We start from the raw sequence: 70,536 nt of genomic DNA on the forward strand, positions 1-70,536 counted from the left end.
TGCTCCCTGAGTGGGTCTCAGTTCCCTTGTGCCTATCACGGGGTGAGCATCTTGCAGCACTGAGTACGTTTCTGGTGTTTAATGAAATGCATTTTTCATAAACATGGTCCTCGGGACAAGCCAACTAATTCATCTGCTGCTCAGATAAAAAAAAAAAAAAATCGCCTGATCTAGCCTTGGAAGACACGCTTGGTGTGTTAGGCCCATTAAAAAAATATATATATTGCTCTCCAACCAGGCGCCTTCCCAAGAGTTTGTCAAGGGAAATTTGACGCTGCAGGATTCCACCTTACGGGCGATTTTAGAACCCAGTGCTATGAAGACGCCGCTCCTCTGTGGAGTCTGTGAGGCATCTCAGAATGCTGAAGGCAGTGTGGTCCATGATAGGGTCATTAGGTGAATGGGAAGGCTTCCCTGGGTATAGAAAGCATGCGAGAAAAAAAAATGAAAACTGTTCAATTGAAATAGCGCATAAAGATCTCTAGATACTATTCTGGATAAAACAAAAAAAAACAAACCAGTTGCCAATGAGTTAATTCCAACTCATGGCGACTCCATGTGTTACAGGTAGCACTGAGCTTCATGAGGTGTTCTTGGCTGTGATCTTTACAGAAGCAGATCGCCAGGCCTTTCTTCCACAGCACTGCTGGGTGGGTTTGTACCACCAACTTTTCGGTTCGCAGTCGAGCGCAAACCATTTGCGCCACCCAGGGACCTACTATGTTAGATAAGGATGTTGACTTTCCCTCTCAAATGGATCAGGCAGGTAAATAAGTAGCAGGTAGTTTTGTGAAGATGGTGTCACTGAAGAGACACTGACTGAGAGGAGCTGGAAGGTGACCAACGGCAGCTCCTAGAAGTGAAGGCAGCTGCTCCAGTGTCCCACTTGGAGGCTGTTATTAAGAACCATAATTCTGACAGCCTCACAGGGGACAGTCACACATCCAGGAAAGGCTGGCAGAGAGCTGAGGACATGCCAGAGACAGCTGGAAGGGAGAAAGTAGAGGAGGGTAACATCGGGTCAGTGTTTGCAGGTCTTCTCTGGCTGTTCTGGGGCAAGTCAGGGGTCTGGAGGGGCTCAGAGAGCAAAGCTTTTGCTTCTTTAGGGGTTTTAGGCCTTATTCCACAGCCCTTAGGTGCCTTGGTCCTTTAAACCTGGGCTCAAACTTGGAAGGTGAACCCATTCCATGCTAAGACCCCTCCGCAGAGCAGACACTCGTGAATGTCCTTTCATGGAATCCATGGTTTAAAACTGGGGCCACAGCTTGACAGAGGCCTTGGGATGACCAGAGCAAACCTCTGAGGCCTAACAGCATTCCTGACACACACGTGGGAAGCGGGGTACTAGTTAAGAGCACTGCTTCTGGGTTTGAATTCCGACTTAGCCACTCACGGCTGTGGGCACTCTAAGCCTCTGTCTCCTCAGGTCTAAAACTGGGCCAGTGATAGTGCCCCCTCTGGGGACCGTTGTGGGCATTGACTGAGATGAGGCTTTTGTTCAAAATGCTGCCGGGCACCATCCCTCAGAACACGGAACTTTTAGAGGAAGTTGTTTAGAGTCATAATAGGTACTCGCAGGTGAGGGAGGACCCAAGGGTGAATGAGACCCAGTGCACGCACCGGTGGTGCAGCCTCCTCGCAGAGGCAGGCAGATGCTACAGGCGATGAAAGAGGATGAATTTTATCACAAGGGGGCACCAAAGGGCCTTCGTGGAAGAGGGGCCCGTCAAGAATGGGCAGCGGTTCATTAGGCAGTGATGGCGGAGGCTGCCAGCTTCCGCCTGACACACACCTGGGATCAGGTCATTGCCCTGCCCTATAACCTGAGAAGCTCCCATCACCTACCGAACGAAGTCAGCTCCTTAGCCCAGTCGTAGAGGCTCTTTAGAACATGGCCCTGCTGTGTTTCTGGCTTTATTTGATCCGTCTTTACTAGGATCTGGGTGGCCTAGTGGTTAAGGTTTTGGATGCTAACCAAAAGGTCAGCAGTTGGAATCCATCAGCCACTCCTTGGAAACCCTATAGGGCAGTTCTGCTCTGCCCTATAGTGTCACTATGAGTTTACTCTGTCCTATAGGTTTGCTATGAGTCAGAATCGACTTGACGGCAGCAGGGTTACTTGGCTCTAGGTCCTTGGATCCAGACTTGGATCTAGGTGGCACAAGTGGTTTGTAATCAGCTGCTACCCTAAAAGTTGATGATATGAACTCAGCAAGCACAGCCACAGAAGAAAGCCCTGGCAATCTTCTGTAGAGATTACAGCCAAGGAGACACTGTGGATTACAGTTTTACTCTGTGACACATGGGGTCACGATGAGTCAGAATCGACTCAGCGGCACTGGGCTTGGTTACTTGGATCTGTTCTTTCCTCCACACCTTTGTTTGTGCTGTTGTTTTCTCTTAGAATACCCTTTCCCTGTCTCTGTCGTGGAGCCCTGGTGGCGCAGTGGCTAAGAGCTCAGCTGCTAACCCAAAGGTTGGCAGTTCGAATCTACCAGGCGCTCCTTGGAAAACCTATGGGGCAGTTCTACTCTATAGGGTTGCTATGAGTCGGAATCGACTCAACGGCAATGGGGTTGGTATCTCTGTTGTGTTGTTAACTGCCATTTAGTTGACCCCATGCACAAATGAACTTAACACTGCCCAGTCCTGTGCCATTGCCATGATTGGTAGTAAATAGGACCATTGTGATCCATAGGGTTTTCATTGGCTGATTTTCTAAGTTGATCCTCAGGCGTTTCTTCCTAGTCTGTCTTAGTCTGGAAGCTCTGCTGAAACCTGTTCAGTATCATAGCAACACACAAGGCCCCACTGACAGATGGGTACATTGGCCAGGAATCGAACCCCGGTATGGAGGGCAACCACTGAACCACCACTGCGCACTCTGTCTTTCAAGGCTCCACACAAATGCCACCTCTTCTGCGCAACCTTCCAGATCCCCTAAACACAAGTTACTTGTGCATCCTCTCAGCGCCTGGAGCCCTCTCTCTCTATGCCTCTCACTGAGAGGCTTTCCCTTTTGTAGTGTAGGATTCATTCACATATCCCCTCTCCTGCCCCACACAGTGAGCTCCTGGGGGCACAGTCACAGCTGCCCATCCTTGGAGTTCCCTCAGTACCTACTATAGGTGGTGGGTGTTTGACAGAGGAAAGCAAGGAGGGAGGGAAAGAAGCCAAGAAGTGCTTGAAAGTCTTCTGGATGGAAGGCAATTATTCCTGCCACAAGAGGGCCCCCGAAGAATGCTCTGCTTCCCTCAGAAGCGCCACCACCCACCACCCCCAGTCTTAATTACCTAAAAAAATTACCTAGTGCTGCTATAACCAAGGAAACCCTGGTGGCCTAGTGGTTAAGAGCTATGGCTACTAACCAAAACGTCAGCAGTTCAAATCTACCAGGTGCTCCTTGGAAACCCTACGAGACAGTTTTACTCTGTCCTATAGGGTCACTGTGAATCGGAATTGGCTCAATGGCAATAGGTTTGGTTTGGTGGCTGTAACCAAAAGGAACCCTGGTGGCACAGCGGTTAAGTGCAAAGCTGCTAACTAAAAGGTCAGCAGTTCGAACCCACCACTGGCTCCATGGGAGAAAGCTGTCGCAGTCTGCTTCTGTAAAGATCACAGTCTTGGAAACCCTGTGGGGCAGTTCTACTCTGCCCTATAGGGTCGCTGAGTCAGAATCAACCCGATGACAATGGGTTGGGTTAGCAGTAACAAAAAATACCACAAGTGATGGCTTTAAAGCACAGAAATGTATATTCTCACAGTTGAAGAGGCTAGAAGTCCAAATTCAAAGTGTGATCCTAGGAGGAGGTCCTTGCTTGTCTTTTTCAGCTTCCAGTAGCCAGCAACCCTTGGTGTCCCTGGGCTTGTAGGTCATCTGCCGTGTGTCCGTCTTCATGTGGCGCCTTCCCCCTGTGTGTGTCTCTGCATCTGTTCTGCTCTTTTTATAACTCAGAAATGATTAGGTTTAGAATCCACCCTACACTGGTAAGACCTCGTTAACATAACAAAAAAACCCTCCTGTTCTGAAACAGGGTCATTTTTACAGGTAAAAAGGTTAGGATTTCAGCATGTATTTGGAGGGAGACCCAATTGACTTCTTAACACCCTCACCCCTAAGAAGGGAAAGCAATGTCACATGGTAAAGAGGCCTATTCCAGTGACCACGTGGCCAGCACAGGGCCATCCTGAGCAGAACATTTTAACCTAACAAGGAGGGAAGGGCTGTTCTGTGAATCCCCTGAGGCTGGATGCAAAACCTCCTGGGTGTGGGCAGTGTTGTCCGAGACCTGTGTCCACAGCTCCCATCATCTCTCAAACAAAAGCATGACCAAAAGGGGCTAAGAGATTGTTCTCTGTGAGGTCCTTCCAGCCCTGGAGTCAGGGATTCGAACTAGGGTCCAAAGAATGAGGTTTGACTGCAAAGAACCCATCTCCTTCCTCACCCTTGACTGGATCCCGGGGCTGAGCTCCACCAACTTGAGCCTCTGCCCCAGCAGTTTAAAGGATTGGGTCATTAGCCCCTTGTTGTTTATTTGTTTGTTTCAGCCATTGTAATAGGCACCCTGTTACATCCCAGGCACCAGCCCTGCACTGTACCCAGATGAATTCAGCTGTAACCCCAGACTCCTGACAGCCCTTTTGGGAAAGCTGGCAACTCCACAAGGACCCTTAGCTTCCAGTAACTTTTCCCGGAGATCGTTTCTGAAACCTGGACTTGATTTCTATCCAGGAGGCCACTGAGGTGTTACGCTGGGCCCTCAGCCCCTCCTCAAACTCCTGCAGGAAGGAGCTCACTGTTCTGCCAGGCCGGTGGTCAGTGCCAAGCAGAGGGAGCTTGGCTCCTGGCCCAAGATCCCTGCCCCTGAAAGTGCTGGTGCCTGATGGAAAGTTTGGGCTGAAGGACACTCCTTTCCAAAACGCTGGGTCCCATATTTACACAAAGTCTGAAATTAATGCAGAGAAAACTTCCAAGTTCCCTGGCTGGAATGGAGGGCTGAGAACAGGAAGGGGCAGGTACCAAATACAAGAGTTTTTTTCCACAGAGTGAACAGGGCAAAGCTGAATTTCCCTGTGTGTGAGTGAATGGGGCACCGCAGATCCACGTGTCTCTTCACTTTGAGCTGATTTTCCTGGGAACTTGCAGTTGAGAGTGGGGAGGGGTGGGAGAAATAATGAGAGGATTGGGTGAAGGCTGATGGCATTGAACTGAATCCATGCCTCAAGGAGCCTGCCCTTCTCCAGGGATAAGCTGAGCGGGGAGGTGGTTGGCTGCAGACACCCTACTCTCAGGAAGCGTCTCTTATAATGGGACTTCCTTACCAGGCTTGGATTCAGGTTCAAGCCTAAAAAATTAAAAAAAAACAGTCTATTACAACTCATGGTGACCCCATGTGTTGCAGAGTAGAACTGTGCCCCATAGGGTTTTCAATGGCTGTGACTTTTTGGAAGCAGATTGCCAGGCCTTTCTTCCAAGGCACCTTTGGGTGGGTTTGACCTTCTGAACTCCTGGTTAATAATAAAGTCCTTAACCATTTATGTCACCCAGACACTCCTGACTCAGTCCCGGTCCCTTGGAAATGCAGTTCCACCAGGCTGACAGCCGGGCTCTGAGTTCTGTTTTGTCCCTGGACGCTGTGTCTGGGATTACCCATTACTTTCTGGTTGGTGGTCCCCAAGCCCATGCTGTCCCCGGAGAAGAGTTTCGGTGGATCTTTGGTGGACCAAGCGAGGCTCCTCCATGTGTGTGCTCCCTGCTATCCCTGGCAGGCCCTGCTTGGGTTACCCATTGGCCTAGGGCTACTGATGGTCCCAGGGCTGAGGAGGCAGGAACGCTTTGAGATCAGGTGACATTCAAGAGTTAAGGACACCATCCAGTCATTGGGAGCCATGCATTCATTCCTTCAACAAATATTTGTTGAGCATCTGCTGTTGCTAGGCACTATTCTAGACCCTGGGCCCATAAAAAAAAAAAAAAAAAATTTATAATAGCAGTGAGCAAAATAGACAAAAGTCCGTGCCCTCGTGGAGCTTATGTTCAAGAAGTGGGCAATAAACGAACGAACAGAAGAGGACCATCATTTCAAATAATGATAATGCTATAAATAAACTGTGACAGGGTGACAAGGTAAGGAGTGAGTGGGGTGGGGGTGAGGGAAAAAGGGAGTCAAGGAACAATGGAAAGTAGCCAGCAAGGGAAAGATCCAGAAGTATGTTCCGGAAAGAAGGAAGTACAAAAGCTCTAAGGAAGAAGCAAGCGTGTGTGTTCAAGAAGCACCTGGAATGTGGCTAGAGTCAAGAGCAGGGAAAACAGAGGTATGAGACACGGGCTGGCCGGGCAGGCCAGATCGCGTCGGGCCTTGTAGGCCTGGGAAGCAGCTGGATTTTATTCCGAGAGCATTCATCCTGTTCTACCGTGAAGTACATAGGCCAAGCTTATTTCTGCTATTGACGTCCTTTCTGACCTAAGCTGAGCACCTCTGGTTCATTCAAATTCAGACATGAAACAAGCTGTCTTCCGCCCAACTCCCCTGCCATCCCACCCAACAGATCAGACTATCCAGAGAACATTGAGATTTTTGTTTGGTGATTCGGAACAAACAAGAGGAAATTTAGAGCAACCTGCTATACCAAAAAAAAAAAAAAAAAAAGTCAAACCCATTGCTGTAATTAGACTCCGACTCATAGTGACCCTATAGAATTGAGTAGAACTCCCCCATAGGGTTTCCAAGGAGCACTTGGTGGATTCGAACTGCCAACCTTTTGATTAGCAGCTGTAGCACCTAACCACTACACCCCCAGGATTTCCTGGCATAAACTGAACCCATTGCCTTCCAGTCGATTCTGACTCATAGCAACCCTGCAGGGCAGAGTAGAACTGCCCCATAGGGTTTCCAAGGAGTGCTGGTGGATTTGAACTGCTGACCTTTTGGTTAGCAGCTGTAGCATTTAATCACTACGCCACCAGGGCTTCCTGGTGTAGGAAGTCATTATTCCCTTTCCTCTCCTCCTGACTCCTCCAAGTATCAGCAATCTCCAGAGACCTCACCTATGGACAGTTTGGCCAGAGATGCCAAGAAGCTTGCCCAAGGTCACCCAGATAGCCAGTTGTAGGACAAAGTTATGAACTCAGATTGTGTTCTTAAGGCACTCACTTTCTACCATACTGTGTTGTCTCTCAGAAAACTTAAAGAGACGCCATTTAAGAAAATTGCAGAGCTTGGGTTCAGAGTGGACCCCAGAGAGCAGATGAAGAACAGCATAGCTCTTATAACAATAGATCCAAGTCAAACACGAATTACTAGCAGGGGCATGTGTCCGTGGATGAAGACATGGATGGAGTCAAGGCAGAGAAGCTGGAGAGGGGAAAAATTGACTTCATCTCCTTAAAGTGTTTTCTGTGCTACATGTCCTCAGCCAGGGTCTGCTCTGGAGGGTGGTGCCCACCACCCACCTCCACAGGCAGGACCCTCACCTACAAGCTCATGTAGGCCTTCAGCAATCCGAGGCCAGCTTTATTTTTATTGTCTGACAGCGCCCTCCTGGCCTCTGGTCAGAACAGTGCGGTTGGTCACAGATTGGCACTGAGAGAAACAGCTCTTGGGCTGATTTCTGAAGCCGAAGTTCAGAAAGGGCTTCCTTCCCTTGGCTCCCCTCTCCCCCTCTGTGATCAGCAGCACAGGAAACAGCAAGGAGTTGGCCTGCTCTTCCAGCTGCCAAAGGTGAGGATCCTCACGTGCAGGGTGAGACATTAGAAGTGGCCGGAAGATCCAGCTCAAGAGGAGATTCTGCTGACTCTTTTGGCAGGTTGGCTGGTAGGAGTTCAGATACTCCAGCAATGATGCGCATGCCTTTGCAGACACTGGTTGAGACGTGGCGCGTTTAACCCAGATGGCTTGATTAGGGCTCTTTGAAAAAACCCACCCTGAAAATTCCTGGCGGGAATTAACAAAGACTGTCTGGAAACCCTGGTGGTGGAGTGGTTAAGAGTTCAGCTGCTAACCAAAAGGTCAGCAGTTCGAATCCTCCAGGCACTCCTTGGAAGCCCTATGGGGCAGTTCTCCTCTGTCCTATAGAGCCGCTATGGGTCAGAATCGACTCAATGGCAATAGGTATGGACCGCAGCCCTGCTGTATAGAACTGCATTTGTCTAGGGCCATCTTTTTTGGCACCCTTGGGCAGTTTGCTTGAAGGGCTCTGGGGAGGGACAGCCATGTTGGGCTGCACAGAGAAAATCAGGACTTGGAGCCTCCACAGGGCCCCTCCCTACCAATAAAAGGCCCAAGAGTGGGTTAGGACTTGGGAGCCCACCTCCTCCAGACTAGACCCTGCATTAATCATCGTCAAAATTCCCCCACCTCTACTCATGTCCCAGGCATTCTGTAGACCCCGCAGAGCTGGAATGGATAGTAGATTTCCCTCTTTTATGAACTAATTAACCGGAACCAGCTGCCATCCAGTTGACTGCGACTCACGGCGACTGTATGTGTGTCAGAGTAGAACTGCATTCCGTAAGATTTTCAATGGCTAATTTTCTGAAATAGATTGCCAGGCCTTTCTTCTGAGGCACTCTGAGTGGACTTGAACGTCCAACCTTTTGATTAACAGCCAAATGGGTTACCGTTCACACCATCCAGGGATTTGGTGAACTAATTAGGGATGCATTTTACCCTCTACCAACCCCAAAACTCTCTGGATCTGAAATTCCATGAAAGCAGCCCCCATTTCCCCTTGATTAAAAGCTGTTGACTGAATAATGGAATGGATGAGTGAAACTTGCAAATGTAGGGGGATTGCAATGTTGGGGGAGGAACCCATGGGTCCTGGGTCTCAGAGGAAATTTAGCCACTTAATATCTGTGCGACTTTGAGCAAGTTACTTAACCTCTCTGAGCCATAGTCTCTATCTGTAAAATGAGGGTAATAGCACCTACCTTTGCAAGGTCATTTTAAGGATGAGAAATGACTGTGTCCATTTCCGAGCACAGTTCCTGGCACGTTGTGGGCCCTCCCTAAAGGTAGTTCCTAGAATGTCCGTGAAACCATGTGTAAGTTCATTCTGGCTGTGAGATGCTCACTCTTGCCACATGGCAGAGAGGGTGTGGCTGTCCTCACTCAGAGACCAGAGGAAAGCTCTGGGGGCTTTTGACAAGCCGTGTCACTGGAGAAGCCGATGTCACTGGAGATGGCAGTGGCCCCATTAGGATTTACTTTCGGCCATCATTTTAGTTGAACCCACATTCTGCACCTGTCTCGGGGTGCACGTAGGAACAAGCCCTAGGCTAACTGAGTAGTTCTCACTGTTTCCTCTCATTGTAGATGAATGACCGTTTCATTTGGAACATCATTTGATTAGACAGATACGTAAATCATATTTGGGTGTAACTCTGGAGGTGCAGTGGGTAAAGCGATCAATGGCTAACCAAAATGTCGGCGGTTTGAAACCACCAGTGACTCCGAGGGAGAAAGATGTGGCAGCCTGCTTCCGTAAAGATTCACAGCCTGGAAAACCCTACGGGGCCGCTGTGAGTCGTAATTGACTCTACTGCACTGGGCGTGGTTTGGGATTTTCTTGTCAAGTCAGCAGATGTTAGTTGAGGGGCTCCCGTGTGCAGAGACGCTGTATGAGGTGCCCACAGTAGGTGCTCAGTTTATGTGAAAAAAAAAAACAAAAACCCACACCAATTGCCGCTGAGTCAGTTCTGACTCGTGACGACCCCGTATGTGTCAGGGAACAACTGTGCTCCATAGCGTTTTCAGTGGCTGATTTTTTTTGAGAGTCAGTCACCAGGCCCTTCTTCCAAGGCACCTCTGGGTGGACTCGAACCTCCAACCTTTGAGTTAGCAGCCAAGCACCATAACTGTTTGTTTGCACCACTCAGGGACCCCTCAGCTCATCTACACTTGATTTAAATGCCGTGATGGATGCACACCAGGTGGGTGTTCTCTCTTCAAGGAGGGCCCAGCCGGACAGAATTTGGAAAAAGAGACAGAAGTCACTGCGGGCCATACAGTATCTCTCATTTAATCCCCACGATAAAAACCAAACCCATTGCCGTTGAGTTGATTCCAACTCTTAGTGACCATATAGGACAGAATAAAACTGCCCCATAGAGTTTCCAAGGAGCGCCTAGTAGATTCGAACTGCCAACATCTTGGTGAGCAGCCATAGCACTTAGCCACTACACCACCAGGGCTTCCAAATAGTATCTATTTTTTCTGCATTTTAGAGGGAAGGAAAGGGAACCTCCAAGAGGGTCATTAATTGAGCCAAGGTTGTGGGCTTGTATGTGACGATCGGAGCTGGCATTCATACCAGATCTGCCTAACTCTGAAACCGCTCTTCTCACCACCAGCCCTGCTGCCACCCCCACTCCCACCCACCCCCACAAAAGCAGTTGGCCTAGTTGTTTAAAACAATGGGAAGGAAGTTACAAGCTAGGACATGTCCGTTAATAAATTGGTAGTAGCAACAAGAAATGACAAAGGAAATGGGGGTAAAGGAAGTATTTCTGGCCAGGGCACCTGGGGGAGGTTTTTAGGCGGTGGCATCATGCCGGTCCTCAAAAAAAGACATGGTTAGGTCAAATGTAGAGTTAACCAGAGAGTATTCTGGAATCCAGAACCATCTGAGCAAAAGAAAAGGGGAAAGGGTAGGATCAGAGCCGAGGCCAAAGCCCCAAAGCCCTGCTGGGAGGTAAGCCTGCGGACCTTCACAGAGGGCCTTATTTACCCGGACCCTCTCAGCTCCACCCTCTCAGCTGGTGTCATGTCTTTATTTGTTATTTTTTTCTCCCAGTTCTAAAACCGGAGCCTCCCCTCACAGCCTCCCCGCTACACCTCTCAGACTTGAGCATGATCCTTGCGACTTCACAGCTCCTTTCTCTGCCTCATCCCCCACAGGCACGGGGGGCATCTTTCCAAGGGGGCTCACACCTTCCCGGAGACTGTGCTCAGTAGGTGAGCTGAGAGCCACTGTCCACAGATCTAGGCCTTAGGGCAGAACAAGCAAGAAATGAGCTGGTCCCTAACCATCAGGCAGGCTGGGAGGGGTGAGATGTGACACATTCTGATCCCAAAGGTCAAAAGGGTAGAGCTGTCTTCTACACTGCATGGAGCTGGCATTGAGCATCTCAAAGAACTCCAACTTTTCTAATCTGCCCCCATTTCAGAGATGGAAAAACTAAGGCTCAAGGTCATATACCCAGTTTAGGCAGGGTCAAGGTTAGGACCTGGAGCCCGCTCATTCATGTTTGCTGTCTCCAAATATAGGTTGTTTTTTTTTTTTTTTTGCTAGTCTATAAGCTCTTCAAAGGAAATGCTTCCTTCCCCTTTACGGACCCATCCATCTTAACACAGCCATGCTCAACCCCAATTCTAGACAAAACCGTGTACTTGAAGGGTTTATCTGCAGTGCCCGCCACCCCACTGGCAGCAGCTTTTTTCAGTGAACCCACTTAAATGCCAAGAAAGTAGGAAAAAATAATTGCAGAAATATGGTAAAAATCAGAGACAGATACAGATAGATAGATACTTAGGTAGATAGGTAGATGTTGCTAGGTGCTATCGAGTGGATTCTGACTCATAGTGACTCCATGTGACAGAATAGAACGGCCCTCATAGGATTTTCTAGGCTGTAATCTTCATGGGAGCAGATCAACAGGTCTTTTCTCCTGCAGAGCCTCTGGGTGGGTTCAAACTGCCAAACTTTCAGTTAGTAGCCAAGTGCTTAACTGTTGGGCCACCAGGTTCCATATGTATATGGAGAGAGAGTGTGCGCACGCACTGGAGGAAGAGAACAAGGAAGAGAAGGAGGGAGGAGAAAGGGGAAGCAATACAAACAGAGTATTTATACAGACACTACCTTTGTTACATTTTCCACACACTCTCACAGGCTTGTAGATCACCTTCACAATCTTCTCCGGGACTGAGGCTTGCATTACCATTCCAACTGACAGACGGAAAAACGGGAAGTCTTAGGTGCATTCCCCAGTGTGTTAGGACAGAGTTAGGTCTGGGATCAGCGTCCTGGCTCCCCTTTCAACACCATCCCACCCTGTGTGCTTAGAATACAGTGTGTGGAAAGCTAGCAGCTGCAGCTGAGGCCACTGTAGGTCTGGTTGGAATCCCTGGCACTTTTCCCATGCTGGGCTTGAAATCCTAGTGTCAAGTGCGTGTGCCACCCTCTTTTATATGCAGACGTCAGGATGGGCCTCATCCATGCGTGACCAGAGCAGAGGGGCAGTGGTAAGATAACCCTGAAAATAAAGGATGTGAAGGAGGTGGTGGGCTGGGGATGTGAGTGACCTTGGTCCTTTCAAATCCTTCCTCCAGGACTAAAGTCATGACCACAGAGCCGCTTAGTCATTGGCAAATATTACTGGTCTGCCCATCTGCCAGTTCTAACATCCACTCGTTCATCCAGCAAATAACCAAAAACCAAACCAGTTGCTTATGGAACTGACTCACGGTAGCCCCCTGTGTGCCGTACTAGAATTAAGCCCCATAGGGTTTTCAGTGGCTGCTTTTTTGGAAGTAGATCAGCAGGTCTTTCTTCCGAAGCACCTCTGGGTGAAACTCAAACCTCTGACCTTTCGTTTAGCAGCCTAGCATGTTAACAGTTTGCACTACCCAGGATCATTCAGCAAGTAGGTGTCAGATATTTTTTTGTTGTTCCCGGCACTGTGTGGTTTGCCACAGAGGGATATTTTGAATAAGATCTTCAGGAGGTCAGACTCTGCATGGTGAGGCAAAGCTAGTGTCCATAAAACGATAGAAGAAAAATGAGGTGTTAAAGGGACTGTAAAAGCAGCCATAGTTAGGAAAACAGAACCAAGGGCAGGTCCGCTGAGGCTTTGGGGAGGAAAGGGAAGCTGGGTAAGGTCAGGGAAGGGGAGCACACACATTCACTTATCCAGCAAACAGTTACTGAGTCTGCAGGCTCAGGCTGGGCCAGGAATATGACAAGGAGCTGAACAAGTCCCAACCTCTACCCTAGGTTTTGGAGCCAGGTCCATGTCCCCAGGGCCTCATGCAGGACAGCACAATGAAGGGACAATGAGGCTTCATGAGACAAGAAGTATCGTCTTACCCTCCCAGCCTTTTTTTGTCATTGTTGTTAGTGTTAGTTGCTTCCAACAGTGTGCTAATATGCCCCCTTTCAAAAAAAAAAACAAAAACTTGATTTGTCATGTTTGCTCATTTCTGTGGTGTAAATACTCTCATGGTCAGTTTCAAGCTACCAATGTGCTGCTCAGATTGATGCTCAGAATTGGCTGTGGTGAGCCATGCAAGCCAGCTCCAGCACAGCACGAGTGCTCCCTGGAGCCCTGGGAAGAGAAGAGCCTGATCGTTACACAACCCCTGGACAGCAGTGGACTGTGGCCTTCCCAAAGTCACATGCCATGTCCAGGGGCTATCATTAATCACATCACAAGCAAAACATCTATAGCTGAGACTTATTGAGTAATCAATTGCCATAAAGTTGATACCAACTCATGGTGACTCCATGAGTATCAGAGTAGAACTGTGCTCCTTAGGGTTTTCAGTGGCTGATTTTTTGGAAGTAGACTGCCAGGCCTTTCTTCTGGGTGGACTTGAACCACCAACCTTTCAGTTGTCCCTCATAGGGCTGTACACCACACAGGTGTTCAACAAACGTGGATGTCCAATTCCAGCCCCCATCCCTCCAAGGCCTAGGGTTGAAGGAAATGACTTCTAAGGTGCTTGGACCTCCCATTTGTTCATTCATCCAGCAAATGTGTCTGATAGTCTCCTCTCTCTGTGCTGGGCTCCAGGGAGCCAGGATGAACAAAACAGATGCAGTGGCTGCCTTGTGGAGCATGCCAGCACTGGGGATTATGAGGCTCAGGCCCCCCAGAACTGGGTTCTGGTCCTGGCTCCACCTCCAACTTACTGTGTGCCCTTGAACAAATCGCTTACCCTCTCTGGGCCTCAGTTTTTTCCCCCGTAACATGATGCATTTGGACTTGATGTTCACTGAGGCCCACCGCCAAAGTAGTGAGATAACATGGCAGGAAGCTCTCTCCCTGAATGCAGGGGCCCGGCTTTGGCTCTGTACCCAACACAGGGTCTGGCGCTTGGCAGGCGGCCCTCCTTGACACCTTCCTCCCTGCCTCCTGGTTGTCAGGCTTGGGCGAACCTCTCAGAATTTAGGGGTTGAAAGAGAGTTTAGTGGTTGTAGGCAGGATTCCAGTCCTGGGATGAGGATTGGTCTAGATGGCATTCCTTCAAGAATAAAACTGCTTTCATTTCAAAAATAACATCACCACATTACCAAATATTTGAATACTGTATTATTAAGCAGTAGGTGAGTAAGCCAGGACCAGGGCCTAGGTCTGAGGGTCTCCACTGTATGTGTTGCTGGAAAAGGGACTCAGGGTGAGCGGGTAAATTACCAGTTCAATCCCATAATCTGATGGAATAAAGTCTGGGTAGGAGCTCTGGTGGCAAAGTTGTTAAGAGCTCAACTGCTAACCAAAAGTCGGCAGTTCAAATCCACTAGTCACTCCTTGGAAACCCTATAGGTCAGTTCTACTCTGCCCTATAGGGTTGCTATGAGTTGGAATCAACTTGATGGCAACAGGTTTGGTTTTTTTTTGTTGTTGATGTTGTTTAGGCAGCTGTGGGACAAAGTCTACCTGACTAGGACATGAAAGGTTTCCCTGTCTCCAAACTGTGGGCTTCTCTCTCTCTCTCTCATACACACACACACACACACACAGCCTCAGCTCAGGTGACAAACACTAGCATGCTTACTTTCCCCTGTCAGTTAACAGTGTAACCAGTTGCCTTCAAGTTGACTCCAACTTATGGTGACCCCATGTTTGTCGGAGCAGACCTGTGCTCCGTATAGCATTTTCAGTGGCTGATTTTTGGAAGTAGATCTCCAGGCCTTTCTTCTGAGGTGCCTCTGGGCAGGCTCGAACCTCCAACCTTTCAGTTAGTAGCCAAGTATGTTAACCATTTGCACCTCTTAAGGACTCCTTCCTCTATCAAGCCTCCTAATAATCCTCTCCTGAGAAAGTCAAGTACTTGATGGTCAGCCCAAACCCTCCTCTCCCGTCCCCGCATGGACCTTGAAGAAGCTCCCCTCACACACCCAGCCTTCACCCAACATCCATTTCTTGCTCCCCATGCTCTGGTCTTCCCTACATTCCAAGCTCCCCCTGCCCCTTCCTCTGCCCCAGCTACCCAGTCCCCTGGCCCCCACCTGATTTTGTTTTCCACAGAGAAAGGCCTCTCTGTTCACAGGGCCGTGGGGGGACGGGGCTGGCAACGTCAGTTGCCTTGCATAAAAGACTCAGTGAGTCCTGAGACACTTGGAACCCAGACAGAATGGAATTTCTCCCTATTTTCTTTACAGCTGAGAAAACACACATGAACACAAGAGCATATTTATTGCGATATTTCTATCCCAAAGTTTGTCTTAAAAAAAGAAGAAATAAAATTAGTTTTTCTGCCCACTCCACCCCTACCCTCAAACCATTCCCCCCTTCCCCCTTTTCATTCCTTCCCATTTCCTGGCCTAGGCCAGGGAGAAAAACAGAGCAACCCCAAACCCCACAGAGAGCTACTGCATCTCGGACAATGTCCAGCTTGTTCAGGGAGTGAGGGAAGAAACACAACTCTGAAAACAAACACAAAACTTCCCAGTGAAGGATGTTCTGAGAGAAGAAGAACAGGCAAGCCTTGTGTCTACACACGGAATCCCTGAGGCCTTGGGAAGAGAGGAGCCCACAAGTCTAGACCCCCTTCCCAGAGTGGAGAGAACATCTTACCCTTTTACCCCCCTGGAAACTATTTCCCACCTTTGACTGGTCACAACTGGGTCCGAAAAGGAGCTCCACAGCACAGTGGTCCCTCCTAGCGCCAGAGCCTAGAGCCCCAGAGATTTCTTTTAAAGGGAGCGTCAAAGTAGAAAACTCTGTGAGGAGAAACAAAAGGCTACTTCTCAGAACTTTGGGATTTTCCAGACTTCTTATGATGCGAGGGAGAGATGCCCCACGCATTTGTCTCTAGACCCTTAGCAGTGCCCACACAGACAGCCCTTTCATTTCTCAGGTGACCCATCTACATTGAATGAGTGAAGGAGAGGGGATGGAAAGATGTCCCACTCAAAAGGACAGGCAGAAAGAGTCACCCAGAGTCCTGGACCCTGTCCTGCCACTCCCCAAGTCATTCCTGGGATGGGAACACCGGTGCCCCCAGTGCCTCTCCTGGAGCCAGAGGCTCCTCAGGGATGTTCCCCTTACCCCCTCCATCTGGGCCCCAGCCATGGTGGCCAGTCGAACCAGTAGGAACACGTGATGGACCATCAGACTCCCAGAGCTAAGGTTGGGAAGCCAGGGGCCACGCCTCAGCTGTGCGTTACTCTCAGCCTCTGAAACCATTGAGTCCTACTCTGACACACATGAGATTGCCATGAGTCTGAATCCACTTGATGGCAACTGGAACTGAAACTTCAAACCCAGTTGTGACCAGTCAAAGTTGGGAAATAGTTCCCAGGACAGTAAAAGGGTCTAATCTGCTGGCCCAGTTGAATGCAGGGTCCCTAGACAGCTGCTTACAGTTGTGTGGGTTGTACTTTGCACAACTCCAAGGGGCACCCTTTACACTGTGGTTGTCACAGAGTTGTGTCCTTATCATGACAGCTTTTCCAGTTTGCACGACATCACTATTTGAGCCAGCAGGAGGGCTATCGGATCCTAGCTCTCACTTCTCTCCTTAATTGTTAATCTGTCTGTCCCATAGCCTCCTCTAGAGCTCATTGGGCCAGGATCCTGCCCCTGACTTGACCCAGGCCCCTGAATTCTGCCTGAAGCCTTGGCCCATACTCCATCCTAAAGAACAGATTATTAAATTCGAAACATCATGGGGGTTGGGCAGCTCATCTCACTTCCCTGGGCCCAGGGGTTCCTTAGGATGAGGCTTCACTGACTGGAAGGCAGAGGACCCCTGGAGGGGTTTTTCCAGCCTAAACCAAACTCGTTGCCATCGACTCAATTCCGAATCATAGCGACCGTATAGGACAGAGTGGAACTGCCCGATAGGATTTCCAAGGAGCAGATAGTGGATTCAAACTGCTGACCTTTTGGTTGGCAGCCAAATTCTTACAGAGCTCCTTTCCCAGCCTAGTCACCTGTAATTAAACTGAGGAAACCCAGCTGGATCCGTGAAGGTTTTGTGAGGGCCGGACTTTGGAGGAAATATCTCACAAACCACATGCAGCCTCCTTATCTCGATGCGGTTTCAGATCTTGGACCTGGGGTTAGCCACCTGTGTCCTGTGTTACACGACCCTCCTTGGCTTCCTCATGCTCACCTGTTCATATCCCGCCTCTGCCTTTCCTCCTCCAGGTGAACTATGACCACTTTACTGCTGGTGTTGGTGACTCTGAGGGTCATCGCCGCAACCACCTCCGTAGAATATTCAGGTGAGGACATTCCCACGCAGGTTTCATTTGTTCAGCAGGTGCTGAGGACTGGATTCTGGGTATCGGGAACTGACCTGGGTGCTGCTAGTCCCAGGGACATAATTTCCCCTTTCCTGGCCTTTTCCTGGCCCTGCCCCTTTCCTTTCAAATGCAAGCACAACTGCAAAGGGAGACCACTCATACATATACATGCACACATGTGTGTGCACACACAAACATGTACGTACACATACATAATGCATGCAAACACACACGTGCATGCACACACATGTCCCCACATGTGTATACACATGCAGGCATGCACACATACACACACGCTTATGTACACACATGCAGGATCCCTCAGATAATATTGCTCCTGGCTGCCCTCCGGGATAGACAGCTGAGGGGAAGCACTCCTGGCAGGTGCCCACCTCCCAGCTTCCTTCTCCACATGGATGTTGCCTAGAGCTACTGCACACTGAACTTAGGAGTGAGGCAGGACAGAAAACGCCAAAGAGAAAAAGCTGTCAAGGGCAGATCAGTGGGAGCAAAAAAGAAAAGAAAAATCATCTGAGAGATAACCTAAAAGAAGCCCCAACAAATGAGACAAGTCTTTACCTTCTGTGGCACATGGTCCCCGGGATGCTGTACCAGGCCTCTTGCATGTGGCAGGCATTGGGTGTAGTTCTGATCATCAAGCGCTGAACCACGTGAACAAACCATCCACTGGCCCCAGGATAGGCTTGACTGCAAAGTGGAATTGCTGCAACCAGTAACTCCCTTAGACCCAGGCAAGAAAGCCCGTGCTCTGTCTGGGCCATGCACTTTAGAGGCCCCTTCTGACCCTCCTCCAGCCCAACCCACCCCAAAGGATGAGGAGTATGCGGGGCCTGCTAGATGTGCCGACCCAGACCCACGCTCCCCCTTTAGACCACTCTATGTGTACCCAGGATGCCCTAAACCCCCTGTCCTAATGGGCCCAGCCCCATCCAGGGCCTGCATGGGCCTCTTCTCTGGGTCCATCTGCTGTGAGCGGATCACATCCCTGTGTGAGCTGCCCCTAGTCTCCAGGGAAGGGCTCAGGGGTGGCAGTTTGCATGGGGTGTTGACAGAGCTTGGATGTAAGGCTGAGATGGCCACGGCATGTGCATGAGACCCCTCGCAGTGCAGGGCAAAATCGGGGGGGTGGGGGGAGAAGAACAGGGCCTGCCTCCCTTCCATGCAGAAGTAGAAGACCTTGCAGTGCAGTGCAGACCGGTAAAGAAACCATGAATTCTGAATTTGAATCAGGCTTTCCAGGTCATATTGAAAGGTAGACTTGTCCAATTGGAGGCTAGAACATATTTTCTTTAATAATCTATTGGCTTGATTGGTGACTTCTAAATATCTAGCCATATGGTACACAGCCTCCAGTTGTACTCTTGCTGTGGGGCCTGCAAATACCCAGGCCCTGGCTAGAATCTAGGATGGTTTGTTCACACAAGCAGACCAGGCTAGTAGGGCAGGTTGAGAGCTTTAAACGCTGCAGAACTAGGCAATGCTGTCATCTTCAGCTCTCCTTGGGGACCCACTACTACCACCAAGACCATGCATGTTAGAAGGTGCTGGGGCTAAGCTTTCAGGGGGTGTCCAGGATATCAAAAGGTTAGAGCTGGACTCCAAACATTCCTGGCTGGCCTTTCCTTGCCCTGTGATGTATCTACCACCCACGAATATCTGAAACATTTTTATGTTCAACCTGTAGGTACTTCTGGAAAGAAGGCTTTCATAAATTTGTGACTCACCATGAAAGGTGCTATTTTTTCCCAAAGAGGTTTCTTTCCCATTCCAGGCAGGTCTTCTACTTCTGATGGGATTTGGTGACCATGTGGCACCTTCCCTATGAATACATGCCATGATTTTTGTGGCATCTACCCTAACAGCAGAATAGAGTGGCTTATTCCCTTGAAAGGCCAAGATAGAGCCCAAAGCCGACCTCCTCAAGCGAGACATGTCTTTGAGGTTTTATATTTTAGCTTTCAAAGTTTTGTGGATTATTTTCTCTATCCCATATGTATTCTTTTTTTTTTTCCATCATTACCAGTTGCCATCCAGTTGATTCCTACTCATGACAGCCCCATGTCCGTCACAGCAGAACTGAATTCCGTAGGATTTTCCCTGGCTGATTTTTTTAGAACTAGATCACCAGGCTTTTCTTCCAAGGTGCCTCTGGGTGAATTCAAACCTCTAACCTTTTGGTTAACAGTTAGGCACATTAACCATTTGTACTACTCAGGGGTTGGTAAACAGTTTTTCCCCAAAATCTTTGGGTCAAGTTGTCACTCCAGGAAGACAGGTTCTGTTTCTCTTATGGCTTTGGCATCCCATAGGGTTTGAGAAACAGAGAAGTGGTTTCGATGCTGATGTTCCCCTTGTCCTTCTCTGCAATCCTTTTCTGGCTCCATAGTTTCTGTCTTGAGGTACAGAGACCAGGAGTCTTAGGAGTGTGGCTCCGGAAAAAGTATTTCAAGGCTTCCTGGGATTTCCATATGGCACAGGGGCATCCTGGACCCTCTCTCAACCCCAGCTGCCCCCACTGTATACTCAGAAGCCTGCAGTTCCAGGAGGATGGACAAGGAGGCTGCAGGGTCTTCTCTAGGCACTAATGGGTCTGTCTCTCACCCCGTCTCCCCCCACAGGCCATGACACCTTGCTGAGCGTGAGCATCCCCCAGCCTTCCCCGCTGCGGGTCCTCCTCGGCAGCTCCGTCACCATCCCCTGCTACTTCATCGACCCCACGCACCCTGTGACTACCGCCCCGTCCACCGCGCCCCTCACCCCGAGAATCAAGTGGAGCCGTATTTCCAAGGAGAAGGAGGTGGTCCTGCTGGTGGCCACTGAGGGGCGCGTGCGGGTCAACAGTGCCTACCAGGACAAGGTCTCCCTGCCCAACTACCCGGCCATCCCCAGCGATGCCACCTTGGAGATCCAGAACCTGCGTTCCAATGACTCTGGGGTCTACCGCTGCGAGGTGATACATGGCATCGAGGACAGCCAGGCCACCATGGAGGTCGTGGTGAAAGGTGAGAGCCGCCCTCAGAGACACTGTTCCACCCGCAGAAAGAGCTGGAATGGTGTCCTTATGGGTGTGGACCCACCAGACTGGCTTTCAAGTCCTGGCCCCGCCACCCACTGGTGTGGATCTCAGTCAAATGACTTAACCTCAGTCACTTCCTCTGTAAAATGGAGCCGGTAGGACTATTCTTTCGGGCTTGTGGTGGAAACTAAATAGAACTAAATACTTTCTGGACACTGTCACATGATAAATGACAGTTTGCACTTCAAAACGATCCTGTGATTTGGTGGACGTTGTGATCATCGTCTTTTAAAGACAGGAAAACTGAGGTTAAGTGACTTGCCTGAAGTTACCCTGCAAGTGAGTCAGAATGGTTTCTGACCCTACAGTCAGTTGTCTTTTCTCTCCTCCACCCCCATCCCCTCCTTCCCAGTTCTAGGAGACAAGGAAAGGGCTCAAGACTGTTTCCCTGGTCTCCTTTCTCTCTATGGCCCAAGGAGAAGGGTTGGTCCTTGGTTGGCTTAGGAGTTTGGTCAGCACCAGATTTTTTGCAGTGAGAGGTGAAGTAGGAGACTCTGTGAAAGACGTCCACTCCTGGGTGTACCTTAAACAGCACTTCGACTAGGATGCCCCTGGACTAAAGGTGCCTGGGGCTCTGAGTGTCTCTGTCACCAAAGCAAACATGGGGTCCTGGAATGACAAGATAAAATTACAGGGAAAGAGGCAGATTTTGGTTCAAGAAAGAACTTTCTGATTACCAAAAATATTGGAAGAGGAACGCCTGTGAGGTAGTGAGCTCCCTGTTGTTGAGGGTATTCCAGCAAAGACGGAGGGACCACGTGTAAATGTGGAGAGGGGACCCACCCATCAGCTAGAGGCCCAGACCAGACCAGATGTCCCCAAGGGCCTCGATGGTTGGAAACTGCTTGACCTGCTTTCTCACCCGCGCCTGTCTTGCAGGCGTTGTGTTCCATTACAGAGCCATCTCCACACGCTACACCCTGGACTTCGACAGGGCGCAGCGGGCCTGTCTGCAGAACAGCGCCATCATCGCCACCCCCGAGCAGCTGCAGGCCGCCTACGAGGATGGCTTCCACCAGTGTGACGCTGGCTGGCTGGCTGACCAGACTGTCAGGTGAGGCCCCTGCCCACCAACCAAGTGGGCCTCCCAGCCAGGGAACCAGGTGCAGGGGCCACAGTGGAGTGGGGCAGGTGGTGGGGTGAGCTGGTACCAGGGTGACACTGAGACCAGCCTAGCTTGGGAGCTGGGAGGCGTCTTGGCCAACACTAGGCCAGAAACCCATTGATCCATCCTATATTCTGGTTATTCTTCCTGAGGTAGAGTCAGTGCTGCCGGCAACCCTGCCTTTAAAAACCAGTTGTCATCAAGTGGAGTCTGACTCATGGCAACCCCACATGTGTCGGAGTAGAACTGTGCTCCACAGGGTTTTCAATGGCTGATTTTTCAGAAGTAGATCACCAGGCCTTTCCTCCAAGGTGCCTCTGGGTAGATTCAAACAGACAGCCTTTTAGTTAGCAGCCGAGCCCGTTAACGCTTTGCACCACTCAGAGACTCCCAACTTGCCTTAGATAAGCATTTTCTCCTCACAAATTACACGTCGTTCTTCTTACCCATTTCCCCCTTTGCCACAATGTCCTTACTTACTGGTTTGTTGTTCTGGTTTTTTTAAACTAAAGTGTTTTTGTGTATTTTTGTAAACCACCTTATATTCCTTTTTTTTTTTTTTAACGAGGCAAAAACACAAACCAGACCCATTGCTGTCAAGTTGATTCCAACTCATAGCAACCCTGTAGGACAAAGTAGAACTGCCTCACAGGGTTTCCAAGGAGTGGCTGGTAGATTCGAACTGCTGACATTTTGGTTAGCAGCCTGAGTCCTTAACCACTGCACCACCGGGGCGGCTTAATAAATCAAGACATACAGAAATCAAACTTCTTCACACTTTTTTTGCTGAGTGCATGTGGCTGAGGGATGGGCTTGCAAAGCCCAACGAGACAGAGCCCTGCCCTCAAGGGGTCTCAATCCGTTAGGAGCAAATTTGTTAAGACAAGATATGATTAGTTTTAGGTGGATCATAGCTGTAAATGTAAAAACAAGGACCACAAAGCCTCTAGAAGAAAACAAAGGAAAATAGCTTTGCAATCTTGGGGTAGACAAAGATTTCTTAGGCCACAAAAGCCACTAATCATAAAAAGCAAGATGGGACAACAGTCTAGCAGAGTGCCGGAGCTCACACCTCAGACCCTGAAACTGGGAATCTGTGTGACCTTGGAAAAATCATGTAACATCTCTGAGCGCCAGTTTGCTCAAGTGTAAAACAGACGCATCATAGCACCTCCCTCGCTAGGTCGGTGTGAGACTCAAATGATATATAGACAGGGGTCGGCAAACTACAGCCTGAGGGCCAAATTCAACCTACTCCCTGTTTTTATGAATAAAATCTTTTTGAACCATAACCGTGCCCATCATTTGCACACTGTCTAGGGTTGCTTTCACACTACAGCCGAGTTGAATAGTTGTGACAGAGACTGTATGGCCCACATAGCTGGCCTTTTACAGAAAAAGTTTGCTGGCTTCTGATGGAGCAGTGTGTCTGGTACCAACAGATATCCAGACAAGGGGGTTGCGTTTAGTCATTAATAAGTATAAGAACCGACATTCTGCGTATCCAGGACAGACAGGGTCAAACGCATGGCTCAGTTACCGTGTCCTTTAGGGGAGGACATAAGGTCCGGGCTACGTGGCTCCCCCTCCATTCACTGAGTGCTACACCCCCACTTTGCAGGTACCCCATCCACACACCCCGGGAAGGCTGCTACGGAGACAAGGATGAGTTTCCCGGGGTGAGAACCTACGGCATCCGCGACACCAATGAAACCTACGATGTGTACTGCTTTGCTGAGGAGATGGAGGGTGAGGCTGCCCTGTCCACCGGGAGAAACTCACCCTTCCCCAGAAGCCCCCTTCTCAGTCCCTTCACACCACTTGCACCCCTGGTCACACAGCATCTTCTGGGTCACGGCGCTAGCTCAGGCACCTCTGACCGACACCTGTCTCTGCTGTGCCCTGGGGAAGGAGTGGAGAAAGGAGGGGTCCTTTGCTCCCCCTGCCTTAAGGGAGGGCTTTGGTGGTCCCAAAAACCAAAACCAAAACCAAATCCATTGCCATCAAGTCAATTCCAACTTATAGCGACCCTATAGGACAGAGTAGAACTGCCCCACAGAGTTTCCAAGGAGCGCTTGCTGGATTTGAACTGCCGACCTTTTTGGTTAACAGCTGTAGCACTTAACCGCTACGCCACCAGGGCTTCCAGGTGGCTTCAAATTGTCTAGAAATCACTACTGGGCCCCAAAGCGGGTGTTACAGATCTCTCACTTGGGACTGCCCCTACCACCTGGGACCCCCATCCCTGTCCAAGGGATGTGCCATCAAAATCCAGCCTTATGACTCTTGCAAGGGACACCCCAGGCCACTCTGGATAGTTCCAGGAGAGCTGGCTCGCCAACCACCTGCTCTCAGCTCCTCTGGTGCCAGCCGCAGCCCTCTTCCAGGCCTCGTTCTGGAGGAAGCTGGATTCTGTCTGGTTCGTAAAGGGCACTAATTTTGGTCACAGTCAGAGGTGCCCAAGGTACTCAAGAATGGGGGTGACACCGCTTTCCCCATCTGCCTTTTGACATTCCAGACTCTATCACCTCTGTCCCCTCCCAGGCTCAACAGCAGTGCTCACAGTCCCTGCGGGCTGGGGGACCAACACGCTGGCTTGCTCTGACCCCACCTTTCTCACCCCACAGCCCACTTGCCTCATTTTCACCCCAAACTAGCGAGTCACATAACAAGTATTTGGGTTCCCATTTTTGGTTAACCAAAGACAAATGTAACGATCACTCAGAGCTGCTACTCCACAGCCAGAGCTCCCCCTGAGAGTGCCTGCGCCCTGCCCTGACACGACCTTCTCAGGTTTCTGGAAAATTTAAAAAAGAGCTTCCAGGCCCTAACTAACGACCTTACGGACTCCTGGGGGCACCCCCATTTGGAAACCACTACTCTAGGGGGTCAGAGTCTGATGCCTGCTTTTCTTATCTGAATTTGAACATTTTTTAAAAGATCTGCTTTGAGTGGGCAATGCTGAGCTCAGAGGAAAAACCCAGTAGTGGTGGAGAACATTCCAGAGCAAACTACCATCAGCAAAGAGGCTCCTGAGCAGGGGGAGTTTCATCCTGTACCTCAAACTGCCTGTACCCTTTCCGCCACCTCTTTGCCGTTCTGGCTGCTTCTTTCTTCGTCCTTTTTAATTGTGGCACAGAAATACATATTTAAGAAAACATTTGCCACTTTAACGTTTGTTGCATGTGCAGTTAACCAAAACCAAACCAAACCCATTGCTGTTGAGTCAATTCCGACTCATAGCGACCCTATAGGGCAGAGCAGAACTGCTGCATAGGGTTTCTAAGGAGCACCTGGTGGACTCCAACTGCCGACCTTTTGTTTAACAGCCGAGCTGTTAACCACTGCGCCACCAGGGCTCCACAGGTGCAATTAGGTGACATTAATTGCATATAACCATCACCGCTATCCGTTTCCAAGTTTTCCCATCAACCTTAACACAAACTCATTGCCTTCTAGGCAATAACTCCTTAACCCCTCCTTCCCACCCCTGGTAACCGCTAATAAACTTTGGCTTCTGCAGTTGTTAATTCTACCACATGGATGAACATTGCAAACGTTAAAAAAAAAAAGTTGGTGCCAAGTCAACTCTGACTCGTGATGACCTGTAAGTGTCAGAGTAAAACAGTGCTCCGCAAGGTTTTCAGTAGCTGATTTTACCAAACTAGATCACCCGGCCTTTCTTCTGAGGCACCTCTGGGTGGCCTTGAACCTCCAGTCTTCTGATTAGTGGCCGAGTGTGTTAACCACTCCAGGAGACCTGGTGGCAGTGCATGGGGACACAGGGCAAAGGAGGTGGGAGGGAGCCCTCACTCTGCCACTGTGTCCTGTACAGGCGAGGTATTCTACGCCACATCCCCTGAGAAGTTCACCTTCCAGGAGGCAGCCAACGAGTGCCGGCGGCTGGGCGCCCGGCTGGCCACCACAGGCCAGCTCTACCTGGCCTGGCAGGGCGGCATGGACGTGTGCAGTGCTGGCTGGCTGGCCGACCGCAGCGTGCGCTACCCCATCTCTAAGGCCCGGCCCAACTGCGGGGGCAACCTCCTGGGCGTGAGAACCGTCTACCTGCATGCCAACCAGACGGGCTACCCAGACCCTTCATCTCGCTATGACGCCATCTGCTACACAGGTGGGGCTGGGGCTGGAGGTGGGAAGGGGGCTCATGCCACCAGAAATGGGGCCAAAGGAAGAGAAGAACTTGAAAAGGGGGGTTGATTTTTGCCTCTTGAAGGGGTCACTGGGTACCTGAACCCCATGTTTTTGGTAACGAGTTAACCAGTCAATTCCAACTCCTGGCAACCGCATGCGTGTCAGAGTAGAAATGTGCTCCATAGGGTTTCCAGTGGTTCAGTTTTCAAATGCATATGGCCAGGACTTTCTCCCGAGGTGCCTCTAGGTGGACTCAAGCCTCCAACCTTCCAGTTAGCAACTGAGAACATTGACTATTAGCACTACCTAGGGACTCCCATGCTTTTGGTACCTCCCTCCTCCCTCCCCCCACCCTTTTTTTTACTAGTTCCTAGGAAGTGCTAGGGTAGAGATGCTGAAGACTGCAGTGAATCCAGCCCTGTCGCCTCTCATCGGAATAGGATTAGAAGCTCAAGCTTTAGAGTCTTCATCTTCTGAGGCTGGAATTCCAGCTCTGTCATTTACTACTATGTGACCCTGGGAAGGTCAAGGCCTTGAGCCTCACCTTCCTCATCTGTCTAATGGGGAGACGGTGGTACCGCATGGAAAGTGGTGGAAGGCTGACATGAGGCCATGCTCCCCAGGACAGCGCCGTTATCTGCCCTTTTAAATTGAATCCATGTAAAAAGAAGGTCAATTTTATTTTTAAAAAGAGGAGAAAGTTTTGATTGGGACTTTATCTTAAAAATTTAGACTGAAAAAATTTGAAATAAGTTTTTATCAGATATTTAACAAGAATTGGGTTATAATGACAATTAAGTGCTGGTTCTTGAGGGGGAAAAAACAATGGATGAAGAGTTGTATCAATTTATGCAGAACTGGTGGCGGTAGAATGACATATTTCCTTTCATGTTTAACTTTCACAGCCTGACGTACATAAAGAGGGCTAGTTTGGGAAAAATCATTAGGTTTTCATACATTTTCCCCAGAGCCTCTCTTAACCCTTTCAAGACCCTCCTCTCTCCTTTAAAATCTTTTTTGATACTGTGTGTTTTCAGTAATGGAAGGCATGCTGAGTGAAGGAGTCTTTATGAATTTATGTGATGAAATATGGATTTTGATACATCTTTTGTGGGGAACATACACCCCCAAAATGCCCAATTTCCCTCTGTAGCTGATTCGCATTGCCCTGTTGGATGGTCACTATTGCAGATGGTCAGAAAGGTAGGCATGGTGGTGTTAATTAAACAGAAAGAGACACTAGAGAGGGAGCTGATTTTTTAAGCAGCAACCCCGATGGGTCAGTATCTTTTGCTATGATGACTCTTGCACCCTTTTGCAATCTTAAAAAGGTGGGGACTCCTGTAATGAATAAGGAATAATGGTAAGAGCACCTTGAATAGTGAGAACACTGCAATGAACCAATCTGGGGCCTGGCACGCAGTAGTCGCTTTCCTTCCCTATAGGGAAGGAGGAGGAGCCAGTGTCCTCTCTAGTCCATACCTCATGCCCTTCAAGCCTGGCCTAGGCTGAGCACTTAGATGTCTTTGTCCCTGCCCCAGGTGAAGACTTCGTGGATATCCCAGAAGACATCTTCGGGGTGGGTGGTGAGGAGGAAATCACCATCCAGACAGTTACCTGGCCTGAGGTGGAGCTGCCCTTGCCCCGAAACATCACCGAGGGTGAAGCCCGGGGCAATGTGATCCTCACAGTGAGACCCATCTACGGCGTCTCACCCACTGTCCTGGAGCCTGAGAAGCCCTTCACATTAGCCTCCGCCTTCCCTGAGGCTGAGAACCAGACTGGAGAGGCCACTAGGCCCTGGGGAGTTCCTGAGGAATCCACACCAGGCCTGGCTCCTAGTGCCTTCACCAGTGAGGACCTGGTTGTGCAGGTGACCATCTCTCCAGGTGCAACCAAGGTCCCTGGGGAGCCCCTCTTGCCAGGGGGTAAGTACTCACCTTCAGGGGATGCTCACAGTGGGGAGGTGGAAAGAACTGGCCTGGGCATCAGGACATCCTAGCTGTCCCTTCAACTTATCCTGGGACCTGGGCCCAGCCTCTCTCCTCTCAGCCTTGGCTCTCTTCATCTATAAAACAAAGGGCATAGATTAGACCGGTGATGTCTCAAAACTCTTTTTTTAAATTATTTTTTAATAAGATTTTATTGTGTTTTTGGTGAAAGTTTACACAGTAAATTAGGTTCCCATTGGACAGCCTCTATACAAATTGTTCAGTGAGATTAGTTGTATTTCTCCTGTGTCAGCGTTCTCCGGTCGCTCCATTTCCAGTACTCCAGTTTCCCTGCCCCTTATCTTCTCATCTCTGCTTTAGACTAACTGTTGACCTTTTGCTTTCATGTAGATGGTTTTTTAGTAGGGCACTGTACTCACGGGTAATAGCCTTTATTTTGTGTACCACTTTGTTGTTTCACCAAAAGGAGACCTCAGGGGACTGTTTTGGTTCAAGGTTTAAAGAGTATCTCAGGGTGGTAGTCTCAGAGAGGCTTCTGGTCTCAACTGGTCCAGTTAGTCTGGCCTTTTTTAAGAATTTGTATTTTGTTCTACATTTTTCTCCGTTCTATCCCAAACTCTTTTGCCACAAAGCATTTATTTCAAATGATATAGGTGGCAACCTAGTGTGTACATCAGATAAAGGGGGCAAACAGATTCAGGCAAAGTGGGGTTCAGAACTGGGGGCTCCTCCCACCCATGGGTCCTCCTTGCCCCATCAGGCACCTCCAGAGAATAGAACCACTTGAAAACCACTGCACAGGGTGATCCCTGAGGCCTCTCCCAGCTCTGATCTTTCACAACAGGGGTTGACAAACTGTGGCCAGTGGGCCAAATCCAGCTCGCCACCTGTTTTCATATGCCCCATGAGCTAAGAATGGTTTTTCCACTTTTTAATGGTTGGGGATAATTCAGAAGAAGAGTATTTCATGACATGTGAAAATTGTATGAAATTCAAATGTCAGTGCCATAAAAAAGTTTTCCAGGAGCACGACCACCCCCATTTGTTCACATGTTGTCTATGGCCGATTGGGTGCTACAGTGGCAGAGTTGAGTAGTTGTGACAGAGCTGTGTAGTCCACAACGCCTAAAACATTACCATCTGGCCCTTTCCAGAAAAGGCTTGCCAACCTCTGTTCTAGAGTGGTGGTGTTCCAGGTGCTTAATAAATATTTGGAGAATTAGAATGCAAGTTGGAGCTCAGCTGCTCCCCAAACTCAAGTCCATCAACAAGGAGAACTTTCTGGAGTGGCCTTCATGAAGCCCTTGGTGATGTCCCCTCCCAGGGGAGGGGCAGATGAACACGGCCATCCATCTTCACACCCGAGATGCTACCAAGTGAAATGCCCAGATACATACACTAGTTTGAGGAGGAGAGGTTGTTGAGAAGTTTGGAGTAACACCATTGGTGGTTGGTCCCAGGGTTGGCCCAGGGCTAGAGAGAGCCCCACTGGTCACCATGTGAGATGGTGCCAACAGAAAAGATGAGCGCCTGACTCAGTGCAGGACAAAGAACATGGGACAAACACACGTTGAGGATTCATAGCCTGTGACATACACTATGACACCCACACAAGTGTCAAAGTCAAGTGTGTATCCAGACGAGCACAATGTGAGGAGACTCTAGGACAAGGGCTCTTACCCGTTTGTGGGCCTACCCCTTTGAGAATCTGACAGAAGCCAGGGGCCGACTCCCCAGAAATACCCCAATGTGCACCCATGCAAATGTTTGCAGCCACACTCGGGGGTGGGGTACCCACCCTCTGATCCCTGGACCACAGACTCCAAAATACGAGGGCACGTGATTTCAGAGAAAGAAGGAATGGGAGGAGACCATTACCACGCTCCGATTGTCCGAAACAATGAGATAAATGCTAAGGCAAAGGCCATGGACTCTCACCCATTAAAGAAAACCAGACTCGCTTCCATTGAATCAATTCCGGCTCATAGTGACCCTGTAGGGCAGAGTAGAACTGCCTTATAGCACTTATAAGGAGCAGCTGGTAGATTTGAACTGCCGACCTTTTCATTAGCAGTCAACCTCTTAACGGCTGCGCCACCAGGGCTCCAGACCACAGACTAGGCAGGAAAATTACCAGTGATTATTTGATTTCCTTCTCATCCTTCTGTGTATTTTCCAAATGTTCTGTAATGAACATTTATCCTTATCATAAGAAAGAATGCCTTTTTGTTTCGAAGAGAAAGTGGACAATGAGCAGCCATGATGTGATGAACCCACAAAGGGAGAGTTGAGGACACCCAGAACTGAAGGGTCTCAGAAGGCTTTCTCAGGGAGGTGGATGTCAAGAGCAGTTTGAATGAGCAGAAAGAAATGGCTTAGGTGGGAATAGGGTTGGAAGGAGGGGATGGAGGGGAAGTCATTCCTTAAAGAGCCAGGGTCCCCTCCGTGCCCATGGAGCCACAAGGACCGGACGCTATGGGGAGCGGCCCTGTGGGGCCCAGTCTTTGCCCTGCATGGACCTCTTTCTCCTCTCCTTCCATTCAGGGGTCGTGTTCCACTACCGCCCGGGATCCACTCGCTACTCCCTGACCTTTGAGGAGGCAAAGCAGGCCTGCCTGCGCACAGGTGCAGTCATTGCCTCCCCAGAGCAGCTCCAGGCAGCCTACGAGGCCGGCTACGAGCAGTGTGATGCTGGCTGGCTGCAGGACCAGACCGTCAGGTGAAGGAAGGGCCTGGCACCTCCCCAGCCTACCCCGTGGGAGGTGGCCACGCCCTGAAGATGCCAGGTTTGAGGAACCTGGCTCGGCACCCTGCAGATCATTGTGGCTTAATCAATGCATTATGCCTCCATAGCTACTTCCTTAATCTTTCCCCAGATGAATTATATTCTGAGGAGATGAGGAAGGGCCCTGGTCAGGCTAAGTCCTTGGGACTGTCCCCTGAAGAGACATAGAGAGGGAATCCTTGCTCTGGAGACCCCTTCTCCAGTCACTCAGTGCCCTTCCATGGGGCTGGCCCTCTTCTGAAGCCAGGGGCCACCAGACCCTTCCCCCAGCTGCGGGGGAACTAGGGAATGGTCTGCTCAGGGAACTTGCTGCTTGAGGGGCTACTTTCTGGTTTGAATCCCACTAGATAACCCAAGACATGCCCTGCCCAAGCCCCCAAGGGGCCTGCCAGCCTCATCCTGGGCCCTGAGAGCAGCCCTCATCCTCCCACCTTCCTTTGCAGATACCCCATTGTCAGCCCACGGGCCCCATGTGTGGGTGACAAGAACAGCAGCCCGGGGGTCAGGACCTACGGTGTGCGCCCATCAACAGAAACCTATGATGTCTACTGCTACGTGGACAAGCTCGAGGGTACAGGCCACATCCTCACGTTCTGGGCCTAGGCAGGCAGGGAGCTAGAGGGCAGATATCAGAGGGGAGGAATAATCACTACCACCACCCTGTTCCCATCAAGCTCTCCAGGTCCCGTTTACAAAACAGGCCTACCCAGCCCTTCACTCAGGTCAAGCCCCTCGTTCCTCTGCTAGGTGGTTCATGTGATTTCCCCCAGCACTGTGGGTAAATAAATCCATTTATTTATTCTTAATAAGTGGGATGCATACCACCTGCTGCTCAGGGAGTCCCAATGCCCAGGAGAAAATCAAAGGCTCTGAGAAGTCTTGCAATTAAAAAAAAACTCTTCAGCTCTCATTACCCCAGCATTTCCCAAGCTATTTTGACCACAGACCTTTCATTTTATTTCTTTTCATTTCAATTAAAATTCCTCCAAGTTAGTATTCCACTGAACCCAATTTTGGAAATGCTGGCGGACTGGAAATTTTTCAAAATTGCTAGCCCCTTGTTTTGGGCCCTGGGCAAATTCCTTAACCTGTCTAGGCCTCAGTTTCCTCATCTATAAAATGGGCCTGATTTACAAGAGTAAGTCAAAAAGTATTGCCACTGGGGTTCCTTTTCATACTAAAATAAAAAATAATTTTTTTTTTTTTTTTTATGGGTGTATCCCAAACAAAACGTGTTTAAACCTGTCTCTGGGATCAGTGGGTAGCTGCAGACAAGTCCCCTCATTAACACACTTGTCTTAGTCTCGGTAGGATGTCTTCAGAAAAAGGGATAGTTTTTGTGCCTTGGAAAAAAATGATTTTGAGGTTAGGGCTAGGACCAAATTTTTAACAAAACTCAGGTGGATATCTTCCCAAATCACTGAAGCTTTGCAACAATTTATGGGAATGCTTTTCCACATAAAACAACAGTTTTTAGATGGATCAAGCCTTTTAAGGAAGGTCGGGAAGACTTCCAAGATGAGCCAAGAGAGGGAAGAGAGCTCAGAAAGTTATGGCAACAGTTTTTTGGGATTTCAAAGGGATAATCTTGATAGATTTTTCTTGAAGGACACAGGATGATCACAGAGGCTTATTATGAAGAAGTTTTAAGAAAATTAAAAACCTCACTGGTGAGAAGAAGGCCAGGAAATTGCACCAAGGAATTTTTTCCATCACGACAGTGCAGCTGCACATCCTTCAAGGGTAGCAAGGGCTGTCCTACGAGAATTTCTCTGGACAACCTTACCCCAGCCACCCTACGGCCCTGACCTTGCCCCTTCGGACTTCTTTTTGGTCCCCAAACTCAAAGAACATTTAAAAAGAAGACAATTTGAGTCCCTCGAGTATGCCAGAACTGCCTATTTGATGTGGTATAAATCGAAGAGTGCAGAATCGTTTGAGGAGGGGCTAGAGCAAAGGGAACACCGCCTTCAGAAGTGCACAGACCTAGGTGGAGGAAACGGAGAGAAATAATAGCTTCACATGTTTATATTTTTGTTTAACAAAGGTTTCCATGATTTTGTAGCAATACTTTTTGACTTACCCTCGTATACCAACCTCAGAGGCTTTTCAGTTTTAAATGAGGTATGTAGGAAAGGTGCCTGGCACAAATAAGTGGTCCATAAATGAGCTTCCTTCCTGCTAAATCGGAGGTACCCAGAACTGGTGCTGGGCATGGGAAGCCCAGGTTCCAGAACCCAACCTCTTCCTCAAAGAGATCTCAGGAGCTGAGGGAGATGGGCAGTTCGACAGCAGTCACAGTGGCTGTGATAAGGGCTGCCATGGAGGGCAGCACAGGGGGTGCCCAGGGGAGCCTCCTCTCAGCTGTTGGTGGGAGGTAGGGGCTGGGGGTGCCTAAGCGTGACTGCAGAATCCAGAAAGGAGGGAAGGAGGAGTGGTTGTTTCCCAGTAGAGTGACCAGCTGGTCCCAGTTTGGCTGAGACTTCCCTTTTTTTTAGCACTGAAAGCCTCAAATCCCAGGAAACCCCAGTCCCATACAAACCAGGACGGCTGGTCACCCTACTTCCCAGCGTCCCAGGAGATCTAAGGGGGGTTGTTGATAAGGACCTGTTTGAGCTGGGCTGGGTCTTGAACCTGTGTGCCCTGTGGGTGAGGATCCAGTGAGCAGGGTTGGGGTGGGGTGAGGGCAAATGGCAGCCCTTCCCCTGGCTGAGCAGGGTCCCACACATGGCCACCTGCCTCTGCCCCCAGGGGAGGTGTTCTTTGCCACGCGCCTCGAGCAGTTCACCTTCCAGGAAGCTCTGGAGTTCTGTGAATCCCACAACGCCACGCTGGCCTCCACGGGCCAGCTCTATGCCGCCTGGAGCCTCGGGCTGGACAAGTGTTACGCCGGCTGGCTGTCGGATGGCAGCCTTCGCTACCCCATCGTTAGTGCACGGCCTGCCTGCGGTGGGAATAAGCCCGGTGTGAGGACTGTTTACCTCTACCCCAACCAGACTGGCCTCCCGGACCCACTATCCCGGCACCATGCCTTCTGTTTCCGAGGTATGCGCCTCATCTCACCTCCAGATCCCCTCTTTCCCAGGGGCAAGTCCCCTGGGCTCACTCTTCCTGGCCTTGCCATCGTACCCCTCCATCAGAGCAAAGGGGGAAAAGTCCTTCCTTTTGGGGGCAGGGACAGCTGTGGAGCTAGTGTGATGTTAGGCTTTGAATCCAAGCCAAGCGCATCCTTCTAAAGGCTACTACACAGAAGTGAGTTGGGCTCTAAACTCTGGCAGGCCTGAATTTGAATTATGACTCTGCTGCTTAAGAGCTGGAGTCCTGGTGGTACACTGCTAACCAAAAGGTTGGCAGTTCAAATCCACCAGCCGCTCCTTGGAAACCCTATGAGGCAGTTCTACTCTGTCCTATAGGGTTGCCATGAGTCAGAATTGACTCAACAACAGCCGGTTTGGTTTACTTAAGAACTGTGTGACCCTGGGCAAATCACTTAACCTCTCTGTTCCTCTGCTTTATCTCCTACAAAGTGGTTGCTATAAGGATTAGCTGAAATGGTACATGTGAAGCCCTTGGCATAGCGCCTGGGACCTAGCAAGTTTTCAATGAATGTTAGCTTTTATTATTATAAATTTACATATATATATTGTTTTAACTTGTATAACCTTCTCAGATTCTGTCCTGCTTTTAAATAGTTTTGTGATGAGTTTATTTTCTTATTCTTCACTAAGCATGAGTAATTCACATTTTTAATTGACCCATGCTATGGACACACTGCCATACCAACCATTACTCCATTGAGAGTAATGTCATCAAACGACTGAGTGGGCATGGCCAGGGTGTGGCTGAGGCACAGCTGAACTCTGCTTGGATGAGTTCTCCATGGTCCATCAGCCTGGGCACATGAGGGCATAGACTGTAGAAACCACTTTTGCTATATTTCACGTATTACACATCAAAACTGAGTTGGTAGGGAAGGGAGCCAAACTTCTTTGTGTGATAATATGAAAGGCAGAGTTCACTGAAGGGGTATGGTGGGGCATGGCTGGGAATTAACTCCCAGTCAGAGAGGGGCTGGGTGCTGGGACAAATTCTCTGGAAGGATTTGCAACTTCTCTCTGCAACTTCCTCTGAATCTACTTCAAAATAAAATTAAGAAAAAACAAAAAACAGCATGTCCCCAAGTTTCCCAGACTTCCAGGGTCACTTTTTAAAATTTCAAATGAAAGCAAGTTCAGCCTCACTCCACCATCCTCAGGAAGACCAGTCTCCTCCCAGAGGATTAACTGTCACTTAACTTCTTTGTGCCTCAGTTTTCCCACCTGTCAAATGGGATAACAGTGTCTATCTCCTCCGGTTATTGTGACATGAAATGATTTACTATACATAAAGCCCTTAAAGCAATGCCTGATATGTTAAATAGTTCTGCAGGAGAAACACATCAGACCACCCTGAAAAACACTGCCGAAGGTGTGTACATGTGGATATTGTCCAGTTGCTGCTAGTGGCTCTTATTCTTTGCGGAGGCAGAGAGCCATCCCCTGCTCTGGGTAGGGTGGGGGTGGCCCAGCCAGGCTCTTGCAGAGTCCCCAGCTCCTCTCCAGAAGGGCCAGCCTGGGATGGGTCACTGGTGGGGGAGGGAACCTCACCACTCACATCCCCTTTAGGTGTTTCAGCGGTGCCCTCTCTGGAAGAAGAGGAGGGTAGCACACCCATACCACCCTCTGGTGTGGAGGACTGGATGGCTACCCAGGAAGTGCCTGGAGTGGCTGCTGTCCCCTTGGGGGAGGAGATGACTGCAGTCCCAGGCTTCACCATTGAGCCAGAAAACCAGACGGAATGGGAAGCAGCCTACACCCCAGTGGGCACTTTCCCACTGCCAGGTCAGTGTGGCCTGGGCTGTGGGCACACTCCGAAGCCACAGACCCCTGTCTGCCTAGGATGGGTCCGGGCATGGCTTTTTTCCTTGGAGCCTGTGCTTTGCTTCCCTAGCCCTGTCACTGGCCCTGTGTGCTGCTGTGGGCAATGTCAGCCACCTCAGCCAGCCTCTAGGACCTCACCCCAGTGAGAGAAAGTGTAATACTTGAAATGTGACCTTGGTTGCCTTTGGTGGTGGCCGGGCCCATACATCCAAAGGGTTGTGTGGATGGTACCCTGAAGGGGGCAGAGAGCTTCCTGGTCCCTTTCCTCCCTCCCTTCCTTCTTCCTCCCTTCCTTCTTCCTTTCTAATGAAAGATCCCATTATAAAGTGTCTGAACACATCTCTGAGCTCTTGAGACAAAAGTTTGACTGTGGAAAGAATGGAGTTTAGGTTGTCTGTATAAACTTAAAAAGGGGGCGAATTAATAAATCTTATCTCCTCTTTCTTCCTCCTTTCCTACAGGGATCCCTCCTACATGGCCTCCCACTATCTCAGCAACGGAGGAAATCACAGAAGGCCCTTCTGTAACTGAAGTACCCTCTGCCTCAGAGGAGCCTTCCCCATCAGAAGAGCCATTCACCTCAGAGAAACCGTTCCCCTCAGAGGAGCCATTCACCTCAGAGAAACCATTCCCCCCAGAGGAGCCATTCACCTCAGAGAAACCATCCCCCTCAGAGAAGCCATCGCCCTCAGAGGAGCCTTTCACCTCAGAGGAACCATCCACCTCATTGGAGCCATTTACCTTAGAGGAACTATCCACCTTAGAGGAGCCATACACACCTTCACCCTCAGTGCCTAGCTGGACTGAGCTGCTAGGCTATGGGGAGGTATCTGGGGTCCCTGAAGTCAGTGGTGACTTCACAGGCAGTGGAGAAGCTTCAGCAGGCTTTGATTTCAGTGGGGAGCCCTCGGGAGAAAGTGCAAGTGGACTACCCTCTGGAGACCTTGATTCCAGTGGTGAGACGTCAGCAGTGAGCTCAGGTCTGCCTACGGAAAGTGGACTGGCCTCAGGGGATGAAGAGAGAATTGAGTGGCCCAGCACTCCTGAGGTTGGCAAGCCACCCATTGAAGACACGGGCATAGAGGGCTCTGTTTCTGGAGTGGAAGATCTCAGTGGACTTCCTTCTGGAGAAGAGGGTCCAGAGATCTCTGTCTCTGGAGTAGAGGAGCTCAGTGGACTTCCTTCTGGAGAAGAGGGTCCAGAGGTCTCTGTCTCTGGAGCAGGGGACATCAGTGGACTTCCTTCTGGAGAAGAGGGTCCAGAGGTCTCTGTCTCTGGAGTAGGGGAGCTCAGTGGACTTCCTTCTGGAGAAGAGGGTCCAGAGGTCTCTGTCTCTGGAGTAGGGGACATCAGTGGACTTCCTTCTGGAGAAGAGGGTCCAGAGGTCTCCGTCTCTGGAGTAGGGGAGCTCAGTGGACTTCCTTCTGGAGAAGAGGGTCCAGAGGTCTCCGTCTCTGGAGTAGGGGACATCAGTGGACTTCCTTCTGGAGAAGAGGGTCCAGAGGTCTCTGTCTCTGGAGTAGGGGACATCAGTGGACTTCCTTCTGGAGAAGAGGGTCCAGAGGTCTCTGTCTCTGGAGTAGGGGAGCTCAGTGGACTTCCTTCTGGAGAAGAGGGTCCAGAGGTCTCCGTCTCTGGAGTAGGGGACATCAGTGGACTTCCTTCTGGAGAAGAGGGCCCGGAGGTCTCTGTCTCTGGAGTAGGGGACATCAGTGGACTTCCTTCTGGAGAAGAGGGTCCAGAAGTCTCCGTCTCTGGAGTAGGAGAGCTCAGTGGACTTCCTTCTGGAGAAGAGGGTCCAGAGGTCTCTGTCTCTGGAGTAGGGGAGCTCAGTGGACTTCCTTCTGGAGAAGAGGGTCCAGAGGTCTCTGTCTCTGGAGTAGGGGAGCTCAGTGGACTTCCTTCTGGAGAAGAGGGTCTGGAGGTTTCTGTCTCTGGAGTAGGGGACCTCAGTGGACTTCCTTCTGGAAGAGAGGGTCTAGAGACCTCTACTGCTGGAATAGGAGACCTCAGTGGACTTCCTTCTGGAAAAGAAGGTCTAGAGACCTCTGCTTCCGGAGCTGAGGACCACAGTGCATTGCCTTCTGGAGAAGAAGACTTGGAAGGGTCTGCTTCTGTACCCTTGGACTTTGGCAGACTGCCTTCTGGAACTCTAGGAAGTGGACAAGCTCCAGAAGCAAGTGGCCTTCCCTCTGGACTTAGTGGTGAATATTCTGGGGTGGAAATTGGAAGTGGCATATCCTCTGGCCTACCTGACTTGAGTGGACTTCCATCTGGGTTCCCAACTGTCTCCCTAGTGGACACTACATTAGTAGAAGTGGTCACAGCCACCACTGCAGGGGAACTAGAAGGGAGAGGAACCATTGGAATAAGTGGTGTTGGAGAAACATCTGGGCTGCCCTTCCATGAGTTGGACATTAGTGGTGGAACTAGTGGAGTACCTTCAGGAACTGAACCCAGCGGCCAGGCATCTGTGTCTCCTGATATCAGCGGGGAAACATCTGGACTCTTTGGCATTGGTGGGCAGCCATCAGGTTTTCCTGACATCAGTGGGGAAACATCTGGGCTTTTTGAGGTGAGTGGGCAGCCATCTGGGCTTCCTGGCATCAGTGGTGAAACATCTGGAGTGACTGAGCTTAGCGGACTGTTTTCTGGACAACCAGATGTCAGTGGAGTAGCATCTGGAGTTGCTTATGGCAGTGGACAACCATTTGGCATAACTGACCTAAGTGGAGAAATATCTGGGGTCCCTGATCTCAGTGGGCAGCCATCAGGGCTGCCAGGGTTTAGTGGGGCAACATCTGGAATCCCTGATCTGGTGTCTGGTACCGTGAGCGGCAGTGGCGAATCTTCTGGCATTACATTTGTGGACACCAGTTTGATCGAAGTGACCCCTACTACATTTAAAGAAGAAGAAGGCTTAGGGTCTGTGGAACTCAGTGGCCTTCCTTCCGGGGAGGCAGATCTGTCAGGTACATCTGGGATGGTGGATGTCAGTGGACAATCTTCTGGAGTAGTGGACTCTAGTGGGTTTCCATCCCAGGCTCCAGGATTCAGTGGCCTGCCAAGTGGAACAGCTGAGATCAGTGGCGAATCCTCTGGAGTGGAGATTGGAAGCAGCCTGCCCTCAGGGGCTCATGAAGGCAGTGGACTTCCATCCGGTTTCCCCACCATCTCTCTTATAGACAGAACTTTGGTGGAATCTGTAACCCAGGCCCCAACCGCCCAAGAAGCAGGAGAAGGGGCCTCAGGCATTTTGGAACTCAGTGGTGCCCATTTTGGAGCACCAGACATGTCTGGAGACCGTTCTGGGTTTTTGGACCTTAGTGGCCTGCAGTCGGGGCTGGTAGAGCCCAGTGGAGAACCTCCAACCACTCCGTATTTTAGTGGGGACGTTTCCGGCACCGCTGAAGTAAGTGGCGAATCCCCTGCAGCCACAGGCACCAGTGGGGAGGCCTCAGGACTTCCAGAAGTTACTGTAATCACTTCTGATTTTGTCGAGGGTGTCACTGAGCCAACTCTTTCCCAGGAACTCAGCCAGAGACTTCTTGCGACACCTTCTCAGCATTTTGAGTCCAGTGGGGAAGCTTCTGCGTCTCGGGACGTTAGCGGAACTACACCAAGTTTCCTCGAGTCTGGGGTAGAAGCGTCATCTGTCCCAGAATCCCGCAGTGAGACATCTGCCTACCCTGAGGCTGGGGTGGGGACGTCTGCTGCCCCTGAAGCCAGTGGAGAAGCTTCCATGTCCCCTGATCTGAGTGGAACCACGTCACCCTTCCATGAAGCTGATCTCGGGACAGCCTCAGTCCTGGGCGGGAATGGCAGTACCTCTGCTTCCCACGAAGGCCCCAGAGAGGGCTTGGCAGCCCCGGAAGTGAGTGGCCAACCAACCGTTCCCTATGAGGTGGGCACAGATGCTTCGGGCTTGTCTTTGGCCACTCTCCTAACTTCTGGAGACAGAACTGAAACCAATGGAGACCTGTCTGGTCACACCTTGGGGCTGGATGTTGTCATCAGCACCAGCACCCCAGAGGCTGAGTGGACCCAGCAGACCCAGCGCCCTGCAGAGGCACGTCTAGAAATCGAGTCCTCAAGTCCCTTGCACTCAGGAGAAGAGACCCGAACAGCCGAAACAGCCATCTACCCAACAGACGCTGCCGTCCCGGCCTCTCCAGAAGAGACAGGTGAATCAAGGGCAACCTTTGAATGTGTTTGGGTGGGCCAGACTGTGAACAGCATAGCATAGTGGGAGGCAGTATGCTTCTAGGTTCCATCCACAGGCTGGTTATCAGCTCCATCACTATTTGCTGTGCAACCTCAGGCAAGTTTCTTAGGCTCTCTGAGCCTCATCTGTAAAATGGGAATAGCACCAGAGAAGATGAAAAAGGATATAAATACATGTAAGAGGAGTCCCTGTGTGGCACAAAGAGTTAAGCATTCAGCTACTAACCAAAAAGTTGGCAGTTCAGACTTACCCAGAGATGCTTCAGAAGAAAGGCCAGGCGATCTACTTCCAAAAGGTCACAGTCATGAAACCCTGATGGAGTGCAGTTCTATTCTGCAACACATGGGGTCATCACGAGTCAGAATTGACTTGACGGCAATTTTTTAATATACGTAAAACACTGAGATCATACTGTGCACCTAGTACACGCTCATAAAGATTAGCAGTTGTCATCGTTCCAGTGGAGCTCCATCACGTGAACACTTATATGTGAATGCCACAATCTGTGCCTGGCACAGGGAGCAAGAAGGATGACTATTTAGAGAGTACTGGAAATTCCTCTCACCCACCCTGCCCCAGAGAGAGTGGAAACGAGAGAATGAAATCTGCTGATGATGTTTATGCCCAAATACAGCCTCTGTGTGTGCAGGGTTAAAACCTGCACAGTTTAAGGAACTATCAAGGGTAGCTTGGGCTGTGTCCTGACTTTAGACCTCGTGTCCCCACCCCACCCCTGACACCATGTGACACCTCTGTGTTACCATATTATCTTGATTACTTCTCCTCAACATAATTAAGAGTACTGGGCCCTCTCCAGTCCCAGGCACCAGATGCGGTGGCTTTTTTCCCTAGGATGACCTTGCACCTCCCTTTGAACTGAGAGAGCTTTTACCGTCAGAGAGAGACCCCCAGATGCTGTGGGGCAGGTACCCAGGAGGACAGGGTCCCCAGAAACATGCTGACCCACGTCAGCCTCATAGACCGCAGGGCCCTTGTGCCCTGACTGTGAGCTCTCAGAGGCTGCACTGGTACCCAGGGCAGCTGAGTTCTTGATGCTCAACTTCTCCCCTGGGGCTGCGGCCCCCGCCAGATCCTGTGCTAAGGAGCTTTGTGGCACTGGAACCTGCCAGGAGACAGAGGGACTCGTCACGTGCCTGTGCCCTCCTGGCCCCACTGGCAAGCACTGTGACATTGGTAAGACCCTCATCAGCTGGGGGGTGGGCGTGAGGACAGGGACAGGATGGATTCTTCCATCTCCAGAAGGGACTGCAGGTAGGACAATGCAACCGAGGTCTATTGAGACTCTGGCTTCCCCAAAAGGGCCAGGAGAGGCTCACAGTGACCTGTCGGGGTAGAGCTACTGGATAAACATGGCATGTCTTTCTAGAATGTCTATTTCACATGACAGTTTAGGAGAAAAAAGTCAGTTAAACTGCTAAGTAATTTGTTTTCTCTCACGCCATTGGTGATTTATAAGTAGAATGCAAAATGTGCTTGGATTTTGAAGATAAAACTTGAGACCTCAAAGAAATATTGTCCCTGGGTCAGTATCAGGTATAGCCAGTCACGCCCCTCTGCCCCTGGGAGGGAAACTAGGGTCTCGCAAAGTACACCCCACCAGGAAAGCAGCTGAGGCCTGTCCATGGGTCTGGGTGGGCCTCAGGCTCCTTCTTGCCCTGATGGAATGAGACAGACAGAGCTGCTTACCTCAGTGGTAGCTCAGGGGGTCATGGCCACAGGACAGCTGTGACCCAGGGCATCCTCTTCTGGCCACGCACCATTCTGGGGTCTCTGTCCTTAGCCACAGGCTACACACTTGTGGGACTCTGTGAGGATGGGGCCTGGGAGAGGAACTGGGGGTCCTCTGGTTGGAAGTGGCCCCAAAGTGACACGATTGGAATCTACTTCTCAGTCCGTGCACACACCCAAGGTCTTTGGCCCTGCTGATGTTTTGGCTCTTCAGTATCACTACCTCGAGAGAAGAAATGCCCCGTTGACGCCAAGCTCATATTCTTGGGTTAGCTCTCTTCCCTGCCTTATGCCCCTTGTCCTAAGCCTCTCTCCTAAGTCCAGAATCAAAGACCCAGGGTCTTTCATGAAAGGGCTTCTCTTGTAGGACGCATGTAAAAATGGAGAAATGAATCCTGGGAGAAAAACAACCACTATCAGGTAAACAGGAAGCCCTGGTGGCGTAGTGGTTAAGTGGTCTATGGCTGCTAACCAAAAAGATCAACAGTTTGAATCCACCAGGCGCCCCTTGGAAACTCTGTGGGACAGGTTTTACTCTGTCCTATAGGGTCGCTATGAGTCGGAATCGACTCGACAGCAATGGGTTTGGTTTATGTTGTTTTTTTTTATCAGGTAAACCATACTGGGCAACTACGCTCCAGTAGCCTTTACGTCATACACAAAGAAGGATGATTCTATGTTTATATATATATTAATATATATTTAAATTACCATATCATTATATATTATATACTCATAATATAAATATACTGTACATATGCACTATACAGGAAATATATATGTATATATGAACAGACATTAGGGTGGCTATATATTCCCTCTGTCCCCCATTGGGGTCAGCCTCAGCTTATGTGTGGTTACGTGATCTGAGCACACCTGTGCCTTCATGGCCAGAGATGGTGGCCTAGGAAGGTCCTAGCCTAATTGCCAAGGGAAAATATTTTCATTGGACCCTAGTGACCTCAGGGGCCAAAACTTTACCATGATGGACCATTAGCCACCCCTGATGGAAGGATGGAGTGATGCCTCCATTCTGGAAGAGGCTGCCCCAGAAGAAAACTGCGAGAGGCCCTTGCTACAGAGTTGATTCCGACTCATAGTGACCCATATGTTACAAAGTAGAACTCTTCCATAGGGTTTTGTTGGGTATAATCTTTACAGAAGCAGAACACCAGGCCTTTCTTCCACAACAGTTCTGGCTGGGTCTGAACTGCCAACCTTTAGGTTACTAATCATGTGTAAACCCTTTGTGCCACCCGGAACCTGGGGAGACCCTAGGAGTGTGCTTTCCTGCAAGCCATGGCTGAGAAGACTCCTGAGTCAGCCACAGGTGTGAGCACTGTCCTGTGAGAAGCTCCCCCTGGTGGACACTGTCTATATGCACTTCCTACTGTCATGGGTATACAGAGAGAAGGGGAAGCTCATCTTGAGTGGAAGCGCTTTGGAGCTCAGTTCAAGGCAATAGGACTTCCAGGAACTAGGGCAGCCTCCAGGACCGGAGCCCCTCCCCTCCCCCTTTTAGCATCTCCTGACACTTTTCTTAGCTACTCTTGTCCCCAACCTGATACTTGAGGCAAAAATGTCACACTGGTATCAGGTAAATTTAGGTATCAGGAGCCACAACAGGGCTGGTGTCCTCGGTGGTCCTGAAATTAGTAGAATTAGTTGATTTGGAATCGACTCGATGGCAATGGGTTTTAGGAGACAAGTGGCCCTTGGCTATCTTGCTGTAAGGACAAGCATGTATATTTCCGAAAGGTTTTCTTTCCCACAATTTCTTCCCCAAACAGCTCTGCGATAGCTGGGTAACATCCCTCATTTGAAACTGGAACACACAGAGGATAAGTAATTTCCCCACACCACTGAATAAGTGAGTCAGATCAAGAGTTGAGGTCTTAATTCATATGTTTAACACACGTGGCTAAATAAAGAACTCCCTCTGGAACACAGTAATGGTCCCAAAAAGCTAGCTAGCAGCCACCCGGACTTCAGGGGAACCAGAATGGAGAGGGGTCCAGAATTAGAGAGGGGTCCGATTCAACACTTACAGCCAAGTCCTCACTTTCTTCATTTGTAAATAGGGATAAAGGGAACTGGTTCTCAGCTTTAAAAACTTCTGATGCCTGGGTCCCATGCCCGCAGGTGCTGATCATGGCCTGGGTATTGGGGCTTTTTAAACTCCCCAGGTGATGATCACGTCCACCCCGGGGCTGAGGACCTCTGCTGTAAGGACTGAGACCATCTTTGTACAGCATCGAGCCAAAAGAAGCATTTACTAACAATATGTGTTCCTCCTCCCCAGCTCTCCAAGGGGGAGAAAAATCTTCATCTCTAAAGAGCCAGTGGCAAGGGTCAGCCCAGCACAAAACTGTTAAGCCACCCCCATGACTGCGCCCCCCCATGATCCCAATATAGCTATTCAATATAGCTCATGACTGCTTTGGAAAGGACTGCAGATAGTTTCCGGTCTCTGTGGGTGAGCCACCAGTTGTTTTGTGCTAGAAACCGGAACTACTCACTACTCAGTGCCATCGAGTCGATTCTGGAACTACAGGTTGTTAAAAAGACCACAGATCAGTCATCCTGAGGGGCCGTCAAACCAAAAACCAGTTGCTGTCGAGTCAGTTCTGACTCACGGGGACCCCATGTATGTCAGAGTAGAATTGATTTTCCAGAAGTAGGTGACTGGACCTTTCTTCCGAGGTGCCTCTGGGTGGACTCGAACCTCCAACCTTTTAGTCCGTGGCTGCTAACTGTTTGCACCACCCAGGAGGCTGTAGGGCCTGGGTATTTTTTAAAATGTAGCATTATTCCTGTGCGAATATATGAATACTTGAGGAAAACTTCCATCAGCAAAGGGGATCAGAGGGTGTATTTAGTCCTCAAAGAAAATATTTGACAATTACTGCCATCTTGTTTAGTCAATATTCCACAATTTCTTGATAAATTATTAATCAGTACATTTTAAAAAATATTTTCTTCTGTTTTTGGTGAAGGTTTACACAGAAGTTTAGGTTTCCATTCAACAATTCCTACGCCAGTTGCTCAGTGACATTTGGTTACATTCTTCACAATGTGTAAACATTCTCATTATTCCCATTCTGGTTGTTCAGTTTCCACTAATCTAGTTTCCCTGCCCACTTATATTCTCATCTTCATTTTAAAGTAATTGTTCATCGTTTGGTCTCATACGATTTTTTTTTTAAGGAGCACAGCACTTATGGGTGATATTCATTATTTTTTGAGCCTATTTGTTATTTAACTAGATGGTGATCTCAGTGATTAGTTTTGGATCAAGGTGTGAAGAACATCTCAGGGCAATAGTCTCAGTAATTAATCAGTAATTTTGACATCAAAATACACATCTACTAATGACCACTCCAATTCTTTAGCAATTAAAATCAGGGCTGTTCTAGAAATCTGACCCACCTGAAAACCAGCAGCACGGTTCCCACCTTCATTGCTGATAGCACCTATGGGAATTAGACTTCCAACTCCGAGGTTTCAACCCGGGCTACCCCTTAGAATCACCTAAGGTGCTTTTAAAAAGCACCATGCCTGGGCCTCACCCTTAGATACTCTGATTCAGTTGATCTGGAGAGAGACTCGGACATTGGTATTTAAAAAAAAAAACAAAAAACCTAGCCTAGTGATTCTAATGCCATGGTTGAGAAATACTGTTCTAAGCACATCTCTTACCCAGTTTCCTGGTCTTCCCTGGCACTGTGTGGACTTCACTTGGCTTCTCAGTGAGAACAGCATGAACTTTTAAAACTTACTCAGTCTCCTTCTGTTTCGCTGCCATTTTTCGCTTTCTAGGTTTGGCACTCTGATCTATGATCTGATACTTACTCTTCCTCTAGGGAAAATTTTTTTTTAATTTCAGTGAAATTTTTATGCCTAGGAAAGAAATGCTTTCGAAGCAAGTGAAAATCCAGGGTTACAAGTAAAAATACAAATGATACCTTCTTTACTGATGCTTGACTTGACCAAGAAGTCCCTGGGCAGATTGTAACAGGCAACTAATCGAATCTAAGAAGCGAGATATTAAAGTTACATTCAAAATCAACCTTTAAGTAGAAGGACTTGAAATAGTATAAAGAACTATAAAAATACTTTTTTTTAAATTAACGATGCTTATTTTAAAGGCAACTTGGGCTAGATACACAGGCTTTTCTCATACCTTCCCTCCATTATGTAACAGACCCAATGAAAAAGTGAGTGTACTTCCTCAGGCCTGTCCATCCTGATCGACCCTAGGTCTTTACAGGGTACAGAGCATCCACTGAGTAAAGAAGGTTTCTCTGTGCTTCTTGAGGAGTTTTCCCCCATCCTTGTCCAGGGAAGTTATATTCAGAGTCCACAGACAGCCACACAGGTTGTGCACTAAACAACACGAAGGACACTATTCATAGCATAGTCTTTATGAGTGGCAACACCTTCAGTTGGGCACCATGTCGGTCAAAATGCCTGCTGCCCCTCTTCATCTAGCCTATTCTGGGAGCCAACAAACTCAGTCACTTGGAGGTCCTGGGCTCTGACCCAGGCAGAAGCTGGATAAAATCTGTTCTAGATAGAGGCCTGAAGTCTTTCATTCAGACACCAACATGATTATTTGCAAGTATCTCTACTCTCTTAGCCTTTACCAGGTAGAAATAGCATGGGCAATGAACAGCTTACACCTGGAGATCATTTAGCTGGAGGGCCTTGGTTGGGAATATCCCTTTTAGTTATAGCAGCAGGAGGAGGACCCTGAGAGTCCTGGATCTCCCCAAAGTCCCTGCTAACAATGACAGGTAAGCCTATGCTCCATTGCCTCCTATCATGGTGCAACAGAGATGGTGCCAGGTGCTAAGAGTCCTGCACCCAGTGTCCCTCCACATGGGCAGAGGCCCAATTTCCTGTTTCATTTCCTGAGTCCTCCAGCTCTTCCAGTCTACCTCCCCACTTACCAGCACATGGGCAAGTCACTTCACTTGTTTCCTTGCCTGTGAAATGCCATCATGATGTCTGTGCCACAGGGCTGCTGAGAAGATAATGTGTGTGAGACATAGCGTCTGCCCCAAGAAGGTTCCTCACAGATGTTGGTTCCTTCCTTTCCTATCTTCCTTCAGGAAGTAAGCTCATTGCCCACAGCCCCTTCCCTTCCTCCACCCGCTCTGCTCTTGCCTTGTCTGGGATCTCTTGCTCTGAGCTCACACAGGGCCAAGCTCGACTCTTCTCGTGGCTCCTGAGGTGTCTGAGGGCTATTCCTGCTGCCTTCACAGAGAGAGGTGGATGACACAAGGCCACTGTGGCCCTTCCGGCCAAATGAGGAGCAGAGATGAAGCACCACAAGGCCTGAGTAGCCAATAAGAAAGCCCCCTGAGGGTACCCAGGCCTCTTGTCACTGCTGACAGTGCCTCTCCAAGAATCACCCCGGCGGCACCTGAAGGCTCTTCTGGTCTTCAGAACTGTGACCCTCTGTCCCCCCTTTTTGTAAATTCAGGACCCTGCAAAAAAAAAAAAAAAAAAAACAGCTTCTGAGCTCAGGAATTGGTTATTTGAGTTTCAGTCCCGGCAGCCTCCTCAGATTTTGTGCTCTGGCCAGACACAGAAGGAAAACAACTGAGGCCCCCTAGGCCCGGCAACCTAGAGCTGAGTGATGGGAAACAAGCCTCTGGGACACCTGGAAGCTGCCTGGCCTGACCTCCCTCGGGGCCTCCGCCTTTCCAGCCCTCCTGCATGGGTTGGCCAGAGACCCCAGGGCTGGCGTCTGGCTCTTGTCCCCAGAGGCCACTCCTGTCCCCTGCTCTATACAGCTGCTTTAGCGCCTACATTTGCTTCATTTCCCCTCGCCCGGTGCTTCCCATAATGACGCTAATGGACAAAAGAGAACAGTAGCTTTCCTGACGCAGGAGAGCCGCCCCTAGCTTCCACCCTGCCGACTGGCCTGACCTATTGCTGCTACTGCTGCTGCTGGGAATCCTGGTGCATGCTGGGAATCCAAGTGCATGCTGCGATCTCAGTTCATTCCTCCACGCATTTTGGGTTTGCTTGGAACGGTTCTAGACTTGGAATTGTTGGAACTGCTGTACATTCCCTGAGATGAAGTTTAGAGCTTCGTGGGAAGTAAGAGAAGCCTGAGGACTGGAGATTTTCAGGTCACCTGTTGCAGAAACCCAGCTCTGGCCTAAAAGATGTCTACAAGGCATCGCCTCTATAAGGATCCAGTGGAAAGTGCTTTGTCCAGCTTATCAGAGGATTGACTTTAATGGTCCCAGGTCTGCTCGTGGGAGGCAAGAATTAAGTCCTGGAACACACTTAGGACTCTGGGGTCCTATTCTTTGCACAGGGCTTAGCTGCTCACATGGAAACCACCTGTAGATACCTCATTGGATCCTGATGGCTGTGTGAGTGTGGCTGTACCTACCAAGGCTTAGCATCTTCAAACCACATATCATGGTGCCACTGGTACACCACTTCATTGATCTCCTGGGAAGAGGAGCTCCACAATACCTTTTACAGTGTTCCCAAGGGAGGAAAACCAGAAAGAACCAGCAAGAGCCTTTGGAGTACAACTATGAAGAGATCTTTCCAGGTCTTCTGGTTTCTCTAAAAGATGCAGAAAGACCAGATTAGGTGATACAATTCTGACCTTGGCTAATCAATGAAAATTGGAGGCAAAGGTTAATGACTTACCAATTCAATTTGCACAAGCACACCTTGGGACTGGAAGAAGAGAAGGGGAGAAGATCCTGCCTGAGAAGAAGAGGCTGATGGGGAACACTTCAGGCTGGTGCTGGTGGGAGGCCACTTACTAACTGCCTCACCAGCTTCAAAGGCTTGTCTCCCACTGGCCAGTATGGAAACCCTCTAGAAATTGTGACTTACTGGAGATGTCCAACTTCTGAGACCTTAAGCCCGAAGGAGATTCAGTGGGGAAATATTGGACAGGGTTTCTGTCCCTTCCCAAGAAGGAGATCCTGGCTTCTTCTTTGGAAGATACTCTAGAATCTTATTTACCAAAGGCAAAGAAGTGTTTGCAACCAGAGAAATCTAATGAGTCTCAGACGAATATCCCATGCCACCATTGTCTCATTGGCCTACATTCTGCAGGCCCCCTCTAGCCTGTTCATTCTAGTGCTGCAGAACCTTGCTGTCTTCCCCTGGTTTATAGCTACAGAGGAAGCCATGTCCCAGATGGAAAAGAGAAAGTCCTCTAACCAAGTTTCAAGAGCTTGACGTCCAGTGTCCTTTCTCACCATTATGTTCCAAGCCAGTTCAGATCCCGTGCCTTCTTGAAATAGTCATAAGAGAAGATACCCTGGAAGACCTCCATGCTCACTCTCACAAAAGGCATTTGGCTTCAGAAGAACAAGATCTCTTCAACCCAGTGAGAAACCTGATTCCAATACTCCAAGCTTGCCAGTCAAGAATAACACACATCCAAGAAAACCCTTGTCTGGATCTTTGGTTCAGCACTCCAAGATGGCGGCAGCAGCAGCAGCAGCAACAGTTCTTAGAAAATTCAGCCAGTCTCCTCCCAGGGCTCTGGAGAGCAACAGGGCTTGCCACCCATAAGGAGGCCACAGTGTTTCCAAAGCTGGAGTTGCCGGCAGGAGTCCTAATGGTGGCCCTTGGTTTCTTGCAGACATTGATGAGTGCCTCTCAAGCCCTTGTCTGAATGGAGCCACCTGCGTGGATGCCATCGACTCTTTCACATGCTTATGCCTTCCCAGCTACGGAGGGGACCTGTGTGAGATCGGTACGGCCGTCTCGGCTTCAGCTAATGTTACTAACTGCTGCACCCTCTCCTCCTCCCTCACGTTTCCCTTCTAACCACAGGTTCTAGGCCCTGGCCCCCAAGGCCCATCCAAACAGCCATTCCAGAGGCCACTACTGAGAATCCTGCCCCACTCACTCACTCCTCTTGCTGTTCCCCTTGAAAACTCTCCTCTAGAGCATTAGGTGATCTGACCACGGATGAGCTGTGCAGGCTGAGCCAGTCTGCACTTTGGAAGGTGGGGCTCTGGGGAACCTTTAAAACACTAACCTTCTCCAGGGCTTTCAGACCTGCTGTTCCACCACTGAGGTTGGTGTGTAAGTCAGACTAAGGAAGAGCTGATTCCCTGCGTTTGTCTTGAAGGAAGTTGTGGGGTGGGAAGAATTGGCTCACTCTCCAGATGACAGCCATGGATCTTTGCAGCTTGGTCATGGGCATGTGCCTGTCTACGGTCTTGCCCATGGGACCTTCCCACGGCCTTGGGAACCACCATGCCACACTGGCTAAGCTGTTCCTTGTCTACCTGAAAGCCCAGGTGTCACCAGCATGCTCAAGTCATGCATGAGCAGGGACTGCTGCATGTTACCTCCACCTCATCACCCCCATGACAACTGCCATGTCAGTGCCACTCAAGCCCATGCTTCCTTTATCCCCACCTCGTGCCAGGCAAAGGGCTGGCCAGAGAGAACAGAGCCTCATGCAAAGGCAGGGGCTGAAGTTCCTCTTTTGGGTCTTGCCAAACCCTCCACTTCTGCACCTGGGCTGGGCTGCCAGATCCACCAGAGGAGCTGTGTGCCAGGAGCCCTCCCAGGGACAGCCTGAGCCCCCACCTCTCTCACCTTTGGTGCTTTCTAGACTCCCCCCCATCCTCCTGGATCTCAGGGGCTTCCCAACTCAGAAAAGGAGAAATGGGGCTTCAGAACGTTATAGCAATGGTCCACACAGAACGGAAGTGTGAATTGAAAACCATTTTCAATGAATTCTCAAGTTGAACATCCCAGAAGCTTCCAGAAGACACCTGAGCAGGCTGAGGAGGTGGTTTTGGATGCATATCCCTTGGAGGCACTGCCAAGGCTACAGACTGGTGGAGGAACTTGGGGCTTCTGAAAGAAAAGGCCTGGATTCTCCTCCTCCCCTGTAGCCACCCACCCTCCATCCTCACCCCAAGACCCTGAGAAACTGGTGCGTGGGGCCTTGGCTAGGGTGGGAGTGGAAAGCTAAAGGATTCTCTCACCAGCTTGCCAAAACATTTGGCACAAGGGAGAGGGGTCTGTCTGGAAGTCCATGCAGACAACAGCTCTTGAGGTTCCGAATGGGTGAGAGGGGTCCTCTGCTGGAGTGGAGACAGAGCCCTCACAGGGCTCTGCACCCTGATGGAGCAGAGGACGGTGCAGGAGCCACCCAGCTAGGCTGCATCTCCTGGCCCATTCCAATCCAGAGCCCTCACCTCCCCGCAGGTGGCCCATGCCTTGGCTCTGGCCTTGCTGCTTCTTCCAGCCTTCCCAAAATTCTGTTTCTGTTTCCTCAGAACCTCCATCCTGCATGGCCCTGGTCCCTTCCCAGAGAAGCTGCACTCCCAGCTTTGCCTGCCCAGCTCAAACCTTAGACACCAAGGTGGCCCAGGTAATGGCCCCACATGCCATCCTGGGATGAGGTCTCTGGTCTCCTCATGTGTTGATCTGCCGCTGTGGCTTCTCCTACCTTCTTTCCAGACTTTTGCCTCGCCCTCTGGGGAAGGCATTGGCAGCCACCGAAACAGAGGCATCCGCCTTAGGCCCCTCCTGCCGCTCTGCCTCTTTCTTCCCAGGCTGCTGTTGCCAAGTGTCTCTCCTCCAGTTTTGCCAAAAATCCACCTCTTCAGCCTAACACTCCTTCCCCTCCTGGGACAGCCACACTGTGGAGGGAGCCTAATCAGGGAGGCTGCCACATAGCCTGAGGGTTCAGGGCCTTGCACTCAGCCCCTGGGGCAGCCCTTCACCCTGGAGACTCCCGGGCAAGAAGGAAGAGAGGTTCTTGGAACCCCCTCTGTCCAGTGGCGTGCTGGCAAATGCTTAACAACTGGCTGTCGCAGAGGGAGGGGGAGCCCTGCTGTGTAGCATCTGCCAATTTCTAAGGTGTAAATACTCCTATCAATTTAAAGCTCCCATCCCAGGGCCACTGAAGGCGGATTTGGGAAGAGAAGCCCTGCCTCCGTCCCCACGCTGCCCAAGAGCTGTCCAAACCAGCCCCTTCTCCAGAACTGAGACCTATTAGAAATTTAGGTTTGTGAGTGGATGGGCTCCTCCCCCCTTCCATTTAACACGCACACACAAAGACAGAGCCCCAGAGGCAGATCGTGTGCTCAGCTAGAGCCAGCTCTGATTGGTGGAATTCTCAGAGCTCAGAGCCTTCCTTGGACCCAAAGGAGATGTATTTCTGCTCCGCCGTCACCATCCCGGGTTCTGCTGGAAGGAAGTTGCCAGCTCCATGTCATGTCTCCTGCACTGCCCTTCCTGCCGCTTCCACCTATGTGCCCCCAGCTACCTCCTCTCCCTGGAGCCCCTCAGAGCTTCTGAACCACATTTGCCTTAAACATCAAAACTGCCCACCCTCCCCCCTCCTTCTACCTGGCTTGCAAGCTTGTGCTTACCCTGAAGAATGAGAGGGTACCAGCCTTCCACACCAGGCATCACCAGGGCAGCATCAGGGAGAACAAGGGTCCCTGTGGTTTTCCAGAAGGAAGGAACATGCACTGACCTCCTCAGAGGTCATGACCAGGCCTTCCTGACTTACAACATAAGCTGGGCCTCTCCCTTCTTTGAGGGCATGACATTTAAGGTAGAGTGAATATAGGGGTTCATGCCATCAAACTGGCAGCAACTGCCCTCCCCATTTGGTCTCGGGCCCCCCTTCATGCTCCTGACCTGTATTGCAGACCAGGAGGTATGTGAGGAGGGCTGGACCAAGTTCCAGGGCCACTGTTACCGCCACTTCTCCGACCGCAAGACCTGGGTGGATGCCGAGAGCCTGTGTCGGGAGCACCAGTCACACCTGAGCAGCATCGTCACCCCCGAGGAGCAGGAGTTTGTCAACAGTGAGTGCAATGGGCCCTCAGGCCTGAGAGGAGGGTGGCCATCTGGGCAAAAGTCCTCACTCACCAGAAATCAGCAGACTTGGCCCCAGTGAGGCTGCAGGTGTGGAGGGATGGGAAGGAGGGAAGGGCATTTGCCCAGCTGGAGTTCCTTAAGGGAAGAAGGCAGAGGTCTTGATGACCAGAAGCTCTGGCTGCACCCAGGCCAGCCCACCGTCAGTCAGAGTCAGCACCCAGACCTAACCCTCTGGTTGTCACCAGCCCATGGCAGCTTGGGAAGGTGGCCAAGGTGTACTCCCAGCATGCATGTGTGAGAATCTTCTAAAGACCTCAGAGGCATGTGAGCACACTCCCAGGAGCCCACCACCTCCCTCCCCCCTTCATGAGCCCTAGTCTGTAGGCACCATCAGTGCCCAGCCCCTTGCCCAACACCTGTGTCCTCTCTCCAGACAATGCTCAAGACTACCAGTGGATCGGCCTGAACGACAGGACCATTGAAGGGGACTTCCGCTGGTCAGATGGACACCCATTGGTGAGTCATGTCAAGGGCACCAGGCAGAGCTGGTGGCCCAGAGGAGAGGGGGTGGGACGAAGACCACCAGAGACAGAAATATCCAAACCATGTCCCAATACTCACTGGACACCTGCTGGACCATTAACCCACGGGGGCGGGGATGTGTCTCATTCATTCTGTGTCACAGGGCTGGACGGGTTGAAGAAATGACAGCACAAGGAAGGAAATGGATGAATGAAGGCCAGCCACCCTGAGGAAAATGTAAAAGCTTTAGAGAGATTCCTTGACCACAAAGAACTCAAATCTACTCAAGGAGACAGATGGACAGACAGAAAGCAACGTAGATACCAAATGAATTATGTTGTTGTTGTTGTTAGTGCTGTCAAACTGATTCCGACTCATAACAACCCCACGTGACAGAGTAGAACTGCCCCATAGGGTTTTTTTTAGCTGTAATCTTTACAGAAGCAGATCGCCAGGTCTTTCTCCCGAGGAGCCGCTGGGTAGGTTCAGTCAGCCTTTCAGTTAGCAGCCGAGCCCTTAACCTTTGTGCAACCAGAGCTTCTTAAATGACCTGTAAACCCAAACCAAACACACTGCCATCGAGTCAATCCCGACTCAGAGCAACCCTATAGGACAGAGTAGGACTGCCCCACGGAGTTTCCAATGCTGTAAATCTTTCCAGAAGCAGACTGCCACAGCTTTCTCATGCAGAGCGATTGGTGGATTTGAACCACTGACCTTTCGGTTAGCAGCTGAGCACTTAACCACTGTACCACCAGGGCTCTTAAATGAAGTGTATGGGCAGTAAATGCTGCAGGAGCTCAGGGAAGGCTCGCTGCAAGAGATGAATGTGACAGAGCAATTAAATTAGAGGAAAGGAGACTATCTTTGCCTCCAAGCAAGGCTAGAGGGAGGAGCCTGGGGCAGAGTCTGGAGTGTGAGCCAATGGTTCAGCGCTTCAGTCCAGCCCAAACAAGACAGCCTTTGGGGTGAGCCTTTGTTTGCCCATATGAAAAGGGGAGTGTCATCCTTCAGTGGAGGTTTGCATGTTGCTATGATGCTGAACAGATTTCAGACTAAGACAGACTAGGGAGAAAGACCTGACCATCTTCTGAGAATCTCCCAAAGAAATCCCTATGAAGCACAATGGTTCAAACTGCAACCGTTCGTGGGGATGGTGCAGGACTGGGCAGCATTTCTTCCCTTTGTGCATGGGGTCACCATGAGTTGGGGGCCAACTCAGGGACAGCTAACAACAACAATCAGCTCATTAACAAGACTGTGAATCCTTGAGGGTCCGAACTCCGGGAAAGGTCCAGAGCCAGGCTGTGTAACAAGCTCCTTCGAGGGCCCGTGGGTTCCATGGTGCCCCAGACAACCCTTACCAGACTCCCAGCAGCCTTTGTGCTGCTCCTGGATGAGTCAGAAGTTGGGCTAAAAGAGAAAGGAGACAAGGAAGAGGCTTGACAGAAGAGAAAGCTGGAGTTGGGCCAGGCGGCAGCTGCTCCTGCCCTCTCATCACACCTTCCCCTCTCCATGCCTGCAGCAATTTGACAACTGGCGCCCCAACCAGCCGGACAACTTCTTTACTACCAAAGAAGACTGTGTGGTGATGATCTGGCATGAGAAGGGCGAGTGGAATGATGTCCCCTGCAATTACCTCCTGCCCTTCACGTGTAAAAAAGGCACAGGTAAGCAGGGGACTGGGAGGGGATCCTAAGCAAATAGGTTCAAGACTTCAGGCCCTAGTCCTGGCTGGCTGTGTGGCCTGGGCCAAGTCACCTTGTCTTAGCTGCTGGTGTCCCCTCATCTGTCAAACAAGCAGATCGGAGGTAATCTGGGGCGTTTGGCTGGGGGGGCTCTCCCAGCACCAACATCCCCAGGGCAAGCATCCTGCAAGGGCAAGCCTACTCCTGGGAACCGTGGGCAGGGACAGAAAGAGGGTGGAGTTCACAGGACAGAATCCCCTGCTACACACACACACACACACAAGGTCCCTTGGATGTAGGCCGCAGGAAGTCACCCACAATGGCACATGGGTTGGGGGCCGGTCTCTCTTTGGGGCTCTCAAGTTCATCAGTCACCAAGAGTCAGAGTTGTCAGGCTTTGATCCCAGAGGCCCGGAGAACTCGGCTTGAAGTTTGTGGACAGTGAGGTGCTGGTGGGACACCCCCACCTGTTCCTGCTCATGGCCTTTCGCCCCCAGGCCTCCTTCAGGCCCCACTCTTCCTGCACTGAAGGCTTTCATAAATTACCGGCCAGCCGTCTGCCTGGTCTCACCTTCTTTCCCTTCATTCCTCCCTCCCTCTTGTCTTCTCTTCATCCCCTGAAGAGGCCCCCCCCCTTTTTTTTTTTCATTTTAACAGACTATATTATTTAGGGAAGTTTTAGGTTTGCAGAAAGTACAGAGTTTCCATCTACCTTCCTCCTCCTGCAGTTTCCCGTTATTAACGTCTAACATTCCTGCATTACGTTTGTACAACGGAGGACCTGATGTGGGTACATTATTATTAGCTAAAGTCCACAGTGTACGTGAGAATTTACTCTCTGCGTTGTATGGTTCTATGGGTTTTGACAAATCCATAATGTCACCCATCCATCAATTACAGCATCATGCCAAATAGTTTAACTGCCAAAAAAAAATGCCCCGCGCTCCACCTATCCATCCCTCCACCTCCCCTGAGACCCCTGGAAACCACTGGTCTTTTCACTGTCTCTATAGATTTGCCTTTTCCAGAATGTCAAATAGTTGGAGTCAAATAGCGTGTAGCCTTTTCAGACTGGCTTCTTTCACTTAGCAGCATGTATTTAAGGTTCCTCCATGTTTTCTCATGACCCCATAGCTCATTTCTTTTCATCGCTGAGTGATTCTCCGTTGTACGAATGTACCCTGGTCTCCAGATATTGCAAATGGTTTGCGCTCAGCTACTAACCAAAAGATTGGCAGTTCAAATCCACTCAACTCAACAGCACCACGGAAAATCTATTTCTGTAAGATCACAGCCATTGAAAACCCTACGTAGCACAGCTCCACTTTGACACACATGGCGTCACTATGAGTTGGAATTGACTCAGCGTGAATGGGTTTGGTTTTTTGGTTTGGGTTTGTGTGGAGGTACCACAGTTTGTTACCAGTACCGGTTGCCATTGAGTTAACTCTGATTCATGGTGACTCCATGTGTGTCAGAGCAGAGCTACTCTCCATAGGGTTTTCAATGTTGGTTTTTTGGAAGTAGATCACCAGGCACCTCTGAGTGGACTCAAACTTCCAGTTGGCAGCCAAGCGTGTTAACTGTTTGTACCACCCAGGGACTCCAGAGTTTGCTAAGAACCCCCTTATTACTTCCTTCCTGCTGCTCTATATCACTGGGGGACCCAGATGTTAAGACCAATGGTTTCCAAATTCTTAGTGATGCATGAAAATGCCCTTCTGCCAGGAGTCACGGCTCACCATAGGGTGCGGAGACACAGTGTCCCTCCTACAGCACCTCAGCTTCAAGTAGCTGCTCCCAACTCTGGAGTCCTGCTCTGGGCTGTCTCATCGCAGCCAGAGGTGGCTCCACCGGCTCATGACCAGGGTGAGTCACCATGGAAGAGGCTAGGAGAGCCCTTTCTAAGGGGTGTTTGTCCCCTAGTGGCCTGCGGAGATCCCCCTGTGGTGGAGCATGCCAGAACCTTTGGACAGAAGAAGGACCGGTATGAAATCAACTCCCTGGTCCGGTACCAGTGCACCGAGGGCTTTGTGCAGCGCCATGTGCCCACCATTCGGTGCCAGCCCAGCGGGCACTGGGAGGAGCCTCGGATCACCTGCACAGACCGTGAGCACTGCCCCTTTGCTGGGCTCAGGGTTTGATTCTGCCTTGGCCTCCTCTCTGCCCTGGAGCACAGCCCCAGTGGCCAGCCCTCTGCACCACGCACAGCGTTGAGCGAGGGCGGTGCGGTCAGGGGGCAGTGAGGTTCTAAATCCTGCCCCTTGCCCCTAGGGAGGGTGGGTGCCTGGGCCAGGGAACAGCTCACCTTCCCTGAGAGGATGAAGGAGAAAACTGGTGGCCTGCTTTCCTTTCCAGCACCAGCCTGAATCCCCTTAGGCCACTGAGGTTTGAAAAAAACCAAAACCTGTTGCCGCGGAGTCAATTCTGACTCATAACGTCCCTCTAAGACAGAGTAGAACTGCCCCATAGGGTTTCCAAGGAGCAGCTGGTAGGTTTGAACTGCTGACCTTTTGGTTAGCAGCCAGCTCTTAACTACTGCCCACCAGGGCTCCAGGAGTTTCAAAATGAAACCAAAAATAGAGAAGAGGAGAAAGCTCCAGGCTGCCTTCATGGCTTCTGCAGGCAGGGGAACCACCTGCACAAGGTCAAGGCGGGGAGGAACTAGGGTCGGCCTCACTTTCTTCCCAGAGTGGTTCGCAATACTTTTCCATCGCTTTCTCTCCCGCAGCCTCTGCTTACAAGCGCCGACTACGGAGCTCCAGGTCCCCGAAAAGAAGCCGCCCCAGCTCCGCCCACTGAGAGAAGCGTCTGGGATGTGCCCAGGACACTGAGCCCAGCAGCCTTGCCACGCTGACAGCGCATTCCACACAGATGGTGTCTTCTTCTAGTCGCTTTTTGTCATATAAGGAATTCCATTAAAGAAGGAAAAATGAAATCCCACATTGTGTATGCACCCACCCACCTACCCCCAAATCGCCAGAAATGCGTCTAATTTTTTCCCCCCCAAATACCAAAGCAAAAGCAAACTCATGTAACCCATGGACTGAGTTTAGAGACAATTTCTTCAATCTCCTGTTGTGCCTTTCCGGGGACCAGTGCAGGGACAGAGGGAGAGGGGAGGGGTTAAGTTAAATAAAGAAGATTATTTTTTGTTTCTTGACTTTACCCAAGAGCAGTGCAATCGATTATTTCATCTCCAGGGAGAGCTAAGGAGGAGGGAGGAGGGGTCAGAGGAGCTGGAAGGGGCTCACAGAGGCCCGGAGGCATGAAGAGCTCGGAGCCCCTGCTGAATGTATTGGACAAGACGGAGCTGGGAGGGCTGCGACATCTGTCCCCTGGGGCGGAGGTGCAGGGTTCTGGCCAAGGTGAAAGGGCAGGAGGGAGCCCTGTGAGGGGTCTTCCGCAGCGTGGTAGTCGGGTTCCCTCCAGGGTTTCTCCTCCAGGGTCCTCTCAGCCGGGTCTGCCACCCTAGCAGGTGTCTATCTCAGCAGGGCTGGGTGGGGGGCACTCCCTCCCTAGTGGGAGCGTCACCTATCCCCCCTCCCCCTCCCCCTTCCCCGGGACCGTGCAGGCACCAGGGTTCCGTGCACCTATTTATATTTTTGAAAATTGAAGATTATGATAATTATAATAATAATAAAGACATTGGAAGAGATCTATTTCTTTTCTTTTCCTTTTTTTTTAATTTAAGTAGAAAGCAGCCATGCTCTAGGGTCTACTGAAGGGGCTGTTAGGAACAGTGACAATGGGGACTCGTTTTGATCAAATGGACCCAAATTGGTGTGAATCTCATCCATTCAGAAAGCCTGGCACTGTCATGTCTATTTTCTATTTTTATGAGGGTGCAGTTGTGTCTGATGGATTCTCTAGGTGTGTGTCTGTTTACAAACACGCAGTGCATGTGTGCGTGTGTGTGCAAGCATGTGTGACATGCCTGTATGCATGCGTGCACGCGGGTGTGAGCTGTCATGTCAGTAATATGTGTCGATTAATGGGTGTTGTGTGTGGACACACTGTTGAAGAGCAACTCAAGCGAGATGGCTGGTCACTTTGCACACTGTTTACTCATGTGAGAATTTGTCTGGTGGACTGATTTGAAGAACAGAGGCAAGATCAGGATTTACAAGAGAGAAGAAAAAAAATACTGCAGGTGGTTTGGGCACACTTTGTTGGGGTGAACTGATTAGCTGGCTGCTAGCAAAGAGGTCTGGGCACGCCTCCCTTAGGCGGGCTGTAGGTTATCAGTGAAAAGGACGTCGTTTTTTTGAGTCTCCAGCAAACTGAGTTGGACTGTGGAGCATGCAGTCCTAGCTGTGTCTTTTCACCAGTACCTCCACCCAAGGGCAGATTATCCAATAGGCAAGGTAAGCACAGTGCTTACCTTGCTTACCAGATCATCTGTAGTGAACAATTTCACTTTTTCTTTTCACCACATCAGAGACTCTGCTTCTAGATATGGGTGGCATCTGTCTGTCCCTCAGCCCCACATCCTACAGAATCAAAGGCTCTTTTCAGGGACCGATAACCCAGTAGGCAACGTAAGCACGGGCTTACTTGTGCTTTCCAACTAATCTGTAGCGAAGTGTTTCACATCTTTGATGTAGTGAAAACCATGTGAAATTGCTCACTACAGATGATCTGGTAAGCAAGATAAGCACCGTGCTTACTTTGCCTGTTGGATAATCCACTTATCCACGCCTGTCTCCACCTTATCAGTAGCCAGGTCTGCACACACTCCTCATCAGCTCTTCAGCACGCCTGTGGGTCTTTGTTGATGATTGTGTTCATGTGTTTTTAAGTGAATCCCAGTGTCTTTTTTTGGCGGGGGGGTGGGTGTGCGATTGAGTCTCTGTTGATGAATGTGTACGTGTGCAAGGTTGTGTCATCTGCATATCACAGGCTGTTAATGAGTCTTCCTCCAATCCTGACGCCCTGTTCTTCATATACTCCAGCTTTTCAGATTATTTGCTCAGCAGTGCAGAGACTTGTCATGGCCAACAGCAACTTAAAAACAATAACGTAAAAGCTCACTAAACTCAAACAGCCACCAAAAGAAAAACACAAATCTTTGAGTCCATGCAGAAGAAACATTCATTCAAAAAGTGATCAAAGGATGTTCATATAAATCTTTGATCAAAGCAGGAAATGAGTAAGAGCAAGTAAACTGAGGCACTTGACTAAAGTAAAAATGGTCGCTTTAGAGTTTGGGGCCCTACTCTATCTTGCCTTTCTTTTAATACATGAAAACCACTGACTTATTCTTTAAGGCCTGTATAAAGGTAAACTAAAAGTTTTCTCTTTTTCTCTGTGGTTAAGCTGAGAGAATAACAATAAACTGTTTCACAGGCACTATCAAGACCCTTCATTAAACAATGTCTCAAGAAGAAGGCCTTGATGCTGACTCTTATCTAAGTCTCCTTGGCAGCTGCTAACAAAAAAAAATTTCACTTAAGCTGTTTCTAAGGGAGAAATGTTCTATAACCTTCCCTTCCTAGCCCCACTTCTAGTAACACACCTTGTGTTGATCTAAGTTTGTAATGTCCAATAAAAAGAATACATCTCAAGTTCTTTGTTTTCACCCTTTAAGACATCTCCACAGCTTCGCCATTTTGGAAGCATTCATTCACTCTAAAATCAGACATTTTCCCCAGTCCGCCCTGATATCGAACCTTCAATAAATCTTCTTACTTTATTTTAACAGAGTAATTGTTTATTATTCTTAGACAGTACTTATATTTTTAGAAACTGGTGCTTTATTTTTCTGGGATATATGCCTAGAAATGAGGTCCTTGGATTAAAGAGTATATACATTAAAAGTAGAAACAAACTAAATTTCCAACAATAGATTGATGACGCAAATTCCACACGTACATTACAAATTATACATACACTACAACTATTGACAAACTTTTATTGATTTGGAAAAATGTTTGCTAGAAGTTGTTTAGAAAAAAAAATGGTATAAAACAGCATGTGTACTGTTACTCTGTTTTGTATACATGCTTAGAACATTGAGAAAGGATAAACACCAAAATATCAACAGTGGTTATTTCTAAGTGGTGGGGTTACAGGTGACTTGTATTTTCTTGTTTTGACTTATCTATATTTTCCAAGAGCCCTGGTAACACAGTGGCTAAGCACTTGGCTGCTAGCCAAAATGTTGGCCGTTCAAACCCACCAGCCAAAGATAAAGACGTGGCAGACTGCTTCTGTAAAGATTTACAGCCTTGGAAACTCTCTTGGGGCAGTTCTACTCTGTCCTATATGGCTGCTATGAATAGATTCAGTGACAATATGAAGCCTTCCTAAGGATTCCCTGGGTTGTACAAACAGTTAACATGCTTGGCTGCTAACCAAAAGGTTGGTGGTTTGAATTCGTCCAGAGACACCTTGGAAGAAACGCCTGGTGATCTACTTGCAAAAAAGTCAACCATTGAAAACCCTATGGAGAGCAGGTCGACTCTGACACATGTGGGGCTGCCATGAGTCGGAATCAACTCGACAGCAATTGGTTTTATATTTTCTAAATTTTCTACAGGGATCACGTGCTACTTGTGCAGTCACGTGTTTCGGTTCTCTCGGGTTGCAGGTGGCAAAGACCAGCTCAGGTGTCTTACCCAGTAGAGGTTGGGTTATTTTAAGGCTCCGTGGGGAGGTGAGGACACCAGACATCTGGGAGGTGGCACATTATTTAGGATAAGGGTGGCTATGGCCACCCCTAGGAGCAGGGGTGTGAGCCTCTCCTCGCCCTTCAAGGGCAGGGAGCAAGTGCTCTTGCTCAGAGGGGCACCGCTGCAAGTGTGTCTTGGCCCATTTTTGCCATGGCTTCTGCTTCACCCATGAGCCTCTGCTCCAACGCCCCTTTCCACTCTCCTCTTCACTGAAAGCATCTCCTCAGGTATGTTTCTTCCTGCTTCATGGCTTCTTTTTGTTTGTTGTTAGCTGCATGGTGACTCCATGCACAACAAAGGTCAGACCGTTGTGATCCACAGGGTTTTCGTTGGCTGATTTTTGGAACTCGATTGCCGGGCCTTTCTTCCTAAGTCCATCTTACTCTAGAAGCTCCAGTGAAACCTGTTCACTATCACAGCAGCATGCAAGCCTCCACTGACAGATGGGCAGTGGCTCTGCGTGAGGTGCACGGCCATAAATGGAACCTGGGTCTCCAGCATGGAAAGTGAGAATTCTTCCACCCAACCACCACTACCCTTGGTTCTGCTTACTGTCTTCTTTACCCAGATTTCTTGGTTTCAGCACCTCCCTACCACTTGTATCCCTGCTTCTCTGAGGGTTTTGCACTCGCCTCCCTGCACACTTCTTACGGTGTTATCAAACACCCTAAGAAAGATCTGGCTGGGTGACCACTCACTATTCAGTATTGAGAGCACCTGTCGGGCAAAGCTTTAGCACCAGGCCATGTCAGAGGCCACTAGTCAGCCTACAGATGGCTGCTTTGGGCTCAGCTACAGAACCCTGTAACCAGGGTGGTGGGATTACATTGTTTGCCAGTGATCCGTTGCTACTGGAATAATGCTCTGTATGATAAAATAAGCACAAAACCCAGTGGCTGAAAACAATAAGCATTTATTTTGCCTCTTGAGTCTGAGGGTCAGTTGGATGATTCTTCTGGTTGAGGCTGAGCTTGGCTGATGTCTGCTGGGCTGGCTCATGCATGTGCTCTAAGCTCGTGGGTGGGCTGGGTCCTGGCTGATCTAGACTGGCCTCAGGTGGAACAGCTTGCCTCGGTTCCACATGGTCTCTCATCCTCAACAGCCCAGCACAGGCTTGATCTAATGGTGAAGACAGGGGTCGAGAGTGATGCTTGAGGTCTAGGCCCAGAACTTGCACACTGCCACCCTGTCATTGGCTAAAGCAAGTCACAAGGCCAGCCCAGATTCAAGGGATGGGGAAATAGACCCGGACTCTCATTGGGAGGAGCTACAAGGTCACAAAGAAAGGGACATGGGAACAGGGAAGGGAAGAATTGGGTTCTGTTTTGCAGTCAGTCTACCATGTGGTGACACAAAGCTTGGTGAACATAGGTACAGAACCAGTTTTGGCTCTTTTCTCAATAGGACCCTGTGGATATGCCAGACCCTCAGGGCATCCTGCCAAGGAATTTAGAGGGCTTGGGAAACCTGGGTGGGAGAGACAGGGGCATTTACTTTAAACAACACTGCTTTGGCCACTGGGAAATTCTAAGACTTGCCTGCCTGCTATTTTGACAGCAATTTAGGACATATTTCATTATTACCTTCTGCAAACTGGTTATTCTTTAATATGTAATTATACATATGTGCCAGTTGATTGCTTTGTTATTAAATACAATGATTACTGAACTTATGATTTCTCCTCTCCTCCTAAAACAAACCACACCCCAGAAAAACAAAACCCTTGGCCAATGGCAGGCCCAGCCCCCCAGAAGGAGGTGTGCCAGAGACCTACCATCTCTCTGGACTCTGAACTAGGCAATGGCTTTGAGTAATCTAGTTGAATAATGTAGCTGAATAATGGCTTTGAGTAATCTTCCATTCTCTGGCCTAAGAACCCAGCGTCCATCTACAGTGTTATCCGCATGGGAAAATGCATTCCAAATTCCAACCAACTGATGTGCACCTGAACTGTCACTCTGGAGGTTAGGGACAGCCAGAGCATGTTCTGTTGTGGCTTAGTCTTCTGACATTGTTGTTTTTGTTTGCTGACATTGAGTTGGCCAACTCACAGCAACCACATGCACAATAGAAGGAAAGGCTGCCCATTCCTGCGCCATCCCCCTGATCAGTTGTGAATTGGCCCGTGGTAATCCATAGTGTTTCCATTGGCTGATTTTTTGGAAGTATAGTGCCAGGATTTTCTCCCTAGTCTGTCTTAATCTTGAAGTGTTGTTGAGACCTGTTCAGCATCATGGCAACATGCAAGCCTTCACTGACAGATGGGTGGTAGGTAGGGGTGAATGAAGTACACTGGCTGGGAATTGAACCTTGTTCTCAGGCATGGAAGGTGAGAATTCTACCATTGAACCAGCACTGACCCCACAAGTCCTGTCCCCTGTCCCCTTCTTCACCTCACCACCTCCCCTATACACACACTCATTCCTCACATGGTACTTCTTCCATGAAGCCCCAACCAGGTGTTCTCTCTCCTTCCACTGAACTCCTTGGGTCCTTGGACCTGGCTTACAGTACTAACCTTGCTTTGCCTAGGTTCTAGAGAGCCATGTGAGGGTCCTGACCTTCTTCCAGAACATTAAGATCCTTGAGGAACTGGGTTTTCCTCACCTTGGTATCCTTCCAGGAAGAGTACAAGGAATATAACATTTTTGAAGCACCTAAAATGTGCCCCACTCTGAATCCATGCTTTCTCACATACTTTATTTTACTTAACCCGCAGCACCTAGCCCAGGACCTGGCACGTAGTAGATAGATGCTCAGTAAATAATTCTTCAGTTAAGTGACAGTCTCCTGCTTTGAAAACCTTCATGCAACGCCCTGTACCTCAGTCCTCTCCCGGCCACTCGTGGGCGCTCTCCCAATCTCCCTAACTCACGGCTGCTGTCCAAAGCTACCCTTGCCACCCTCGGGGCAGGTGGAGGACTGGCTCCCTGGGAAACTGTCATCTGGTGTCTGAGAGAAAGCCAGCCCCCTCCTCTCCAGCCCCCATCCCAGCAGATGGGATGCAGTGAGCTTGCTGGCTCCTCTGCTTCAACAAGAGTGGGAAGAGATTAGATCCCCGGGACCCACGATACGAAAGCATGTGCGCTGGGTAGAAAGCTCAGCCCTCAAACTCAGGTGCACATAAGGTTTAACCTTACTTTTCATAAATCAACTATTCTGCTAAACTGGGGGGAACTTAAGCCTAGTTCTTGGAGATCCATTCCCTACTCCATCTCCCACCACATGGGTAGGCCCAGTTCCCGGATCTTAGGCTGGGCCAAGGCATCTGTCATCAGACAGATGTGCACGTGGTTACTGCTGAGATATTCGTCATCTCAGCATAGAGATCACACCCCAGGTCCAGAAACTCCGCAAATTCCAGCTAGTAAGGCCCCCACCTGGACACATCTGCTGCCATCCTTCTCTGGGGTCATGTGTGCGGCCTCTGGGGGGCAACCAGGACTCAGCTCCAATTCTAAAGTTCTTTATTCTGTGACTACCTGACAGCTGCCAGCTTCTCTTCATGCTGTCTCAGCCCCTGAGGGCCTGAGAGAGGTGGGCCCAGCTGATGGAGGTGGTGCCACTCCTGGTCAGCACAGCAGGCTGACCTCAGAGCTCCTTTCCCCAGAGGGCACTGACCCTTGCCCTGATTCCACCCCTCACTTGCTTTGTTTTCTCCTTAGTGACCTCCTAGGACATCTACCCAGAAGCCCTAACAGAGGCACAAGCTTGACCAAGGTCTTACAGCCACCGAATGGCCAAGGAAGGATTCCAACCCAGGCGGTCTGGCTTGTAGCGCTACACTAAACACTACTGAGTAGATCCAGATGTCAAGGGAGGTTTCAGGAGTCCTGATGCCTCAGTGCCCTTAGGCAAGTAATGCTGATGGACTAAGGCAGGGTCATAATACATAGACAATAAATAAATCATTAACAAGTGGAATTCAAGCCAAAACTCAGAATAAAAGCAGTCCTCTGTTCCACTGCAAAACTTAAAACCCGTTGCTGTCGAGTCAATCCCGACTCATAGTGACCCTATATCCCAACACTTAAAACCACAGAACTCAATTTTGCCCATGATTCTGCATCTCTGCTCCACATGGCATCAGCTGGGGCCGCTTGACTCAGGATGAAAGATGCAGTCCCAGGATGGGGTGCTCACATGGCTGGAAGCTGACGCAGGCTTAGTTACATTTTGCTGCTGTTGTTGGTGTTGCTAGTTGTGTCAAGTCGATTCCTACTCATGGCGGCCTCACGTGGGCAGAATAGAATTACTCCATAGGGTTCTCAAGGCTGTGACTTTTTGGAAAGAGATCGCCAGGCCTGTCTTCTGAGGCTTCTCTGGGTGGGTTCAAATCCCCAACCTTTCAGCTAATAGTCGAGTACTTAACTGTTTGCCACCTAGGGACTCCTTCTCTGTGCCCAATCTGCTTTTTATGTCTCAAGGGTGATTAGGTTTAAGATACACCCTATACCGATATGGCCTCATTATTCCCAAATACGATCACATGCACACATATAGGGGTTAGGATCCCAACACATTCTGGGCGACACAATTCAATGAATAGCACCAACTGAACTGGCCCAGCTGCCCGGTGAAGCCTGGGAGAGAACGGCCCCCCACCATGCCCACTGGGCCAGATAGCTGTGCCCAGAGACTGAAGCAGACACAGGGGAGGGCTGGGAACAGAGGAAATGGTCACAGCAGCATTTATTGTCCAAAGAAAGAACACACACCTGAGGGCCACTCCCCAATTGGGGAAAAATGAGAACAAAACACAGGTTCTTTGGAATCAGGAGAGAAGGGAGGGGACTGTCCGGGTTTTGAATAGGAGCATGGGGACTCCCTTCCAGCTGCAGTTTCTCCCAGGGGTTGATTTGGGCCAGCAGCTTAGCAGAAGAGTAGGAGGGGCAAGGAGCTGCAAGGCCCGAAGCCCTCTCCTTGCCCTAGGCTGGGTTTGAAGCCACACAGTACAAGAAAAGGCCAAGGTCTACTCCAGCTCAGCCCTGATAAGACAGGGACCAAAGGCCCTGAGATTGGAGGGTGCCTGTTTGAGGAACAGCAAAGAGGCTGGCGTGATTAGAGCAGAAGCAAGTAAAAGAGGGATAGGCTATGCTATCAGGGAAGTAATAGGGGGTTGGGTGTGGAACCTAGGGACTTGTTGAGAAGGGAACAGAGGGGCCCCCAAATGTGCAAACAAAGTAACAAGAAATGTGCCAGGAAGTAGAAACAAAGCTATTCCCCAGAACAATGGGGCAAGGTATCAGAAAATTGGCTGCAAACTTCTTCAGAGTTGTCTTTCAGAACCAGCTGGAGAAAACTCGCCCAGGGACATGCACAGAATAGCCACCTGTGACCGCTGTGTGACCTTCCACCAAAGGCAGTAAGGGGCTACAGCCCCAGCCAGGGAATCGGACCCGGGGAGCGAGAGACTGCACAGGTGCAACACCGCATAATAAGTCCTATTATGAATCCCAGAGGCCTCCGGGACAGGAGCCATCTTGGAAAGCTGCTGCACGTGCACGATAGTTAACATATCCCCGCCTGTGCCTACGAATAAACATGAATCTTTTCCCACCCAAGAATTTTTAAAAACCCAGGCCCATCTTTTGTTCTGTGAGACGGGAGTATGCGTTGCTTAGGCCCTCCTCATCTCCGCTTACAAGCCTCTTCAATAAACCTTTGCTTGTGTGGAAAATTTATTCGTGACCAATGAGAGGCAAGAACCTTTTTCCCGTAACACTGACTCCCTGAGGCACCGTGGACAGGCTATAGCCTCCTCTGGGTAACAGCATGCCCAGGGCAGAGACAGGGCCAGGCTCAGTGATGACAAGAGACTTTTTAAAAGCCCAAAAGGCACAAATGTCCCAGAGGAGGAAGCAGGAGGATTTCTGGAGGGCAAGAGCCTTGGGGGTGTCCACTGAGCAAAGGAAGGGCCTGGATTCTGTCGAGTTTACAAAAAATAGTCATACTTTAAAACTGTTTAAGTATAAAAACAACACTAAAATTGCCCTAACCCTCAAGGGATGACGAACCATTTGATAAATACACAGCTGTTGAGGGAGTGAGTGGGTGCAGGGCTGGCACCCCGAGTTCTACCGCTGGTGGTAGCAGTAGACCCCATACTTGTGGCTCTGCGGGTCTGGGAAGCCAAAGCTTCGGACGCCGGGTTCAGCAGACCCACAGTTGGGGCGGGGGTGAGCCACTGGGTAGCGGACGCTGCCATCTGCCAGCCAGCCAGCATCACAGCGGTCCAGGCCCCGGAACTTCCAGGCGGCAAAGAGCTGGCCCACCTTGGCGATCTGGGCACCGTCCTCCTGGCAGGCTGCCTTTGCCTCTGTCAGGGTCAGCTTCTCGGGGTGCTCCAGGTAGTACACCCGCCCTAGGGGGAAAGGGAGGTGTGAATGCTGGGTGGCCAGAGGCATAGCAGAGTTGCCACACTGCCAGCCCGCCTAGGTGTCATCAACCAGCCCCCAAGGACCTGACAACTATCTGAGCCCAGGGAGCCACCATGCTGTGGGCAGGGATAGTACACGCTTTGGGGGTGCCTTCCTAGGCATCATTACCCTCTTCTGAGAGCTCCACCCCACCCACTGCAAGCTGGGGTCCCTCAGTTGTATCCGTAGTTCCCCCATTACACTTCCCTAACTGCACCCTGGCTGGGCGCCCACCAAGGCTGGACCAATCAGAATAGCGCCCATCGATCTTTTATGGAGCACCTACTATGCACCAGGAGTCCCTGGTGGCACAGTGATGTACTCACCTATTAACCTAAAGTTTGGTGGTTTGAACCTGCCCAGAGGCGCCTTAGAAGACAGGCCTGGAGGTTTGCCTTCGAAAGGTCACAGCCTTGAAAACCCTACGGAGCAGTTCTACTCTGCACACGTGGGGTCACCATGAGTGGGAATCCACTCAAGGGCAAACTAACAACTACTATCCACCAGACACTTTTCAAAGTGCTTGGGATATGGTGGTGAACCAATTTTTTTTTACTTGCCTATCTTCTCCTGAAATGAGTTGCTTTTTGAGGACAGATGGTGTTTTACTTGTCTGTGGTGCCCCAGGGCCTAATCTAGGCCTCAGTACACAGTAGGCACTCAGGAAATGTTGGATGGGTGACCAAGCCAATGATCAGCATGGAGCATCAGCAGCAAGGCACTCAAAGCTCAGACAGACATCACTTTAAGACCCGCCTGGTACTCTGGACCTCCAGGTGAGGGGCCAACAGGGCAGGCTGAGGGTCTGGAGTTCCCCAGAAGCTGCCCTCCTGCAGGTCCCAGGCCACCACTGGACCCTGGGTGGGTGCTTGGTCACTCACCCTTCAGGGCAGTGGCGAAGCAGAACACATCATAGCGGTGCAGGCGGCGGTGCCGTGGGCCGTAGCTGCGCACGCCAGGCGCCAGGCCCAGACCACCACAGGGCTGCCGGGGCAGCATGATGGGGTACTGCACTGAGGCGTCCTGCAGCCAGCCTGCATTACACCAGTCCAGGCCCTCCTCCCAGGCCCGGAAGAGCTGCTCGAAGGAGGCCAGAACCGCGTCCTGCTCCTCACAGGCCTGCTGGGCCTCATGGAAGTTGAGCTGGTAGCGCCCCTGGGGAGGCTGGTAGGGAAAGACCACGCCTGGAGAGAGAGGAAAGAGGTGCTTGGAGGAGTGGGCAGGAGCTGAGAGAGTGGGAGACACCAGCACCCTCCCACCTCCACGGGATATGTGCTCTTCCATTATACATACATGTGCACGCACACACACGTGTACAGGCACACACGTGTGCACACACATGCGCACGCGCACACACATGGATACATGCACACCCACACCATCCCTTGGTAAACCTACAATTTCCTGTCCATTCTCAGAGTTCCCCAAATCCAGGGCAGAGCCCACGTCTGGTTTACACCCCCTCCTAGAAGTAGGCTGGCACATACTCAGAAACATTTATTCAGTTTTTAAGGTAGGTAGTTCATGACCTTGTCAGTGTCCCAACTACAGAACTGGAACACGGCCTAACTCACAGGGCACTTGCAAGGACCTAATGAGGAAGAACGCCCACCTGCAGGAGCCAGGTTTGACTCTCAGCAACCCTCTCAATAGCTGAGACCTGATCATCAATGTTACTGTTAGGATGGATGATTCGTCCAAGGAAGGAGAGGGCCTAGAAGCTGTGACAGAGCAGGGCTGGTAAACTGCCCTTAAGTAAAAGGAACCCAAAAGATTGAGGTCCTGGGGCAGCGGACTCCCCTCCTGGTGGCCAGGGTCTGCTAGGGGCCACAGGCTCCCGTCAAAATTCACTGTTAATGGTTGAAATTTTACTAAACTTAATAAATATATAAACTTTATATAATAAAAAGTTGTGAGCACTGCCATTTACCGAGCTAGGCACTCGGGGCACGTCTCACCTTCGTCTCTTCTAAGGAGCAGCTGCTATAGGTTTCCATCTTACACATGAGAACCAAGGCTCAGACAGGGTGAAGTATTTGCCCAGGTGCCACAGCTAAGACGGGTACACCAAAAAAACCAACCTGTTGCTGCTGAGTCAGTTTCGACTCATAGCAACCCTATAAGACAGAGCAGAACTACCCCCTAGGCTTTCCAAAGAGCTGCTGGTAGATTCGAACTGGCAACCTTTTGGTTAGCAGCCAAGCTCTGAACCACTGCGTGTCTGCATCCAGGGCTCCACCAGACAGGTAAAAATGGGTTCAATCCCAGGTCAGCTGACCCAGAAGCTATGGCTTTGGCCCCTGTCCCAGCTGGCTCTCCAATAGGTGGGAGAGAGATGGGAACACACAGCCCCACCCAGAGGCAGAAAAGGTAAAAGTAACTTAGAGACCTCAAACTGGAGCCCACAGACAAGATCTAGTTTGCAGGGTCTAGCTGGTTTGGACAGTGCCATGTTTTCTAAAATACTGGAGATTTTTACATAAATATCCAGCAATTTTATACAAAAAAAAAAATAATAATAAGCTTCTCTAATCAAATCAGAAAATCTGACAGGGCTGGGCCTGCATTCTCGCGAAGCATCATTGGCTAAGCCTGAATAGAATGGTTCCCTTTGAATGGGGCATGGGCTCAGCACTGTGCCCCAGTTCCCACCATTCCCTATTACTCACATTGGGTCTGCCTCACTCACTTGTGTTGCCTGTAAACCCACATGAATCTCTGCCCTAATCAGCTGTGTGATCAGCTCTCAGTGCCCTCTGAATGGGATATGAGTGAGAGGGAGTGGAGTGCAGCAGATTCTTAAGCCAGACTGATTCAAACCCCAGCTCTGCCCTTTATAAGCTCTGTTACCTTAGGTAAGTTACTTTACCTCTCTGTGCCTCGGTTTCCTCATCTGTAAAATGGGGGTGATAATAGCTTCCTCCAT

At 50.0% G+C, this 70,536-nt stretch overlaps 2 protein-coding genes across 2 annotated transcripts in view; one reads left to right on the forward strand and one right to left on the reverse strand.

The window, feature by feature from the left end:
* Nucleotides 1-17,218: 17,218 nt before the first annotated feature.
* On the forward strand, nucleotides 17,219-57,644 carry ACAN (aggrecan). The gene is made up of 16 exons (XM_064267115.1): nucleotides 17,219-17,454; nucleotides 20,115-20,498; nucleotides 21,452-21,626; nucleotides 23,299-23,426; nucleotides 25,513-25,806; nucleotides 27,368-27,754; nucleotides 30,323-30,497; nucleotides 31,007-31,134; nucleotides 33,315-33,608; nucleotides 35,228-35,443; nucleotides 35,944-39,690; nucleotides 52,136-52,294; nucleotides 52,741-52,823; nucleotides 54,355-54,499; nucleotides 56,444-56,626; nucleotides 57,249-57,644. The coding sequence occupies exons 1-16, from the start codon at nucleotides 17,385-17,387 to the stop codon at nucleotides 57,317-57,319; spliced, it is 6,639 nt and encodes a 2,212-aa protein (XP_064123185.1). The 5' UTR covers nucleotides 17,219-17,384; the 3' UTR covers nucleotides 57,320-57,644.
* Nucleotides 57,645-60,407: 2,763 nt separating this feature from the next.
* The window catches only part of HAPLN3 (hyaluronan and proteoglycan link protein 3), a 24,971-nt gene continuing 14,842 nt past the window's right edge, over nucleotides 60,408-70,536 (reverse strand). The window contains exons 4-5 of the mRNA XM_003413784.4: nucleotides 68,492-68,794; nucleotides 60,408-67,555 (exon numbers count right to left, since the gene is read on the reverse strand). Of these exons, the coding sequence (XP_003413832.1) occupies nucleotides 67,269-67,555; nucleotides 68,492-68,794 (590 nt within the window). The 3' untranslated portion in view covers nucleotides 60,408-67,268. The remainder of the gene's footprint in view (nucleotides 67,556-68,491; nucleotides 68,795-70,536) is intronic.

The sequence above is a fragment of the Loxodonta africana genome, chromosome 13 (assembly GCF_030014295.1).
Source record: "Loxodonta africana isolate mLoxAfr1 chromosome 13, mLoxAfr1.hap2, whole genome shotgun sequence".
Classification (NCBI taxonomy): domain Eukaryota; kingdom Metazoa; phylum Chordata; class Mammalia; order Proboscidea; family Elephantidae; genus Loxodonta; species Loxodonta africana.

Excerpts from the sequence above, each read along its gene's own strand:
- ACAN (XM_064267115.1), top strand. The coding sequence starts at position 17,385 with ATGACCACTTTACTGCTGGTGTTGGTGACTCTGAGGGTCATCGCCGCA. Across the intron at positions 25,807-27,367 it reads TGACGCCATCTGCTACACAG|GTGAAGACTTCGTGGATATC; the intron begins GTGGGGCTGGGG and ends TCCCTGCCCCAG. Across the intron at positions 56,627-57,248 it reads TCGGATCACCTGCACAGACC|CCTCTGCTTACAAGCGCCGA; the intron begins GTGAGCACTGCC and ends TCTCTCCCGCAG.